This window comes from Liolophura sinensis, chromosome 4, assembly GCF_032854445.1.
Source record: "Liolophura sinensis isolate JHLJ2023 chromosome 4, CUHK_Ljap_v2, whole genome shotgun sequence".
Taxonomy (NCBI): domain Eukaryota; kingdom Metazoa; phylum Mollusca; class Polyplacophora; order Chitonida; family Chitonidae; genus Liolophura; species Liolophura sinensis.
The window spans coordinates 1,929,905-1,997,477 of record NC_088298.1 but is presented as its reverse complement, the minus strand read 5'-3'; the positions used below and the strand labels follow the sequence as shown (position 1 = coordinate 1,997,477).

Here is a 67,573-nt window from a genome sequence, read left to right as displayed (position 1 = left end):
GTCATCCGTGCAATCCCAGTGTAACCTGGCATGCCTTCCGGTAATCTCTTACTCTGATCGCGCAAAACCCGAGACTCGTGTGAGATTCCCGCTGTACGCGATTTGTGGGTATAAGAAACCTTTTGTACTCCACTGTTATCTCCATCCAGCTTCCGTGCTTCCCTCAAACTGGCTTGACACAGAACCTTGTTTTGTAACACCTTGTGTCGTTAGTCTCAGGGCTTTATCAACTTTAAACGTTCTTTTTTTTAACTCATTTGCTTGGCTTTCGAACATAGGGACATTTTTACTAGACAATAAATCGATAATTTATTTATAGAGTCTTACCAGAAGTATTGATCCCTCGTAAATTTAGATCATATATCTTGTCATGATGTCACGTTGTCACGTTATCAAGTAGCTCTTTGTTCGCTTGGCCATGTCCCCAGCTCGGATTCCACTCTAACCTCTCTCAAGCACTCTTGAAAATACTGACTTCCTGGTTAGTGAATTGTAGAGTACAGATTTGTGATTTTGACAGACAAGCTGTGAAGAATGAAACACATCTACTTATCAAGGCACCAGTTGTTCGCGACTTTGAAGCATTTTCCTTCATTAAAACTTATTGACTGCTGCTCTAAGGGAATTTAAATGCCAGTAATTTATATCTCTGGTTTTGTACAGTTATTTCGGCAATTGACCCTTCTGCACATCAGTACTACGAATTTGTGATTATATCCACAGATTTATTGTTTTTTATTGTTAGCGGTACGATTCCGACCCTTTCTTCCGGGTAGGCATGACCTATAACTCCTAACTCACCATTGTTAATTTACATTTAACAGGCGCCAATTAAAGCCTTAGCAAATTGCTTGAAAAGACTGAGGTGTTCTACTGACTGACTGAACAGTCAGTTAGCGTTTTGCAAGCGTTTTATAGCTGTTACAAAGCCCCTTTTCATGCACTTGCGTCTTCTGGTACTTTCAAACAAATAATCAAATAAATTAACACAAAGCCCTTTTAGTGAGGTTGAATGTATTCTGCTATTGCGACAGATTTTATCTGTTAAATACAGCAAATATATTCTATTCATATCGTACTAGACTAGTAGGAATTTATGTGGAATATGACAAAGTATTATCTTATAATAACAGAATACATTCTAGCATCACTCAGGGATTATTCATTTATTTACTTCATTGGTTTTGTACGCCGTACTCAAGAATATTTCATTTATACCACGGTGGCCAGCTCATGGAATAGATTTTCTGTTAAAATGAACACATTATTTTTTGAGTGTATACTATCTGGAGTTTTATACATTTTTGTTCACAGACTTTATGTTAAATTTAACCGATTATTTTTGGAGTGTATGCTGAGGTTTTATACATTTTTGTTCACAGACTTTATGTTCAATTTAACAGATTAGTTTTTGAGTGTATGCTATCTGGGGTTTTATGCATTTTTGTTCACACGCTTTATGTCAAAATTAACAGATTATTTTTTGGAGTGTATATCCCTTTATTACTGTAAGTCAAGGACTCTGCTGTCACAGGTGTCGGTTATGCAGGACGATCTGGCAGGTGAGCGTCTAACGACCCGCCTATCAGTTTTACATACACTGAAGGGTTTTAGTCTGATTCATCTAGATGTAAAACAACCGCCCAATGTAAACCCGGCACGCGCACGTCCCACATTGACGTCAAACCGTCGTGTACTGTTAGCTTAAGATGAAAATATTTGTTGTCAAGAGAAGAAAGCAGGCATCAGCACGGTTAACCGTACAAAAAAACGTTTGAATGTTAATACAGTTAAGTAACAAAATGTCATACTCCTTACAGCGCATGCGCCCCTATGTTCGTTCGCTTTACATCACTGGCAACACTAGCGAGTTTTGTACAGAAACCTTGAATGACGCCAAGGTCAGTGGGGTCAAGGTGATGAGGAAGAAAGTGAAGTCAGAAATAACAAAAGCTGTCTTTAATCATACTTGGTACACAAGCGTTGTTTTCTTCTAAAGTATGATCAACATTATTCCAAACATTGAAACAATAAATACATCATCTAATCTACCAAACGGGTGCACAGCCTAGACATATAGACATATGAGCAGGAGACAAGTTGGCAGAGAGACACACAAACAGACTGACGGACATTCACGGGATGGACATACTGTACAGCCAGTCAGAGGAACAGACCCCGAACAACACGCAGGTAAATGAACAACCAAACAGGCTGGCTGCCGCATCGAGTAGCGGACCTGTAGGTGGACAGATACATAAACAGGTATAGGCAAACGGATGACCTGCCAATAAGCCGATGTTCTAGACAGTCAGTCTAATAGTTCACTGCACTGAGGCTGGGACGGCCAGTGGTCCAATCAGTCAGTCCATCTTTTAGTTGATCAAGAAACACACGAGTTAGCCGAGCAATAAGATGGAAACGTGTAACTCAGTAATTCCGTCCGTCCGTCCGTCCGTCAGACAAGACGACTTGCATGTAGAATGTAAAGCGACATTAAATGAGCTGAAAAGACGTTCATTCCACCCGCCGGATGCACAGACAGAAGGTGGTGGTGGTGGTGGTGTGTGGGGGGGAGGGGGGGGGGGGGTGAAGGGGGTTGTACAGACACATGGACAAGACGATGCTTGGGTTACAGACCAGCTTGTCAGTCACTCAGTCAATGAGTCTTTCAATCAGTTCGGTTGAAAAAAAAGGTAAATCGAAAATTTTATGAGTAATACAACAAACAGTCAATCAGCCGAATTGGGACAGACAGGTGGACATACCGATACTAGGGGTGCAGATCGGCCAAAGAGTTAGCCACTCAGTCAGTCAGTCTAAGTTAGACGGAGAGAGACAAACAAGAAAGAGGCGAAAAGGAAAATTTCATGAGCGTTCGAACAGATAGTCGTTTAGCCATACAGACAGAATGAGAGACAGACAAGCAGGTCTATATTGAATGAGCAAAACCAGTGAGAATAATTACTTCTGAGAGACCATCCAAGCAATAATTTATACCCTGTAGTACAATTTACATTTTTTGAGATGAACACTATAAGAGATTTCTGACTTCAAACACGACTCCACAAAAGGTTAGAATTTATTCAGGTTTTTGGGTAGATTAGTTTCACTGCCATTGCGTCAATCCATCCCTCCTTGCTATTTCATAGTTTTCATTTACTCCCAATCCTTGACAACTGCATTCTGCAGAACACTTCCACAAAAAAAAAATAAAATCAACTGCGGTTAAGTATAGTGATTGTAATTTTCTCGTGGCACCGCGTGTTTACAGCCAACCAGTAATTGTATCCGATACTAAAGGTGGCAAGTATCAGTTTTTGAAGATCATCTATACTTCAAGAGAATTTCAATCCACTTGAAGATGTTGTATTGGGCATGCGTGTTAATCTAAGTGCAAACACATAATGAAAATTTCCTGTGTGATCTCGGAAGCAAGGCCACTTGAAACGATTACGAAACTGTGGCTCGGGTATCTTCAAAACTACACGAGTGTTGACAGATGTGAGCAGTGGTGATCCTATAAACCCGTTTTAATAGCGGCATTGTACAGAGATCTATCAAATGAAATGAGAAGTCTCACACTTGTGTATGTCAGTAGACATCATGACACCAGCATACCGATGCTTTCTGCCAAATGATTCGTCGGCTGTACACAACGAATATTGAGTCACTCTTGAGTTGTTTAGAAGATATTTATCTCGCATGAAGTACCCGTTGACTCCATAATATGGAACATGTTTGATGTGTCATTCTGACATTTGTTGACAGTCGTGACAAGTGCAGGTATACTGCATCGGGTCTGATGATTATAAATTCAAGTTATCAACAATATATAAATTTACAATATGGCAAATCCGGGTAGCAATTATAGAAAGACAGAAAATCACAGAACCGCGGGAAGCACAAACAGAATATAGACAAATGCTTAACGATATTTTCAAATGCATTCCTTGTTTAAAAAAAAAAACAAAAAAAAAAAAAAACGATGGTTACAACTTTAATCAAACACCATGTCAGGACAGAAATAAATGTGCTTGCACTCGAAAGTTGGCGAGAGAAGAGGCTGATATCGGGTGGGGGACTAATATCAGTGCAGGGCCTCCGTGGCTCAGTTGGTTAGCGCGCTAGCGCAGCGTAAGGCGCCGCCACACCAATGCGGTCGCTGTGAGTTTAAGTCCAGTTCAGAATGGCTTCCTCTCTGGCTGTACGTGGGAAGGTCTGTCAGCGAATACGTGAAATATTCTTGAGTACGGCGTCAAACACCGATCAAATAAATAAATATATAATATCAGTGCATCTGAATATTTATGATACTTAAGGATAGAATACAGCAGGTCCGTCCACACGTTCAGATTTGGATATAGTTGGTGTGATCTGTTATTTAAAAAAAATCGAAAACTGGTGCAAAGTAGTTTGCCTTAAATGTGATAGTCTCTATAATGAGGCGTGGGATTCAGTTTTGCATGAATTTGTGTTTAGAATGGGATAAGCAGCTCTGAAGTCAGTCGCTGGGTCAAATATTTGAAATCCAATATATGATAACCTGGGTCTCTGGTTATTTAGCAGGAGCCATTCATTTCACATGGGGCCTGGGTGCAATGTGACATGAAATCCTATTCAGAGGCAGCATTGCTCTCTCCTTTCGCTTTACATTACTGCCACCAGCTGCAAATTTTGTGCAGAAATATTGAACAAGGCCGAGACCACTGGGGTCACGGTGATGAGGCATGAAGTGGTATCAGAAAGAAACAAAAAAACAAAAAAAATCCGTCTTAACATTTGTTTCTTATTGTACTTTGTACACATGCAATCATTTTATCTGGAGTATGTACAATATGACTCTAACCAAAATCTAGCACAATTTTATCGATGAATACTGATTAAATAGTTGCGCTAAAGGACACAAATGATGAGGCTAAGCCTACGTGCGTCTCAAAGGCTCCAAAGGTCAAGCTTGTCTATTTGTGGCAGTTATATAAAGCGAAAGATAGAGAGCGACGCATGCGCTGTAAGGCGTACGATCCAGAGGATAAAGTCGCTATTGCCCAAGTGAACTTATTTATAACCGTATATTTGCTACTTCACCATTGGGGTTAGTGGAGAAATCTTTTATTTGTTCCCTGGGATTGGAAGGGAGGCGAGGGTGACAATTTTGGACGTGATGTCTACTTCCAGATCACATGTTTACTGCATTATTTTGCTGGTAACGCTGAAGAGTTATCATTAAGACCATACCACAAAGCGAGAGAGAATCGAAACTGATTGGCTGATACTAGTGATAGCAGAGCAGAGGTTACTTCCTGTGTTTTGCGTCATTTTTCATGAAAACTATATGTAGAGTTTTCCAGGACCAAAGTAACGATTCGTAGCCACGCGTTTGAGATGCTAACCTGTACACGCGGGGCAATAACCCAAGAGACTCTCAATAACAGAGTCGCCGTGAGGTCATGTCCAGCTCATGCTGGCTTCCTCTATGGCCGTATGTGGGAAGGCCTTCCAGCAACCTGCGGATGGTCGTGGTTTTCCCCAGGGCTCTGTCCGGTTCCTCCCACCATAATTCTGGCCGCCTAGGTCAAACATTCTTGAGTACGGCGTAAAACATCAATCAAGTTAATAAATCAATCAAGCACGAGGTGTTAGTTCAATCCTAGGCTGTAGGCTCGAAACAACGTGTGTGCTACCCAGGTACAGTGTTCTCTTGTCAGATGATACGAATATGTGCACCAACAACAGTGAAGGCGCTTTATTCCAATATCGTTCTCGTTGCATCCGATTCCAACCCTGGAGAAATGAAGAGTGAAAATGGCACAATTCCAGGGTCTCCTGTCTGCACTGTAGTGGAGATTTTGGGCTGTTCGTCTCACTTGAAGTTCATCCATCATCAAATGCATTTGACAGTTACTTGTTGCTTCCTTGCTTGGCGCTCATCGCTAAGAGGTTAGAACAAAGACACGGGACTGGTTGACCTGGTGTCAGTATATTGTCACTAGGTGGGGTATCATGTCTGGTGTCTTCGGCCTGATACTTCAGTGGTGGCAATACTTTTGTGCATGGACTCGACATGCCAGAAGAAGACACTGTATGTGTACACACACCTTATGACTCCAAGAAGGTCATATGACTAAAAAATTATTCAGTACAACGTTAAACCCCAAGCATTCAGTAAGTCATTCATTCACTATTATGGTCTGCTCGGAAATATGTCGAAAAGTTGGTCAGTTACATTTTGCAGGCCGGTGGTTTTATCCGAGCTCTTCTCTTTCTCCGTATTTATTCTCTTACTACGTATAAATTAAACTACCCATGAGAATGGCGTTAAGTCAATCAAAACAGATCGATAACCCATTTTACTCTGAACTTAGTGACGTATCTCTGATATCAGTAAATGTTCGCCGATTCTAGCTTCCCTGTGCGGTTTTTTTTTTCAAATACCCAGATAAGCTTGATGCACCAGACTACCCCGTGTTTATGCACCAAGAAGTTGTCACTAAAACCCGGAATGCAAAAATGAACGGCAATGAGGATGTTCCTGAGAATATATACACTGATGTGGGATTACTCCGTAAACAAATATCCTACTTGATTCATCATTTTGTCTTGTAGAACTGAGTTTTTAAAGTACTTCCTGTTTGTGTGTGTTTTTTTCTGACTTATTATATTCAAAAATTGCGGTCGCTTTGAATTCAAGTCCAGCTCATGCTGGCTTCCTCTCCGGCGGTACATGGGAAGTAACCTGCGGGTGGTCGTGGGTTTCCCCCGAGTTTCCTCCCGCCATAATGCAGGCCGTCGTCGTATAAGTGAAATATTCTTGAGTACGGCGTAACACACCAATCAAATAAATAAATAAATATATTCAAAATACAAGTCCAAACACATAGCTGCTGATGGATGTATTACCTAAACAAATCACCAGTGCAACAGTGTGCATAATGATCAGGGTGGAGATGTTTTTAGGAGTTCTGAAGTGTAAATGCACTGGTCTAGGTGATAATTCGGCGCTATGAACGATGAATATTTCAAAGGCTATTTTTGGGGAGCGTGGTTGTAGGTCGGTAAATATGTATTCATTAAAAGCAATCGTATGTAAGCCTTTCGTAGACTCATAAATGAGCGATGTGTAAGTTACGATCAATAACCTTGAACCGTGTGGGCGAATTTACATTTCAAATAGCATTACACAACTCGGCACGTGTTCTGTAGACGTATAACTGCTGAATCTATGAATAACCCGCATGATTTGCCCATGTGACTGTCAGCCGTGTGCAAAATCACGTGACCCACATAGCCTCGCTTTCTCTATATTCTTGTTCCTGCCTACTTCTATGTTTCTTTAAGATTTTAGACTTTTTAGGCAACTATGGGAATCAAAAATCGGACACTGATTACTTAAAATTCACTACTTCAAGATTATCTTTGCACGTGCACAGCGCCCAATGTTTCAAAACATCACTGGTGTGAACAGTCTTTACCTACAAAATGATTAACGCAAATACCAAAGATAAACGAGGGGCGTAGACCCCGCATTGCGGTTTCTTCACCAATGAAATACGGGTCGTCGCTGCTCACTTAAGATTCTTGTCTTCGAATCGCTGGGTGCATGAAGTTGTAGTGTAAACCCGAACTCGACCTACTCGGCATAATTTTGTGTTTATTTTATTTATTTATTTATTTATTTTTGGCCATCTTGGTCTCGTTTAGGTGGCCCAAAGTTCATTGGCAATATCCATCCACCATGCGATATATAGTCATAGGAATGTTTTTCAGCAACTTGCCAAAGATGCCAAAGGTCGGTGGTTTTTGCCTAACATTTCAGTTTCCTCCACACATGAATTTGGCTGCCGTAGAAAGAATGAAATATTCTTTGGCAAAGCATTAAGTATCAATGGACCAAACAACAGTGCTTACAAACATTAGAGATGTAGTCCCAATCTCTGTGTTTAACTGGCAATATTAGCCATTCTGTGCCCTCACAAACGCACCGGCCCCTTCCATTGCACTGCATGTATGTGCAACAATGTGTCAAGTGGGCATGGGAAGCGTTAAGGGCTACCCTAGTGTCCAGGGTGCGCTTCTACGAAGCCTTCTTAACGTTACGAGCACTTAACTACCATGGCAACCAGTAGTGTAGGTATTACATTGACTTGACAGTTGCGTGCTCGTAAGGTAAAGTGGGTCTCGTACAAGTGGGCCGAGACCTGTATGTCTTAAAGCAGAGTTAAATGATACTAAATTGCTTTACTAAATATACAAAAATTCCATTGCAATTAAAACCGTTTCGGAGTGTAATACGGAAACAAAATGTTGTGGAACGTCATGGAAGAGCACTTGGCATCACCCATCACTGACGTATATCCACACACATGATGTCGCACTTTCAATCCCACATGACGTCATTCCTGCATAACTGCCTTACTCAACGTCATATCTGTTTGATTCATTGTCACATAAGGATTAGTATCGTGTCACTTGAGGAACATTTTACAGAAACTCTCAAATATATTGTTTTTGACGACTCTTCAGTTATAACGGCTAAGTATTGTTATTAATCGTAAACTGTTTTGTACCATTGTGTTATCTCTCTTCCATTCTGTATCTTTTATATCATTTTAATATTTCCGATTGGTTTCTCTTGGGAATTGGGTAGAGCTTTAAGGAATGTAATCCGGGACATGCTGTTGTGACATGAGATATCGTGTAAGGTGTCGGTAAGGCTTGACAAGGAGACAAACCCTATGTCCACAGCATGTCGCAAACCACTGACTGGCCGCAAGACTCTAACACTTGTATGTGAAATTTAACGGGCTTTCTCCATGAGACAAAATACTAATTTCCTGACGTTTGGTGGGCAGCTGAAAAAAAACACTATCATTGCTGTCCTGTCATATCACCCATAAAGCCCACAACGCGAAACAGTGACGTTATATCCCTTTCGGTAAGCCAGTAAAACACAGGTAAGGAAACTCGTGAATATCGACCGAAATTTATTGGAAGGCGATTTTATGTATCTCTTGGCCAAACGGCTTGTTTTGTAAATCCAGCTGACACACAGTTAATTAATCATTAAAGTGCTCATAAAAGTCATGTTCAACAAACATGAAATGGTTTAGGTCTAAACTTCGTTGGCTATAAGCGATGTAATACCAGTATGCTGTTGTTATTGTTGTTGAGAGATGGAAGTAGTTCAGCGAGCAAGGTGCGCGCCTTTTAAAGCAATCGGCACGCGAGATGTGAGTTCAAACCCAGCACTTGCAGATAAGATTTTTACTTGGGAGACAACATTCAGTCGATGAGATTCGTGCGGAGACATACGCAGTCTTACGTTCACTGAAGATCGTTTTCTCTTTAACCGGTGTTGCTTTCGAGCGTGTACATCACTCGTGGGATATATAGTTCGTCAATGACATGCCAGAGGCTGGCTGCTTATTTCTGGACATTTAATTCTATTTCCTATACACCCATAAAATTGACCACGATGGAATAATTAAAGAATTCTTGATTATGGAGATAAACAATAAATAAATGCATGATGCTGTAGTTCAACTTCATTCCTCCTCTGTAGACAAATACAAAAATCAGTGTCCTGTATGAAACGATATCATATAACAAGCCGTGTTTCTGTATTGAACAATAATAATATAATCAACAAGCACCGTGAACCTCCTTACATTTCCTTTTTGGCTCCAGTCCTGTTGCGAGTCCAGCTTTTGCTAGTTTAATCTGTTGTGTTTATTTAATTCAACAACAGAAGCGAAACGGGTAAAAATCACGTATGGATTTGTAAAGCTTGTACCTGGAGACGCGGTTTATCATCGACAGTCCGAAACACACCTTTGAAATTTTAATCCGTGTTTGCTTGGATTTTATTTATTTGTACAGGACAACCTGTCATGTAGTTTGGCTGTTCTTCGGGTTTAATCCGTAGCTGACATTGTGGTTTTTACATTATCCAATCCGAGCTTCCCTCTCCAGTCCCTATAATACGTAAGTCCTCAGGTGTTAACGGCAATGAAATGGACACGAGATATTAATTAGTATCTCCTGTCGTACTGGCGTCAGTTGCTTGTGTTTTTTATTTTTTTTTTCTCTTTCTTCTTCTTAGTGTTCACTCTTTCACGACAGCGGCTGAATTTAGGCAGCGTATTTCGGTTGGATAAAAGAAAACAAGATGGCGCTCATATATAAAGCACTTTGAGTATAATCCCATCTTTCGAGTCACCATCGGCCAGAGATCCGCATGCTGAGAACCTGTCCAGGTAGGTTAGATAATGATACATTTGAATCCATATGTATTTGTATTTACCTGTCATGCGGGTACGTATATGTATTTACGTTTGACATTAAGTATGCTAGAGACTGCTAATGAATACTTCCCTTAACCTATTATAGCCTTGGCGACCGGCAAAACAATATTGAGCTACTAGACATATATTATTGTATAAGACAAACACGGCAAGGTTTTAATCATATGTAGTTTAGCGCACTTTGTACATGTGATAATGTGAGCGAAGTATATATTTATTGATTGATTTGATTGGTGTTTTACGCCGTATACAAAATTTTTTCACTAATATGACGGCGGTCATCATTATGGTGAGAGCAAAACCAGGCGGAGCCCGAGGAAAATCCACAACCATTTGCAAGTTGCTGCCAGGTGTTCCCACGCACGGCCGGAGAGGAAGCCAGCATGCGCTAAACTTGAACTCACAGTGACCGCATTGATGATTTGGGTCATTAAGCTGCTAACCAACTGAGCCACGGAGCCGTGCAGTGCAATATAATGCCAACCGTATGACATTGAAGAAAATAGGCCCATCGCTGGCTCATTTTTCTAAAAACGTTCTTCTCACTGCAGTCAACCGGCCTCTGACTAAGGAGGCCCCAGGTTCGAATCCAGCTCTGCTGCATGGTTGGGTATCTGGGGACACGTCTTTTGTAACGCGAAGTTATATAGTTCATTATATCACGTGAAGAGTTTGCGCACTCGTGCTTATATATGGAACGTATTCAATCCCGCAACCCAATGACTAAAAGAGTGATGCTCAAATGCAGCTTGGGCTCAAAACTTGAAGTTCCCTGTAATCGCTAAGTTTAAGTTGAGAGATTTCCTATACGTTTGTAATAATTTGTTATCCGTACGTGGTAAATAAACAAGTTCAGTTCATTTGTAAGCCGAACGGGTAGCTGCTCGTTACAACCACGAGACAGAAAACATCACCAGTGTGTTCTTCCTATAGAGGTTATATTAATTTTCCATACTATTTATGTAGCAAATTGCTGTGGTCTTCTCTGGCTGTACGCGGGAAAGTCTACCAGCTACCTGCGGATGGTCGTGGGTTTCCCTCGGGTTCTGCCCGGTTTCCTCCCACCATAATTCTGGCCGCCCTTGTATAAGTGAAATATTCTTGTGTACGGCGTAAAACACCGATCAAATAAATAAATGTAGAAAATTTTTCAACTTCAACCACAAAAATATATATGCCCTAACTTTCTCGAGGGTACAGTGCCATAACACTTCATGCAGCTTGCACTTTTCTCTACAACATATTTAAAAAAATCAGCCTAGCCTGCCACGATTTGTTAGTTGTTGTTGTTGCCAGAAGTGAAGTTATAGCATTTTGTTCCTTTATTACCCTCCAGGGCGAGAGGGCAGGGAAAAGTTTTCAATTCCATCCAAACTTGTGATGTATTTTTAACTAGGTGCAAAACAGCAGTGCTGAAATTTATTGTGTACCAACAGTCTAAATGTCTGCGGCGCAGTATTTTCCAATCAGTGCTCCTTCATCCTTCATTTCTAAAGCAAATCTTGGACCTGACTGCACAAATTGCGCATGTGTAATCAAGAACACCCCCCCCCCCCCCCCACCCATTGGAGTTTCCTTTGCTGGTGAAAATCACGTGCAACGCCATTCTCTTTTGTAATGAATGACCAGCGGGAGTATGTACATGTATCATTGACACGTCACTTGTTTAGCGCGCATGCGTGGAAAAGGTGACTTTTGGCTTAGCAAGCCTTTTACTCATGTTACTACGACTCTGTCAGTGATGTACTAAGAGCACAGAAACACTGGCCATGTACACGGGGCAGATTTTCTATTTAATATGACAATTTATCACCTCCAATTCGGGTATTAATTTGAAATCCTGATGCTTATTATCTGTGGCACTTCGTCAGGCCGTTCCACAGATATACTCGATGGCTAAGCCACTATTTCAGTAAATGACTTCATTACCTAAATTATTACCTTTAATTATTAGCAAAGTTGTTATCCATCCAAACCTGTGGTCGACTAGTGTTATGGTTGGGGGTGGTGGATGTCGTTAATTTTAGCGTTTCCATTTTAGCGAATGATGCACGCCATGATCAGTGCTGAAGCCATGTAGTGTTAATGCATTACAACATTAACGTGTGATGATTATCGGACTAGGCAAGATGATAATGTTAATCATTCTGATGACGTCATATCCGAGGTGTAAAATTAATATATGTACACATTCATGAGAGATCAGACTTCGAGCTGCTCGAATAGTGCCAGCTGTTCTGTTTCCCTCCCTCTGCACAGTCTACAACGTGATTAATTTAAAGGCGATCACAAAAAGTTAACATCATCAATAGACCTATAGGACTGTATCAAAACATTTGTCTAATTTTTTAAAAAATTTTTGTGAGCCTAATTATGGAGTCTAAGCTGGAGTTTATGAAATGGCATATGTTGATACAATGTATAATGAGTTAATCATTAGATCGGGAAATTTTATAATATAATGTGACATGAAAAAAAACGCATATGTGAATTTTCACATGATAAGCCTGCTTTAGTTAAAAAATACGATCATTAATTGAGAAAGTCAATTGAGAAATTACACAATGAGAAAGTTAGAATGACTGTAAATCATAAAATAAGCAACACCAACTCATTCAACAATGACGCCAATTCACAAGTGGACGTTCATTTCAGTATCTGCCGCATCTGAATTATCATGCTGAAGACACCAGACACTCAGTCATATTATATTGACACCGGGCCAACCAGTCATATTTCCTTGTTCTAACCTCAAAGTGCTGAGCGCCAAGCGAAGCAGCAGCAAGTACCATTTTTTAAGTCTTTTGGTACGACCCGACCCGGGTTTGATCCCTGGTCTCCCGACTTCGCATATATATATATATATACATACGCGTTCAGCGTAATGACCCAGGAGTCTCTCACCAATGCGGTCGCTGTGAGTTCAAGTCCAGCTCATGCTGGCTTCCTCTCCGGCCTTATGTGGGAAGGTCTTTCAGCAACCTGCGGATGGTCGTGGGTTTCCTCCCACCATAATGCTGGCCGCCGTCGTATAATGTACGATTTGTCGGCCTTGGCTGTGCCTTCCATTACGAGGGACCGAGTCGGATTCTGTATTCCGATAGTTCAACCTTTTCCCGTATTTGCAAACAGTTTATTCTAGCATGCTTTAGGGGCATCGAGTTATTTTCTTATTTGATTAGTGTTCTACGCCGTACTCAAGAATATTTGACTTATACGACGGTGGCCAGAATTATGGTGGGAGGAAAACGGGTAGAGCCAAGGGGGAATCCCCGACCATCTGAATATGCCTGGCTTTATGGTATTGTTCTGTGTAACCTGATAATATTATACTTTAGTATAATATTTACCTGAAATTTATCAATTCAAACAATATAGTTTTGTCTCCAAAATCAAAATATAAACGTGCATAAGCCGCTCTGAAATGTTGTTCTTTCTAAACGGGAAATGATTAAGAGATTAGTGTAAAATTTTATACTTTGATCTGACGATTGCTTGCCTTAATCGCGGCGTTCGTTCTGGGTGCGTCGCATCTCGAAGACTTATGGCACAATGCTCGCAGGCAATCGCTTAGAGTAACGGATAAACGGAATAACGAAATAACCACGAAAATGTTCGGGATCACTGTCGTCACTACATCCTACAGATTGATGGGGCGGGCGTGGTGGGAGTGGGGGCACTGTGGGAGACGGTTTTAGAAAGCCTGGCATGCATGACATCTTTAACTGAGGAATCATGTACTGATCAGAACAGATGCTGTTGCGTTAGGACTGGCATCTTGTACCTTTGTTTACTTTAACAAATCCCCTGGAATTGCACATGATTTCTACTGACATCAGTTCCTCAACCATCAAATACAATTATGTGGGATCTTTAAAACAACCTTACGAAGCAATGTACCAAGCATACAAACATACTTTCAAAACTACCTTGGCAAGATTTAACAAAATTAGCAAACTGAAACAAACAACGTAGCTACACTGTGCCGTTGTGCAAACTGAGACAAACATTTGAGCTCAAAACCATGTTAGCTAAACTAATTTAGTTTACATAAACTTTGTGACGTCATCATTGGCTGATTTGTATAAGGAATGCACCATTTCTTTTAGAAAACTCGAAATGCGCTTTTTGGAGTCTTCAGAGAAACACCCAGCAGAAAGCATCTTAGCGTAAGTTCCACGTTCTTATACTACTGAAGTCGATACTTACAAGAGCCATTTTCAAAACAACCTAGAGCACTAGTCCCAAAAGAATGTGTAAGAAATAATACAATCATAGTAAATGAAGATGGCGACATGTAAGATGAAACCAGTAGGTTGAAGGCCTTGTGGTGAGAATCAAACATAATCAAATCACAGACATATTTTTAAATATAGAGAGATTCTTTCCATTATGGTTACAAACTGTAACCTGTAATTCTTCACCGTTACCCCATGGCATGAACGCCCCAGGGAGGCTTCATTCATCAGGTGAAGCCTGTGGTGTCGGAGAGGGGTGGGGCTGAGTAAGAGAACAGTCGGGGAGAGGTAGGAATTTTCTGATTGTTAAGAAATACTGTCACAAAACCAGGTCCCTACCCCCGGGGATACCCTTTAGAGTTGTGGGGTGGGGCGCTCAGCATATGGCGTGGAGTTATGTATAACACATATGACAGTGGCACGGCAATGAGAATACTTCTGTATCAGATTGTATCAACAAGATGTGTTGGAGTGTGTGTGTGTGGGGGGGGGGGGGGGAGGGGGGGTAGATTTCCTCTGTGCTGGATGCAGGGCGAAATCCACCGCGCACTCGAAAGGTAGTTCAGCCAATTAAGAACATCTAGAAACATGAGGGACGACATTTTTCCGGGATACAATACAAGAAACTCTGCACCAGGTAAAAAAAAAGGACATCACATCCTCTTCTACACTTCTTTGCTTTCAATCCGATCGATTTTCACTTCTTTGTGATTAATATGGCGATAGTGGTAGGGCTACTGACCTATCAGAAACTCTGCACCAGCTAGGTAAAAATGATATCCCACTCTCTTATAAACTTGTTTGGGTTTTTTTCAGCCCTGTTCGTTATTCATTTCTCTGTGATTAACATGGCGGTAGTGGTAAGCTACTGACCTATCAGAAATTATACCAGTTAGGTAAAAATGATCTCCGCTCTCTTACACCGTTCTGTTTCCAATCCTGGTGGTCTCGTTTTTTAAGGTTTTTGTCGTTGAAACTATCAAGTGGCGGGGGTAACTGATCTCAGAGCGATTTTAGTTACCACATGTATACCGAACAATCATGCGCAGTAAGTCCAGAAGTTGATATCTATCAGAACCTTCACTATGTATTAATACTTTCCAAATTCCAAGCGCCATTCAAATAGCTCAGTTGAGCACGAGACGATGAAATATGTGGGATATATGTCTGTCTAGGGACACCAAGTCAACTGTAGTGCCAGTTCTTGATGTCGGAATTAGGTATACTAGAAACTAACCGCATTTGCGCTTCACCCCTTCTACTACAGCAGGTTTAAGGCATTAAAACCAAATGGTTGGGAATCTGTGTTTATGATGATTATAAAGTGAATGAAGACTGTATCTCCAATTGTTATAAAAAAATTATATACTCAATGAATATTATGTTTCTAGATATAAGAGATAGTCAATGGATAGTGTGTTTCTAAATACAAGAGACTTAGTCATGGATAGAAGGTAGAAGAGATATGACGTAGAATATGTGTTTCTAGAGAAAGAGATAGGATATAGTCAGTGGATAATGTGTTTCTAAATATGAGATATAGTCAACGGATAGCGTGTTTCTGGATATAAGGTGTAGTTGGTGGATAGTGTGTTTCTGTATAAAGAGATAGAGTCAATAGGTAGTGTGTTTCTAGATAAGTGAAATAGAGTCAATAGGTAGTGTGTTTCTATATAAAAAATACTGTGTGGATAGTGAGTTTCTAGATAAAGAGATAAAGTCAATTGATAGTGTTTCTAGATCTGAGATATGGTCAGTTGTTAGTGCTTCTTGATGTAAGATATAGTGATTCTGGATACAAGAGATACAGTCAATGGATAGTGTGCTTCTAGATATGAGAAATAATTAATGGAAAGCATGTTTCTGGGTGTGAGATAGGATAGTATTTCTACATATGAGATATTTCTAGATAAAGAGATAGTCAGTGAATAGTATGCAACTCTGCAGACCTTTGAACTAATGGAGCATTTGCTTTCCCTATCTGTACTTAGCTACTCGTTTTAGTACTTGGCTTTGCGACGATAAGGACAGTTCCAACTATTTGACAAGACAATGGAAAAAAATCTGGCTAGAATGTTCCATCGCTTTGTTTGAAACGTGTCTCTCCTCTGCATTACCAAAAACGTAAAACTGTATTCGCGTTATCTACCATTTCGGTATTCCCGACCCCATTGCTATATTCTCAATGGCTGTACAAGCTGTATTAGTAGGAGAATTTATGTCAGGCTTGACACTCGTACTTTCCTAACAAGGAATAAACAGTTACTCGGCCTTTCTCCACACGTGAAGTGTTTCATTCGCTTTCAATGGCCCTGTCTTCGGAAATTATTAGCACCCGTCTCGACAGGAAATTATTAGCACCTGTGCTGTGCACTTCTGGGACTGGTCGGGTGAGTGTATGCGTGTGTGTATTGATGGGTTGGGGGGGGGGGAGGATTTGTAATGGTGTGGTCATTATATTTGGGTATTATAAGTGTGAGGCTCCATTGTCGGACCCCCATCAATGCGAATAATCAGGGCCTTCTGACAGAGTAGAAAATACTGTGATTGCCAAGACTAAAAACAAAGACAGTGTCTGTCAGACAAATTTTTAACTGTATGTGTTAAATGTTAGAACAGCTGTTAGATTAAACAGCGATAAACTTGGAAATGCTCTAGTGCTATTTGTTCTCATCTGTACATCTCCTTGTACATCAACGCTCTGTGTCCCACGAGAATTTGGAAATGGAATTAAGGCTGTTGTAAACAACACTGAGTGCAATTTAAATTGGATTTCCAGTGTACGCATTTTTGCCCCAATGACATGCATTACCTAGTTAATGTATGTCAAGTCCAAAGCTAGTTTTTCCAACAATAGTAAATTTAAGGAGTTGGGTAGTTATATGTTTCTTTATTGCTCTGGACTGACAGACATATTTGTGCTAAACGCTGTGGGCAAGAATGTCTTTTTTCGTACATGTACACGATGGCGGTCAGACTTATGGGTGAAGAGAACTGGAGTGCTTGGGGTAAACCCCCGCCCATAACCAGGTACCTTATAAACCTCCTGACTTATAATCAGCAGCTGAAACGTCGAGAGCTGGATTTGAACACGCGACCTGATTTGACATAGCTCATCTTGCTATGTAACACAGACGACTGACTCTACAGTAGCAATATGTATATTAAACTTCAATTTTGTTTTGTCAATGTTTACCATCTGTCATTACAGTTATTCTCTTGCTTATGGTTATCATGATAGGACTCCGATTGACAGAAACACACTCTTACATGGATATTTTCTCGAGTGTCAAGTGCCTGATCCTAGCTTTGAAAGACTAGTCAGAGTTCACTTGTTGACAGTTGATGCACATCGTTAACAAAAACCATGACGTTGCCGTTAAACTGTACCTGCTTTCCGAATAAGTTTAACGATCAAGTCATTTTGGAAAATTGCCCATTATTGACAGAAAATAGCGGTTTTTCAGAGATATTAAATATGCCTCAGAAATGGACATTTTTTAATGTTTTTTTTTTGGCTTAAATTTCTTCACATTCCATAAAACCATAATATAGAATACCTTTGCGTGTATCCTTAGTGTCGAGATTGGTTATTTTTTCATAAATAGCTGCCCCTGTATATGTTGTTAAATAGAGTGTAAACAAATATTGGGAAAATAGTACAGTTATCTGAGTAATATGGCATTAAAATCACTAGATGATGAGGCTGGGTTTATGCATTTTCCCACCATCACTCGGTGGGCTCCGCCGAATGACGTCATACCTTTACCAACCTTTACGAGCTGTCGGAGCTTCGCCATTCAGTTCAGTGTTAAAAAGCCACACGAGAGACAACAAGCTTATCGAATTTCTACACGAAATGATTTGCTGTTTTGCATACGGTTGTACAAACAGGGCGTCGAAGAACCCTGGAGTTAGTCTTTTCAAGCTTCCAAACGATTTAGCCCTCAGAAAAGCATGGGTTCACGGTACAAGACGGAAGGATTTTACACCCACCAAACGCAGCCAATTTTTGGCTGGGCTGACACGAGCTGGGATAAGAAAGCCTGGTGGGCAGCTAAATTTTAGCTGTAGGGAGGAAAAAATTAGGCTTTAAATATATGCATACAAACTCTGGTGATAGGCTTGGTGGGTGTAAGACAAAGCGAGAGTTTATTCGTCATTAGTTTAATCAATCTTCCGGTAAAGTGACACAACCACGTGATGGCTTCTAATATATGTCGCTTTGATACACGCTATTCCATTGGCTGTGTCTCTCCTGTGGTCCAATGAGTGAACTTCTAACAAATTGTGAACTGTGTACAACAAAGCAATGGCCGTTTGACAGTTACCACAATGTCTGCGGTTTCTAACCGACTGCAGAGGACGGTTAAAACTGAAAACGGTCCCAAAATAATCGTATTGCTTGACTGCGTTACTCAAGAGTTAAAGGCTCAATTGCCGTGCGAAAACAAGTGACTTCCCTTCAAATGTTGCCCAGGAAAGGTGCGAAAGCAATCTTACACAGTGATAATCTATTCCCCATTATTTTAATCTCTGGTCCAGATTACGATGATTAGCGACACCGCAGTAAACAAAGCTCGGAATCTGAAGTCTGACCATAGATGCAAGTGACATAAATCGGAACTTGTGTGTCGTCCACTATGGGTTCAAATTCACACGGCAGTATACTTGCTTCTGTGTAGCTAGAATCTCTCTCGAAAATGACATCGTTTTGATACCAATTCCCAGGCTTTATAGACCAGCTAGACTTGGGTTTGGCTATCTATGACGTCACCCGCTGAGCTTTACCGGGCGGCCGGTTAAAGGTCGACTAGGGTAGTAAATCCATTGTTATTGGTAGACAGTTACCTTTCTCTGAGGCCCTCCTGGTAGCATACTATTAAACAGGTTATACTCTTTATACTGAGGACAAGTAGCTAAATCTGGACACTAATCCTTTAAGTGATGGATTACCTGCAAACTGCATGATTTACACAGACATTTCGCACAGTTGGCAGAGCGTCCGCTTCGGGACCGGTAGATCCAGGATCAATCCTTGGTCGAGTCACACCTAAGACTTTAAAAGAGGAAGTTGTAACTTCCTCGCTTGGCGTTCAGCATGAAGGGGATAGTGCAACGACTGGTTGACCCGTATCAGTATAATGGCTCGGGCGGGGCGGCTTACTTGCCTTCGGTAAGTCGTCTCAGTGATGCAGCACTAAATAAAAGAGCGGTGGAAATCCGTCCTGCAACAAAGGAGGCACATTACACGTGCATGCACCTTAATGATTCCTTCGTCGTCATATGACTGAAAAATTGTTGAGTACGACGTTAAACCCCAAGCACTCACTCACTCACTCACAGACATTTCCCTTGGCCTTTTAGCTACAACTGATCAGCTCTCTGTGTCGGTTGATCAGTCCGTCGATCCGTCCATTTTGCAGTATTCCATATTTCAACACGGGCTTTCTTACCCTTTAATATAGCTCGTCCGCTTAACGAGGGGTCTGAGTGTAAGACGTCGCGAAATCTCTTAGCGGGATATCACAACTATTGCGAATTCGCTTCATGGTTTTCATATTATTTCGAAGAAGTCACTTGTAACTACGTAGGATGTGACGGGAGATCCTCTTGAAAGAAATTAAGTATTAGATCTAATGAAATCAAGGATAACTTGATTTAACTGGCGCGAAACACGCTAGTTACTCACTAACCTCTTGTTTTCATCTGTGGCGAATGATATAGGAAAAACATGTTAGAGTGCTTTTTGCTGTTGCAGTTTTTTGTGTTTGTTGATTTCTTTTTGTTTCGCAAATATCGTGGTGGACACGCGCAGTTAATTTGAGCACAGGGGTAGTGCGTAAATCTGGCCAGTTTCCGATGCTGGAGGAGCATTGTGTGGTGGCTTGTAATTTCAGAATTAGAAATTTGAGCTAAAAAAAAAACAAAAAAAAAAAAACAAAGTAGGTGGCATGCCCGAGTCACGAGAACAGAAGTCATGCTCCAGTAAGCGGTCTCTGACCCCTATTGTGATGGATTTGACTTGTAGGGAGAGGGAGGAGGATGAGAGACAAGTCGGGCCGGAAACATCTTGGTCGACCTCAGACTCGTACATTTATCTGTACCACGTGTCCAGGCGTGTGTTTTGGCGAACTTGCGTGAAAACCTTGAACCATGACCGGTATTTTTTCTTTCTGTTTTGCATGTGTAGTATGCACTCATGGAGTATGATTGTTTGTTGTTCCGAAAATATAAACATCGGATGGATCTGAGCTATATTTAGCGTTGTTCACAATGTTAACCATATTGTGCTGACGGACACATGTTATCCATCAATGAAACAAGGAATCAGTCAAATAATCAGCCATCTAATCAATCAGTCAGTATGATAGTCAGTCGGTCAGATTTGTTATCTAACAAGGCGTTTTACTTATACATGTATACATAGATTAGTTTCCACGGCAACTTCATTACATGAAATGATTTGTGCCCAGGCAATACGATGTGTTTCTAATCAACATTTGTCAGTTCATAATTTCGTCGTCATATGACTGAAAAACGACGTTAAACCCCATGCACTCACTCAATCAATTAATAACTAAAGCCACTATCCTGCGCCTTAAAACCCGTTTATCCTACACAAATTATTCCCCACAACGTTAATTTATTTTATTTTATTGGTGTTTTACGCTTTAAAAACTAAACTTACATTTATTGGTGGACAAAACTAAATATAGCACTTTACAAGATATGGTTTTATACCAATGACAATTATGGCTACCGTGGCTTATAAGTATTTAAATTTTAATCCCGTTGATAATCCGTCTCATATATGATATCCCGTTAATCCTTCAATTCTGCCTTGAGCTTTAGCTATACTTATTCCTGTTTCTATGTACGAGGTTTGATGTAACTGAGAATTAAGTTTGTTTTTTTAGTGAGAGGCTTTTGGGTATCCCCTTCCCCCCCATCCCGGCAATATATGAATTACCCACTCCTTTCGTTTACTCTACCCAAAACCGACTCTGGACTGTAAATGTACAGGCTTCGTATAAACGTGTTACGCATAAAATCGAATGTGATGGGAGAACATTTATCACGGATCACGCTTGCGCTGTATCCGTATGTTGCTCTGGTTCTCTTACAAACAGAAGTACATTTACGCATTAACAGATAGTTGCGAAATTAGTACCAATACGGATCGGTGAGTATTGTACTAGTCAATACTGATGTTTATGCGCAGTGTACTTCACGTTGTGTATTTTATTGCCATAAACAAGTCCCTTCACCACCCCTCCATTCCTATAACGCCCACGTTTACTCTCGTTCCTCTTGCAAATTGCTAATTTCCCCGCTGAGCGTAATGAAAATATTTCAGGTTTGAATAATTCAATTTCATACCGCAGTATATACACCAAGATGTACTAAAGCGAAGATAGCTTCGGTGCACATAGCTTGTTTCTCTGTATACATATGTACCGTGTGGCCTTGTCACCGCACAGCCTCGAGGGTGTTAGCCTGGGGGTATTTAGTCAGTGAGGGGAGGGGGCCTTGGCTGAGGGTCACACAGACTAACCATCTGACAACGTATCCTAGTTAAGCTTACAAATTTGTGGTTTAGATCAACAAAAATAATCCCATTATGAATTAGATATTGCTGTCAGCAATCAGGTTTCAGTTGATTTATATGCACATGGAGTACATTCAAGCGTGGTAAGACTGTTGCTAAATAAACTTCTTACAACTCCTTGGTGAGTTGATATATTTATTGTGCGCTGTTCGACAAAATCATGTAATAAAGGACACCGGCATTTCGTTGCATTCAGACTTTTTCCTCGCTATCGCTCTGCCAGGACGTCACCAATTTACATAGCATGTTCTGATCTTCAGCATAAACATTTGTGTTTCTGGTTGCTACATGCTAACTTTAGCGGTGGAGGACTTTATTCAGGTGAGGCTGCATGCATATTCGACAACCTACTATTTTGTACAACTTTGTGATGTATATTTTTTGCTATGTTCACAGCTCATCAATATATCGCTAGTTGAATTTTAACTTTGGAGTCAAGCATATTTTATTTATTTTCCTTCTGGCAAAATCAATCAAGCGGTGAATTATTCATCTTACGGCCATCAATGCTCAACTATTTTTATAACACTTGATTAATTTAATTAACGCCAATCCCTAAATTCTTCAGATTTTCTGTAATCTCTCTAAGATTTTATCAGTCATTTATGTCGAGACACGTGGCAGACGATATTGTAAAATCTCGCGAGAACGAGATGATCAGGCAACTCTGCCAAACCAGGGGAAATAACCTTCGCCAAAACTTAGACAATTCATGAGTTTGTGTAATAATTATATATAAAAGCAGAAGTCCCAGAGACGCAGAGGTGAGGGTTAGAAATTGTCCTGTGGAATGAATCACTGCTGTATAAGGCCACGCCAATTTTGAATTGTTTTACATGTGGAATGTTAAAATCTTTCAGTGTCGGGAGGGTAAAAAATAAAAAATAAAGTCATTTAAGGTTGACATATAACTGCATTTTTCCTGTTAAAGAGATATTTATATGATTGGGGAGTCTTGAAAAAAAAAACCAGTAAAATCCTGAAAGAGTTACAAAATAACATGGTGCATTTTCAATTGTTAGATGTTTAAGAAAATAAATGACTGAAAACAATATTTTTGTGACGACACTTAATTTTTTCCAGTAAGAATTGAATTAATCAAATCCCCTACCCCCCCCCCCCCCCCCCCACTCCGGATCAAAACGACTTTTAAGTTGACCTGTATAAAGGTATATGATTCAGTCAGAGTTAAGGAATATGTATCACCAGAGGTCCATTACCTGGAAGTATGCAACTTACATATAGCTAGTCTCCACGGCACAGTGCACATGCTGCACACAAGTGGTGACGCCAAAGCTATAGTCCATTTTCTCTGGAGGCCCTTTTAGTGGAAACATTTCCCGGCTCTTCCCTAATTTCTTAGCCCGCCTTTGCACACATGTAACTGCTGCAAAAAATATGGCTTTATTGGGAGTCGAACTCACGCTGCCAGCAATGCTAATAAGGGGATCTCATTTATGAATACGACATACCGGTCTTCTATTAACCCACAGGTGACATTGTGGCTCTTGGTATGTACATATAAAGAGCGTATAATGTGTTAGTAAGTTTAAGTAAGATACAGTCAGGCTCAAAACTGTTCTTTTAAATATGGTCAGTAGTTGCTTTTTGTCAGCCGGCGTCTCGTTCCTTGTGGGCCTATTCTTATCGGGTTCACTGGGCCGAGGGAGACAGAAGTGCTCTCCAACTCCTGTGGTGGGTTAGAGCTATCGTTCTAACTAGTTAGTGACAGTATCAGTGATTGGTTAAACTAAGAATGTAGAGGGGAGGGGGGGGACGAAGAAGTTGACAGAATAAGGAGGAGGGGAGGGGGGTAACCCAGAAGCGGGGAGGGGGGGGGATATTGAGAGAACTGGGTTAACAATCAACGACGCTACGCTTCGCTTCCTTCGCTTTCAAAGGCACGTGGATTGTGATATCGAGGGTTGAATTTTTATCTTAAAATAAGACACTTGAATAAAAGTCTTACGCCTCATTTTTTTTCAAGCAATATGCCCGTTTGACGCACTGTGTATAACTACACTGTGTCAGACATCGAGAATGTACTTAAATTTCAAAAAAAAAAATATCTTGAAATATTTTTAACGCTGTCAACACGTTTCGGCTTGTTCAGATTGCGTTCCAAAGAATTACAGTTGGATTTTAAAAACTATCACGTCAGGTCCCGAATTGGGACCATACGTATTATAATCCATTGGATACTGAAATTCACCATGCCACAACGCTACACGTGTTTACCCTCAATCAACTGGTACATAAAACATGTTCATAGTTTCATGGTGATGTTATAGCTCCTGTGAGCCAATAAGCAGCACTATCTCTGGTCACGTGAGGAGACCAGCGGTGTTCACAAAGCGAATATATCCTAGGCGAGATAAGCCTGGAATAAGAGTTTACCATAAACAGACAAAAATTTTAAAAATAAAGATATAGGTAGAAAACTATTTCTGGAAATGTATTGCGAATGTGTCTAGCCTTAAATTGTCACAGTTTTATTGGTCTGTTGATCATGAAAAATCCCCATTTTCTCCCATGTAGTTCTATGTTATTTTTCACCCTTTCAAAGAACCCGGATACGCAAAACTGTGACTGACATTAACATTCTATTTAAAAAAGATATGAGGATATTGTAAATGAGTCCCAGCTTTTAATACTCAATATAATTAATTAGATTAAAAGCTTATCAATAACTCACATGAATGAGGCGATCAACGGTGATAAAAAGCCTTAGCTGTGATTGGACCAGGCAAAGTCATGGAAACTGAGCAGACAAAAGTTTATTTGCATTTGAATGGAAATTTCCAAATGCATTCCATCTAGATTCTCGTGAAAATAAAATGCATGTCTATAGCCACCCCTCGATGATGAATATAGGTATAATTACTTGATTTATACAAGGCATAATCAATTGATTCCAAAATATCCACAGATTTCAGCCTCTTACTTTTACATCTTTGAAGATGATATTGGCAAATCTGACAGACAATATGCAAAGTCCTCAACGAATACACTGTTCAGGACCATTAACCAGTCATCAGTTGGGTGAAAAACCGATTCAAACCTGGCTATTTCCGTATCAGTGCTATTTCACATGATGAACTCCAATCCAATACCCCCCTCCCCTCTCAAGTTAACTTCTGAAGTGAAGCATTCCTACATGTCTTATACAAGTCTAACCGTGCCACAAGGAGTGTTGGCGAGGCCGTGAGAGTGACGGGTACGCGTTTATATGTAGGACGATCAGGTGCGCGAGACCGACAGGGAGCAGTTAAAACCCTAACCTGGCGGGTTAGTAGGCCAACGGACTCGCTCTGAATAACACGACATATTTTACGCCGACTTAAAACGCCAACGTTTTGCTTTGCTGCCAGACGTTCCTTTTTATTTTGGTTATTTCTATCACCTCGATCTTTGTGATACCCCTGTAGGTGTCTGGGGAGGGGGGGATTAGAGGGAGTTAAATTGCACCCTAGATTTTGTTTGAGTTTGACAGTATAGAGGAAGCTTGTTTTGTATTCTATTCTTGTTACATTTCGTTATGAAAGAAAAAAAATACGACCCTGATTGAGATAAGCACCATTAACGCTTATCCTCGGGCAATGACTTTATTTATAAATTCATATAATGTAAATATTTTCCTCTTTTCGTGCAGGTTTCATCGCATTCAATTTTCCAATTAAACCACAACATGTAAATTATTGTTGACGTCTTATCTTCAAAATAAATTAGTAAACACAGGCTGACTGAGAATACATTTACTCAAGAAAAGAACGAAAAGGAGTTTTATGAAACAAAATGAATACCGGTAAGAGACAAAAAACATGACGACGCAATTCTTCGCCATGACGCATATATGTCCATAAAGTGCAGGTAAAGATTGCTACTTGTCTTTACATGAGTCCATTATCATTTCATATTTTATGGACTTTCTGTTATAGAATTACTCAACCACATCTCTGGTCTAGAATTGCTCGAGAACTTTTCTGGTCTACAATTAATCAACAGCATTTTTTGGTCTAGAGTACTAATTTCACAAATGTTTTGGAGTAATTCTAGACTAGAAAAGTTGTCGCGCAATTCTAGGCCAGAAAACCTGTCGAGCAATTCTAGGCCAGAAAACCTGTCGAGCAATTCTAAGCCAGAAAAGCTGTCAAGCAATTCTAGGCCAGGAAACCTGTCGAGCAGTTCGAGACTAGAATCGCTGTCGAGCAATTCTTGGCCAGAAAAGCTGTAGAGCAATTCTAGGCCAGAAAAGTTGTCGCGCAATTCTGGGCCAGAAAAAAAAGCTGTCGAGCAATTCTAGACCAGAAAAGCTGTGGAGCAATTTTAGACCAGAAGAGCTGTCATGAACATAATTTTATTTATTTATTTATTTGATTGGTGTTTTACGCCGTACTCAAGAATATTTCACTTATACGACGGCGGCCAGCATTATGGTGTGTGGAAACCGGGCACAGCCCGGGGGAACCCACGACCATCCGCAGGTTGCTGGCAGACCTTCCCACGTACGAACATAATTTTAGTGTTAGGTTTATTCACTCTCTGTGTTGTTGCTAATGAGATTATGAAGAAGGTCCGAGAAAGCCTCACGTGCCTCTTTCAAGGAGTATAACTTTTCTGAGATTTACTCTCCCTTTGAATCGCATTCCCTTGCTCTTATTGCCATGCGCCGGGTACGTCATAAGGACAGATGAATTTGATATTGATACCTGTTGTTCTTGTGATGGCGTTATGTTGTACACGAATCCTTCCATGCTTCGCTCCATGTATCCCGTGGTGAATACCTCTTGTAAGTCTATCTTTAGTCCCGCTTACAGAGATTTCCACTCAGTTATGCGCCCTCAAACTGTCCTGTGATGTGTCGTTAGGAAGGCTGGAGACATGTCTCTATCCTCGTAGTACACTTTTTTATACTAGAATAATGGCAAAACGTCCGACATTTCCAAATGATGTAATCAGAGCAAATAAGAAAATTCAAATAGAAAAAGACCCAGACAATGATATGAAATCCACATTTACACATTCTAAAAAAAAATTGTGGTTAGTTTCATGGGTAGAATAGAGCAGAAAAAACAGCTTTATCTGCATTGTGTGGAGAACGACTTGAGCCAGTTAGGTTATCCATTTAGTTTTAACAAAAAAGAAGATAGAAATGATTGAAGTTTGGTCACAAGCAACGAAGTATGCGCATTTAAAAAATCATGCGCAACAACAACAACAAATTCGTCCCCTCATAGTGCTGCTCATAGCATGTTGATAATGATTCAAAAACACATCGGCAGTGTTCCGAGAGAACCATTTACTTATTTATTTGATTTGTGTTTTACACTCTACTGAAGATTATGTCACTTATATTTGACCTTGAACTTGAACTTGACCTTGACTAATATTACAAAAGCCAGACAGATTACGGCATCGTCCTTACCTTTACAACATGTTTACTGCGCGGTACTTTTGTTAGAACTGAAGTGGGGGAAAAAAAGGAAAGATAAAAATAAGCCATTCTTGGACATCCAGCAATGCAATCTTTTTTACCTTCTTTTGAAAAGATTTGACTGAGCAATTTGCGCCTAGCAACGTTTTATTTACGTAACACCATTCAAGTATTTCTTAGTACATCGTATTCATTTATAGCAATGTGGCAGGGTTAGGTGTCAAATTTTCCTCATTGATAAAGGTGATAAGTTTAGTTTTGTAAATACACAGATAAATATTAAAGTTCTCCTCACCCAACCTGGTGATTGGAGAATACTGAACTTTGTCCCCTGTCGGGTAACTGGAGGTGAAACTATTGAATCTATTTGCAAGAATCGTTAAAATTAGCCCCTCACTGTATATGCCTTGACTGACAGTAGCGTAAGATCACGTGACCTACGGTAGGTAAATGATTGTGCGCACTAGGGTGAAGAGTGTGATATTCCAGCCTTTTTTTAGGCTACCCCTGGCGGAGCTAAGAACCGGCCTTCAATGGGTAAACGGTTGAAAAGGGGGAAGGGAGGGGGATTAAAAAGCCTTCCGTGGATAGATCTGGGTCCAGCTGCCCGTGGCCTATCTGACATATCACCACTACACAATACCCAATAGAATTTCAACTGATAAATCTGTTTGTAGTTTTTGGGTGGAAGCTTGTATATAATGTGCTAGTATGGTTTACCGAGGGTAACAGTCCCTGGGGAGGGTTAAGCAGCTTAGTTCGTCAGGGGTAATACCCGTACCGTACTATGCCCTATAGTAAGCACTAAGACCGATCGATGAAGATTCTACCTGGAGACAATTGACAGGTTAGTCCCATATGTATTCTTTATTAATATCATAGTATGACTACTGTCATCAGCTTCTACCTGTATAAGGGCACCTGTTTAGCGTATTGATCAATAATATTTATCTACATTATTGTCAATTTGGCCTAAAGCTATATTCACGGTACACCCAATATCAATCAGTTTCATTTTTAATTCTTCAGTGGTATAAAAGTATGTTGATAAGAGCAATCACTTGCATAAGTAGATAGGTATTTAGCGTATTGTTCGGAATTATTTACCTACATTTTTTATTGTCAATTTGCTGTATAGATGCATTCAGGGTACGCCCAATGTTAATCACTTTTTGTATTAATATCTCAGTATTAACACAGTCTGTTACCTGGATTTATTTATTTTTTTTAGTTGATTGGTGTTTTACGCCGTATTCAGAAATATTTCACTTATACGACGGCGGCCAGCATTATTCTGTTACCTGGATATAGATATATATATATATATTTAGTTTTTTTGGTTTATATACAGTAGACACTTTTTCACGGAAACGTTACAAAAGATAACCGCTTAAATAAAAAATATTTATTTTATTTACGTTTTGGTTAGAGGGGCATAAATAACCGAGTTATCATCGAACAACCCACTGGTGGGGGGGGGGGGAGGGGAAGAGTGAGGACATCAGTCATAGTTTGTTGTCAGGGTAAAGGTTAGCTAAAGGTAAAGCACAACTGGTGATTGATATTGTAATCGAAAACATCCCTGAGCAACAGCTTGGAAATTTCCCCACTAGTTACACGCTACCTTCGTTTAAATCCAAGTAGCTTTAAGCTTATGGTTTCTGAATTCGACATAGACATTCCACACCAAAAAGTCGCCTGTTGGACTTGTACAGACGTTTGTCTTCCATCTTCCGTTCTTCTTCTTTTTCTTCGCCTATCTCTGTCTTGCTTCGTTGCTCTGTTTTTCTGGACTGAGCTGTTAAGCGTTGCGCTTATTTATGGCGTTTAGGGGTTTATGAGGAACATGGTGACCCGATGATTACCACCCTATACGTAGGTTACGCTTAAACTGTAGAATTTCCCTCCTCCTCCCCACAACCAGAAACCCCAATCCATCCTTTTCTCCGTCGATAAAAATATTTTTGATCATTCATATAAATAAGAAAGGACAAACGCTTTAAAGATGCCCAGAAGCGTTTATTACATAACGCTTTCTTTAACACTTTTCAAAAATCTTAAGATTTTTCAAACACGTTTTGTTAGTCGTTTCACGCATGTAGATACGAATAACAAGTATTTAAATTCTAAGATTAAATCGCATGAGTTCTGGCCCGCAAACGTTTGTGGCTACGGACCTCATATTTAAGCTATCATTTGCATCAGATGCCTTCTGGGCATATATGCCAGCTGTCAGATTCGTGGGTGTCAGTGCCCTGAGAAAAAATTGGCGTTCAAGAATGATCTTCATGATAGTACATTACGCGGTAGCCAAATTCACATATTAAAAATGTGGTCTTAGGCACAAAACCTAAGCAATTAACGCCCTGCAATAAAATGTAATATTGTGTGTATGTGATGCAGGATGTCTTTATTATGTAGAAAAGACGGCAAGGGTGTGATTGTCAAAGGGGCGATAACTCCCACATCTGCGGCCAGCCGTAAACGTGTTCACAGCACGCTTACAGTAGTTTTTACAAGACGAAGACGTCTCTGTTAGACAAATTTACAACACTCATATAAATCTCATTTTTCGTTTGTCTCACAGCTGTAAATATGTCAGGGGTAAATTGACTTTCCATTTTCTCGCCTGCCCGTAACAGTTTGTCACCGTTACTATCAACTTCATATTGCCAGGCCTAGAGATAAGCAAGCCTAACCCTCAACCCCAACCGTCTGACTTAAATACCTGTCCTCCATTCGTGAGTTTACTCAGCACTCGGCATGCACCCCGTGGTAAATTGTACTCAGTGGCCATATGTATTCAAATTGTGAATGAAAGGAAAGTATTAATTTATGCTTAGTTACGTTGTTTTTTGTTTTTTACGAGAACATTGAATTTTTTTTGGTTATGTAAATAAGGTCTTAAATAGCTGAAATGTTGTGTGTATTTTTGAGCACATGGGTTTGATATCAGTTACAACGCTATAGCGCTGCAGGGCCGGGGAATAAGTAAGGGTTTCTTAGGCTCGAAGATCAGGATATCCGTCTATATGTCCTTTGTGTATATCTGCACATCCCCAGGTTCAGACTAAGGTCACTTAACGGGTGAATGAAATTGTAGTGAACGAAGAGAACGACTTTGTCGAATGCCACTTTTTTAGCAGAAACACCCAGTCTAGAGATAATCTCCGCCCTATAAGGGAGGACATGAGTGAAAGGTTTTAATACAAAGGAACGGTAATTTCAATGCGCAGTACCGTTTTTTTTTTGTTTGCATTGCGTTTAATACACACAATACTGCGCTAAGATTCATATTTTTTAACGTCATGATGAATTTTGTACCATGCTGACACGGTTTGTTTTTGCTGTTTATCAAATGTGAATTTTCAAATAATAACATCATTTTCTTCCCTTTCGGCGGTTTATAAGTGAATATATTGGGATGGTCTCTTAACTCATTGCCTTCAGCTGGGTAGACTTTTAAATCTGGATTGGTTGGGTCTGACTTTCACAAGCGTAAAGTGCGTGACGTAAACAGTTTAATGTACATATATACATGTGTTAGACCCCAGGAAAATACTCACTGTAATACCACATTTTAGATGTTCCATTGCACATTACTCCGATCTAAAACGCAAACTCATTTGCAAATGTCACAAGGTTGTATTTCGTCGGCAGTTCGTCACCGACAATCATGTGCCACTTTTATAGCAGCGTCTGTTTTTTGTTGTTGTCGATATGCCCCAATATAACTCAGGTTTTGCTCGTTTTTGAAAGCCTAAAGGTCGTGTATGAAGGTACGAACATTCACAAAATACAACAACCTGTCGTGCGAGGCGACGGTTATAATATACAGGAATAATGTGATTGTGTACGGTATTGATTTCAGAGAACTCAGTTTAAAGTATCGATGGTGTGCCAGCGGATATTTAACCCTACCCTAACATTGATTCTCACCACACACACAGTTAACCATACAACCGGATCTTATGAAAGTACTTTCACAGGGAGGGGGTAGCAGATAAATTTCCCGTCATGCTTCAATACAAATGGCCCCCGGGGAAAGGAGATTTTTCATATTGGAGAAAAACCAAAGAGAGCTTCATACAAGTGCTCGGTACATAAACTCTTAAGAGAAAAAAAAAAGAAAAAAAGTCATCACTTCTATTTAATTAACTAAATGTTTTACTGGTAGATATTGACTATATAACGTGGCAGACACTCAACTGTAGTTTCACGTTTTTCATTGTGTTTTGCTATACAGCTGGACTTCTGATATTGATGTCAAATGTAATTTTTATAGGCATAAGCTTCAGGTAACAAGTATTGTTGTGCGCAATGAAGACCACTGCAGAATCATGCATTTAAACGACTTCAAAATATTTATCTGCCTGTATGTAAGCAAGTCCGGTAACATGGTTATCAATTTCAGCTCTCATGATAAACCCCGTCGTTACGTCATAAGTCACGTGACATTTCGCATTATGCGCCTGCTTGCTTGAAAAGTGCCGCAGTCTATCGCGAAAGAAAACCAAGTTCTGTTGACATGTTAGTTAGTACGATAAATCTCAAAATCTAGACGACGATACTTGAATGTAATATAGAGCTTCGGGCTTGTATAGAAAATCACAGTGAGAGTTGAGGGTTGAAAAGTTTAAATTTTGCTTATAGCATCGGACCTTTCCCACGCTTCCAACATGCTTCTCTGCTGACTATACCCGGGGTTATCACGATTGCTCTGGTAGATCGGGGACATAGACGCTGGGGCTCATTCCTGCCTTCGTCTACCCCTGTCCTCGATGAGATCCCCAGGCCTCAAGACTCGGTGTTAAAACGCGTTTGTTTTTATGTTAATAAGCTATTTCAAAGCGCGACACGCTAGAAGATTCCACTACAGATAAGTCAAACCCATCTAATGACCGATATCATCTGTAAGAAGGTCACGACTCGTACTTTATCACATGTTAGTGACGTAGACACTCCATCCAGAGCATATTCACAGTTAAATACATGTACTTTTTTGACGAAATTCTCTTTGATCGCAGAGTTTTTTTTATTTAATTTATGAAGAAGGCCTAGTGAAGTACTATTTATGAAGTCATTTTGTTGCTTTCATATCTGTGTGTGAGTGTTTCCTCCCCCTCCGCCCTCCCCCCACCCCCGGTAAATCTTGTCGCCTATCGATGATCTATCCCAAACTCTCTAAGTCAGACCAATTCTTTAGATATGCCAATTACTAACTACATGTATACCAAATAGTACCCTGTCACTTATTTCGGGTAATTTTCAACAAGCCCTAGAGTAAGACATTTTTCAGATAATCTTTCATTCATTCGCCTGGAATATTACTTGCGTCCTTCCAACATCATTGGAACTGATGAGTGCTTCTCTTTGCATGATTCCGTCCTATTTTCGTGCTTTTTATACTTTCTTAGTTCCTTCGTGTTTTGTGTTAAATTTTGTTTTGGGAATTGGTCTTGAGCCGGAACGTCCGTTTTGGTTGACGGCTGGTATATGTCTGTTTCGACGCATAGAAGAAAATTGTACTTCATGTTGGAAGGTTTGTCAGCAACCTGCAGATTGTCATGGGTTTCCCCCGGGGCTCTGCTTGGCGGCGTAGTATGAGTGAAACGCCAATCAAATAAATTAATAAGATATTGTACTTCACTTCCGATTAGTGATCAAAGGTGGGGGGTTTTCCTTTTTTTCCAATTCTTGTCAAATTGGGAATTTCGCAATAGTTGCATGCGACCGGCGCAAAGCCTACATTGTTTTGCAGTCAGGCATACATCGTAAACGGTACGCGTTTGACCGACCGAAAGACGATATAGAGCGCTTTATGGAGAACCCCTTGTTCAAGGAAAGCTACTAACAAGGAAAGCTAAGTTACTTACAAGGAAAGTTACTAAAAAGGAAAGCTAAGTTACTATAAAGGAAAGTTACTAAGGAAAGAAAACTACTTTTACATTTAAAGTTACTAACAAGGAAAGCTAAGTTACTAACAGGGAAAGTTTACAGCTTTTGTTGGGCATGTGCTAAATAGAGAAGCACAGTTTTAAGACAAGAGTTTCGCTTGTGTATCCTGTGTGAAAATAGCGTGTACAATTCTGTACAAATAGTTTGCATTTATTGTCAGCCAGTCGTGTGCAAATTTGTATTAGAGCTAGCATATACGTAGACACGCAATCTTTCTCTCAGTTAGGAGGCCTGTATGTTCAAAGACTGAAAACTGTGTAAGCAGATTTTATAGTTATAGGCCTTTCCAGAGACAAAAGGTACAAAGCACATATTTGCGGAATTATTATTTGGTACTAAGTAATGGAATATTGCATGTTGGCAGCTGTACTTGGTAAGGGTTTGTATTAGTGTAGCCCATTTAAATGACTTCTCATGAGTAGGCCTACACGTCCACACAGATTGAACAATTAATATCAAACGTATACAAAAAAATCTAGAGACATGATAAATCACATTTTTATGTACTGAAGGATTTTCTGTTGTTTACCTTATGATTTTTTATGTCCAGTTAATTTGCTTAACTGGTTCTTTATGTAAATAGACACTTACATAGCTTACAGAGCCATTTCTGATTTCCACAAAGGCGAAAACATACTATATTTAACCAGGGCCTTTGGGTTTCAGTAATGGACATTATTGTAGGTTTGATTAATTAAACATGAAAGGATGCATGAAAAGGCACTCTAAAACGAAGATTAGTGTCTTCAGGGAAATAAAGAATGTTATGAAAAAACGCAAATTTTATTTCCGATATTGCCGTGTTCTAAATTTCAAGTTTTTGCTGACTGAGCAGATTTGGTCATAATTTGTGAAGACCCTGAAGATGAAGTGCATTATCCAAATCTGTTATATACATGTATCTGGACAAGGGTTTATTCCGGTAACATAAGTTATTCCTGGTTCCGCATGTTTTAAATATCGAACAAATATAAAGAATATATATATATATATATATATATATATATATATATATATATATATATATATATATATATATATATATATATATATATATATATATGTATATATATCTTGGCGATCAGATACACTTGTATCACACAGATATATATATATCTTGGCGATCAGATACACTTGTATCAATCTGTCAAGACGTCTAAATCCGCCTAATCGCACGAGACAGAGATGACCTAAGGCGGATTAAGAAGACTTATTTCAATCAACCGAAGCAGATTACCAATTATCTGTTATCGATTGTCCTCAACGACTGATTTTGTTGATAAAGCGAGGACAAGAAATAAAAAAGAGGGCCAAGTATTGAAGAAATACAGATACAGGTATGGAGTCGATGGGTGTTGCATACGATGTTTTAGTGTACTATCCATTGAGTTATGTGATAAAAACTCCAAGAGTTTGTTAAAAATTGTATTCTAAAGTCCGGAAATTTGTGGAGTGCAGTACGCTATAACGTCTCTTTTTCGCTCATTTCACTAGTTCTGGTGATCCGCTCATTCTTCGTCGTCGTTGTTTTTTTTGGTGAGGCGTTCAGTTTTCGCCCTGTTTCTGATGAAACGTTAGCCCTTACCCTGTTTTAGGGATCAGCTAATTTTGTTGCCTTTCTCTCGGTGATCCGACCATTCTTTGTTCTGTGTGGGTGGCCAGCTTTGATCCCCATTGTTTACCACACTCAGTACGACCCACTATCCCCATTTATGAAAAGCAACAACAAATAGTAATGTGATATCCATGGTATGTCCGGTTAGATGCATGTGAGGTATAACTTTAGATTCCACTTTAGGTTTTATAAATGATATCACTCACCAGGTATTGTTTTACTAAAAAAAAGTAGGTTCATTCTGTTTTAAATAAAAACCAATGAGGACCATAATTATACATGTACATAATACGCCTTAAGGAATAATCGGTTAATCAAACCTAAATTGGTCTTGAGAAGTCTCGCCTATATATATCCCATGTTCATCATTGCATGACAACGACGATGTATATGAGGCAAACTGGTGTAGTAAGCATGGCTAATTACGGAGTACAAAGGATACAGGAAACTGACGTCAGGTGGTGGTAGTTACTATTCATCCCGTAATTATCATAAAATGTCATCAACAATAAAATCTTGTTCTAACTGTATTGATCTGGCACTGGTCAATGACGTCTCAGGTTCAGTTCCGGTTCCGGTTAGTTCGTCTGCAGCTTTAAATCAGTAGGTTTGTTAGCTATCCGGTAATCTGGTTAAAATTGGTGAATGTGACCTTGACCGCCAACAAAATAAATGAATAAAGTGAGATGCAAACCTATCACGTGTTAACATTGCTCCTGTCTGTGATTTTCACGCTCTTTTACATTAAATCTTTTTAGTATCCGTCATCTTTGAGTACACTGCAATGCGCCATCTTTGAGTACACTATAATGCGTCATCTTTTCGTTCCACTGAACCTTGACCTCCTGAACCTCATATTGCATCATTGCTCATTCAAAGCCGCGCTCATCCTGGCACTTCACTCCATTGAAGCATCGGCACGCAGACAACGATGGAAAAGTGTAGGTAAATTAACAATACTCTATATTCTGAGACTATATTCTGAGAACTATGGCTGGTAACAACTGGAAATTATACCGTGTTAGACAACAGAACAGTCGGCACAGCATATAAGTATTGTAAACGTCAAGAAAGCCTGTTTTTTCGGCCCTGAAGGCTAGCTTCTTATTGACTTCATGTTTTTAGGCAATACTTCCACCTTCGTGTCTACGCGAGTAAAGCTTGCTGGCGCGAGTAAAACGGCAAATATCCTGATGGTTTGGTCTCAAATGTATGAGTTGAGAATTTCACACTACATAGTATAAAAAGCATTATCACAGAGTGTAAAACCAACTCTTCCAACGCAATCTTCGGATATATGTACATTATGTGCCCGCAATACCTGTACATTTGGATGGCTCAATGTTTTTGTACGGGTTTTAGGAGATTAACGAAAACCAGCATTGCCTCATATGATACTGCTAACGATGCAGATAGCAACAACAAGAACGACGACGGCAACGTCATTTTCTTATTGACACTCGTATATAGGTTGTTTGTAAGTTTGAGGATTTTTTTGTTTTCATACATTTCCGCATTTGTCACCACATGTTGTTATAATCTACTTAAGAAAATTTCGCCTTATAACCACAAAACCACTTCAACAATGAGACAAACAAGCACATTGTAGACAACAACTCTGAGACGAGGAGATGTCGCCAGCAGGGGGCGCTGCCTTCAAAATGGCTGTCATGTGTAGTACTTGTTGTTCACGCTGATCCAACTCTTCTATAGAAAATAAGTGGAAATTTTCCTAAGCACTCGTCATCATTCAATGGGTGTAGATAGATGGGCTCTATGCGTGTCTGTTTGATGCAATCTGACATGAAATCGTTCTTATTCCACTGCCACGTGACGCCTGACCAGCGTGAGACTCGGCTGACGCAACATGGCTGCCCGGACCGATGAACGTTTTATCTCAACACATGGCCAGTCACGCGTTATACGATCATTACTGTGTTTGTTGTTGAACTAAAATAACATGAGCATCTTTTTTTCCATGAAACAATTTCCTCCTATCAGATCTTTGGGATCTGAACGTTTTCGTTCTCACATAATATGCCTTTGGCCACTCTCTTTGTCTTCGTGCCTCAAAACCGACTTTCATCGGCAAAATTCGGAAGATCACAGTGACGGCTTCGGTAAATTCCGGAAAATACGTTCTCTTTGGTGGCCTGTCTTTACAACGTTTCAGCTTGTATAATACTGAACGTTTTCGTTAAGACCTCTCTGGCTCAAAGTGGTTTTAGCTGCGACAAACAGGGCTATAAGTTGCTCGGTCTACGTGTCTCTCTGTCGGTCTGCCGTCCGTCAGTGCGTCAGTAAGTTAGTCCGTCAGTCTGTGGGTCAAAATTTTAACATCATGTGTTCTAACATGGACCATTTACTTAAGCCAGAGCTCTGCATGCATGACGACATGGATTTTTTGCAGAAAGTTGCAGTTATTTCAAAATTTGCGCTAGTTCTTACAATACTCTGATACAATGTTGCAATGCACTCCTATTGTATGTATATTATATATCAACAATTACGAAATATATTTAAAGATGAAACAGACTGTAATAAAAAGTCAAGAAAAATATTTTTAGAGATATTAAGTCTGCATTGTTTTTATACCACTGGTAATTACATTTTGAGTAGTTTTATATGAGTGACACTGGATAAATTACAATTAAGCGCACTCCATATTTTAATGTAATTCTTTTTTTTAGTCATGGTGCTATAGGGTTGTGTAAGCTGCTATTATTTACGTGAACAGTTAGAATAAAGCTTGAGGTAAACTGATAAGATCCTTTATTTCAGCCGTGACGTACGACTAATTGCATAATGTCCCAGTGTCATGGATGCACTGATTTACTGTAAATGTTGGTGTCTTATATCGAAAGATTCCATAGTTAAATATCTGCCCCCGTATAGGTGGGATTCGGGGACAGTGGATCCAGGGTCAGTCCTGGATGTCACACATAAAACTTTAACAGAGAAAGCTGTAGCTTACCCGCTAGGCGTTCAGCATTAAGAGGATAGTGCAACGACTGATTGACCCGTATCAGTATAATGGCTCGTGCAGGGGGCCTTACTTACCTTCGGTAATTTGTCTCAGTGAAGCAGCACTAGATAATTGAGCGGTGGAAATCCGTCTTGCAATAAGACGCGCATTACACGTACGTGTACTCTAATTTAAGGACTCCGTCGTCGTATGACTGAAAAATTGTCAAGTACGACGTTAAACCCCAAGCACTCACTCACTCCGCATAGGTGGGTCGATATGGTGAGGGGCAAAAAGCGTATGTAGGCCAATCAGGGACGCCGTGACACAAGTATATGTCTTATTAGTGGCACAGACATGGCGTTCTCTCGAAAGAATAATCTGTTAAATTTAACAGGAAGTTCGTGGTGTATAAAATGTTAGAATGCATTCTGTTATTGTATTACATTATTCTGATAAATATAGCACTCCTGTGACTGCATCAGACTGACAGGGTATCACGTTGAATATGACACAGTTTTATGTTATTATGTCAGAATACATTCTACAATCACTCAGACAACAGACTCTCTGATAAAATTAACAGATTATTTTTTTTTAGTGTAATGCGGAATTCTTCTGCAGAGCCGGCTATTATATGACAAATTGGCACTTCCCTTGGGTTCGTTATTATATGTTAAAGTCTGCACACATCGTCATGACAGCGTCTACCGCTTAAGTTAATAACATTTCCTTATTTAGAAGGCGCGTGTTACGAAACGTGCTGAGGAAGTAAGCAAAGTTGCTTTTGTTTTGAACCACCTGTAAAATCCACCCCGAATGACGAAATGCCCAGCGGAACCTCGGTTAATTTGGCCTAGTGTGGAATATTTATAGTCTGGTACATCAACTTTCATGAACTGCCCGAAAATAGCCAGGCCTCGTGGTTGACAGTTACATAAGCGTTCATGCGAAATATTTTGAATTTTTTTATTTGGGTTCTTTTTTTTTTTTGGAGTTTGTTAATTATCATAGGCCAACGGTGCATAAATTCGTGTTATTTGCAAACGAAATTGACTGGTGCAAAGTAAACAGGAATCAGAAAAGGAACCGCTGACAGTAAGTTACACTGAAAAAATATAATCTGTTGATTTTAACAGAAAATCTGTTGTCTGAGTAATGCTAGAATGTACTATGTTTTTATAACACAATATTCTTCATATTAAACATAATAATATCCTATTAGTCTAACAGAATCTTTGTGTTGAATTAATAGAATATGTGTGTTATATTTAACAGAACAATCTGCTGCAAATAATAGAATACAGTCTAGCATCACTCAGACAACAGACTTTCTGCTAAAATTAACAAATAAATTTCTGAGTGTACGCATCAGAATGGTAGTTTGTTGTGTGACAAGAATTCGTTTTAATTCAGGGTCATCATACAAGGATTACATGTGGCGGTACCGTTGGTATACGTATTCATATCTTTCTTTTAGGTGGTATAAAATTAAAAAAAAATAACTTCAAAGTGAAAAGAACCTTTAATAGCTCATTTGCGTAAACAAAAAAAAGAAAAAAAAAGAAAAACAGAACAGGGGAATTAATATGAACAAAATGTCCGGAAGGTATCAAATTCCACTAGCAGGAATTTCCTAAAATAACTGGAAACATGTTACATGATGTTGAGATGGGCGAGTCCTGTCAGCTGGCCGTGAATGAATAAAATGTGTCGAAACCGATAGAATTGTGTGTTTAAATGTTAACTTCAACTCGAGACATTCCTTTCCGAAATTTCCACGTTCTCCGAGTAAATCTGTCAAAATGGCGGACGTGTCCGGAGCCGGCGTTGTTGTGTAAACATGTCACTTACTTCGTGCTCCTGTTTTGATGTAAGTAAATATACGTCGGCCCTCAGCAGCATGACCCCTAAATCTGCTTTCTGTGAGGCAACGTCCGACGGTTTAGTGGGTGGGGGGGGGGGGGGGAGACTTAGAGAGGTCGTATAGGCTACATAGCATATTCCGCTTAAATATATTTTTTCATTGGGTGAGCAAAATCATGATTTCACGTTCCTCCGTCATATTAAGGCTTTCTTCGAGGCACGTGTTATTCTTTTCTTTTGTCTACCTTCTTAAAGGAAATTAACTACCGATGTAAACCAACAGGGACACCGCCATCTACGCAGCGGTGTCCGGGAACAAAACAACCTGGTCGTCCTATATCAGGTCGGCGGTTAAAAAAAAAACAGTGTGCAAACAGATTTAAAAAAACAAACTGGCGAGTTGGCGAATCTACGGAAAGCTCTTCCCCAGACACGCCGACAGAGGTGTTTCATAGATTCCTTGAGAGCGTTATGTCGTATTTTTAGCCTAGGCTGTTCTGAAGCTAGAACGACTTGGCGTATACATCTCAACGGAGCTGGCGACAACACCGGGATAGGGTAAGAGTTTATTTGTTTAAGCGCTTCGAAATCGTTTTCGTCGAATCTAAGCTTTTGAGCAACTCCTCTTATAAAACAGGTTTGCACGTTTCCGTTTTTTTTTTTTGGTTTTTTTTTTTAGTTTATCGCACAACACGAAGGTACCTCAATAAAAGTTGTATTGACGGTGGACTAATACGTTATTGGGCATCCTGACAGTGTCGGTTTTTCTAGCCAGATAGAGATGTTGATCTCAGTAAAAAAAAAGTTCTTACTACCCTTGAGTTGTTTTAGTCATTTGATAGAGGACACGCTGTATGACACTATCCTCATTGCGATTTACCTTTCTTTAAACAATGCGAATCTGAGGATTGACAGGAATTTTTAAGACGCTTTTTATGTTGTTCAGTTATTTAGCCATCTAGCTAATCATCCCCATCAGTAGTCAGATTTTGTTGTTTTTCCTACGTCAATGATCAAAACAATCCCAATGTCATCTAATTTTTTTTCTTTTTTATTTTTGCAAACTTTCATGCACTGGTAGTTCGAAAGTTCCGGGAGTTCAAAATGTACATTAGGTTCGAACCGATTAACTTGATGTCAGGACTAATACGCCGGGACATTTGCACTTAGACATAATTTGACACCCATCACATCGTGTATTAAGAACGATTATAATATAGATTCTGATCGAATGTTGCGGGGTTTTATAATGGCTATCCCTTGAAGTTGTTATAAACTAATTATTTATCACAGATGATGATATTTGTTAGAGTTTTTTTGTCCTATGGCCTAAGGTTCTCTCATCCGGCTTACGGCAATGAATGAACGAATTACTAAATGGATGATTGCAGTTAACGCCACATGAGAAGTAATCAGTCATAACGTGACGAGGACATATATGTACCTCAATGCAAGGAATTTTCTGTCGTACACGCGGATGAAGCGGCTATAAGCGGCTGAAGCCCCCTATCAGATGTATTGTATACAGGTTAGCATAATCAACATACGATGAACTATAAATCGTTAAATCTTACGAATTTATAATTGTTTTTTTTTACTTTTAAAGAATATTTTGCCGTCAAGATATACATTGTGTGTGGTTATGTTCTAGGGTTGCATAAGTGTACAGTTTGTGATATTACCTCAAAATTTGATGTCCAGTGTTTGTCAAATTTGCGGGGTTTTTTAGTTTGGTGACCTGCCCAGTTGGGATTTGTCACGAAGCTAGGTTTGAAGACAAAACTGTGGATGAAGCGTGAGGGAGCTCTGAACGTGACATGATATACCACGTGACCCTAGCTGAGGGATGATTACGTGATTAGGATGTAACTCCCTCAGTTATTGTCTAATAATTCTTTTATTAGTCAGTAACTTTGCTCTTTTCTTTCAACCGATCTCACAAACCCTGCGAAATACTGCTAAGGTTTGACGAAATTCTAATTAATTCGTCCTTTGTGTGATATCTCTATAGTAATGCAAAATTTGACAGATGCTTGAATATCAGTTGTCTCCCTGAAACTTGCTCCAAAAAAAATGGTTACCTTTACATCGCCGTGCACACAAGCCGGAGGCTGGCTTCAGAGGTGGGTATCTGAGATAATACCTAACAATCTGAGGATACATGGCTGCCTTAATGCCTGACCTTTAATGCGGGATTTGGCGAGACTTGCCCTCGTGACCTTATCGTCTGCTAGGTCATTGAGTCAATCCTGGACGGGATCTGCTCGTTTTGACGCATGGACGTCACGTCTGGGGAAATAACTCGTGCTGATGTCGCGCATCAAACAGATTCCTTTCTGATCAGACGAACTATAAAGCCCGTTTCAAATACCGTGCAAGTTTTATAGCGCTCGAGATAATTTTGTGATTACCCTCTTTTTTCTAAAACCACACAGCACCGGTTCGGTGTCCATTCAAATCGTGGTTTCGTGCTACGGTAGATGGCTTTCATCTTTCTAAAAGTGAAGAGTATGGTCTCTAGTGAGAGAATACCGCAGGAACAAGGTAATAAGCACATGCAGATATCACGTATCAACCCAGACATGAACATTACTGCTCATCCAGCATGCGCAATACCAGTTGATCGTCTATATATACCATTAAAATGTGGAGGTGTGAAGAACTGGAGTTCTGACACCGTCTCAGACATCAGATAAATCTTAACACGAACACAGTGTGTCCTTAGAATGTGAAATATACCGTATATTTCGAGCGTATTTGATAAATTGCTGTGTATGCAGTGTACAAATTAAGGTGGGATGCTTCACCGTGAAACTCGGGTCAGTTGCATGACGTAGCGTCTCGACATTCATTGCCTGTCACGTGAACTGGATTCCCAATTAAGACCGTTTAGGCTGTCTAGACTCTTAACACAGGAGAGTCTTCGCACACTGAATTGTGACGTTTTTTGGTAGTTTATCCTGGCAATAAGTTAAAACCTAAAGTCACAACGCCATCTTTATTAGCTTTATTTACGTTTATTAAGTAAATGAATCGCTTAAATCGGGATATCCCCGGGCTCTGCCCGGTTTCCTGCCACCATAATGCTGGCTACTGTTGTATAAGTGAAATATTCTTGAGTACGGCGTTAAAAAAAAAACAGTCAAATAAATAGATAAATCGAGATACGTATTACATAAGAAAGTTCGCCTTGAGTTGTTTGTGTAGAGAGTAAAGCAGTAAACTTCGTTATCATGTAACAGCCAGTAAAACGTGAGGGTATGTGGGTTGGTTTCTGCATATATTGAAATTTAATTACGTTAATATGTCAATGAATGTGTTTATCTCGGTACGGTTTGTACCTCTGTATACCTGAGCTTGGTTCTTCAAGACTGTCCTAATGTTTAATACCAGATTTAACTTTAAACGAAGTCTTCAGTTTTTGACCTAAAAATGAGTGTATTAAATACGGACTAAATTTGTCTCTGTTCCATTTGATCCCTGCTCAACTGTATTGGTTGAAGAGTTCTATTAAAGTTGTAAAAATATAATTTAACTCGGCGCAGGTATTATCTAATACACTTGTGAACAACCCGGGCCGTGTAGTACAAGGTATTTGACATCTATGAGACCCAGCTATGTAGTGTACACAAACTTTCGTTAAAAAATGAAATGTTTCTACAGATGAGTTCATTGTTGCAGCCGAAGATGTTTGAATTCATTTAAATTTCATATTCAAATGAAATAAATTCTGTTTTAAAAAGTATAAGTGAAAATACTCTCAAATATAGGTTCAGCGATCTATCTGACAACGTTTGCTTCAATGTTGAGCTGTTTTTCCTGCTCAGTCAACTGGATTAAGATAGTGTTTTAGAGATTTAAAGTTCAGAAAACCAACGGCCTGGATTTGGTTGAGTGAGTTTAAGGCTCCTGTTCGAGCATCAGTGATTTGCTCAGAGACACGGGGAGGGGGTAGGATCGTCTTGACTGCAGCTCAACCGTGGCTATCTATGCAAACTAGATATTATCTTGCTACTTTTTTCAAACCCAGCAGAAATTATTTGATAAAAAGTGGTTTATTAAGCACTTAGTAACTCACGCGGTCTTCACAGCGTCCAGGGTATCGGTAACTGTGAAAGCCTTCACCTACAGGACAACTGGCGTCCGAAGGCTTTTAAAAGGTTGAGTTTCATAGCCCGCTATATCCAACATGTTTATAAGCCTATCTCTACAAACGCCAGTCTATCACTTGTTACGAAGGCGAATTTGTCTACCGGCTTAAGACATCGGCTATGGATACCAAGATACCAACTTTTCAAAGTGTAACGAAGTTAGTGAAGACGAATTCTGCTGACTGTTAACACGGATTAACACAGTTGTCAGTCTGTGTACAGTACTACTTACCCATAATCCATCTCGTCGCCAGTGATCCCTCTGTTCAAGGCTGTTCATATAGCCGCCACTCCAACCCCCTAAATACCTGGACCATTCAACCATGTATAGGCCTACATTCTTGATGCGGATGTGTTGCTTCATTACGATTGTACTTTAACCCAAGTTAATTTTGTTTTGATTCAGGCGTGTAAAAGAACATTCAAGTGCAGAGATCGTTTGACCAATCTTGCGCATTCCAGTTGAGACCAAAAGCACCGTGAGCCGCATTAGCTGGAGGATTCAAGATGGCAAATAACGACCAGCATATGCATGGTAAGTCAGATCTGTTTTGTTGTTTTCAAAGAAAAATTTCTAAGGCGACAAATATTACCGTCCATATTTTCTAACGCTTACTTGTCGATTCCTGAAACTCGAAAATGTGAAGACGGCAATAGTGTTATATTGATAAAAATCAAGCACAGTTTGAAAATCGGAAATCTATAAACAAAGAAGAAATACAAAGATGGATTAAAGTGAAAAATAGGTTTTTTCGAGTATAGTCACTGCAAGGCAAATGTTCAACCATCACATCACTCCGGAGGCTTTTACGAAATTCTTTCTTATTTTCATGAATGCGATAGTCCGTGTGCTTTAAAGGTCTCAGGATGTGTTATTTATCCTATGGAATAATAATGAATCAAAGGAATCTGCTTATTAAGAAAGTACGCTCATAACTTATAAACTATAAAACTTTTAGTTTTACTTTTGTTCGTGTATCGTGTATAAACTTTTGTTCGTGTATCGTGTATAAACTTTTGTTCGTGTATCGTGTATAAACTTTTGTTCGTGTATCGCGTATAAACTTTTGTTCGTGTATCGTGTATAAACTTTTGTTCGTGTATCGTGTATAAACTTTTGTTCGCGTATCGTGTATAAACTTTTGTTCGTGTATCGTGCATTGTAAGTTAGTTCGTGATTTTCTTGCTATATCACCTAGACAAAGCTCCCATCAAAAATGCTGTTAAATAAAAACAAAAATCGCAACGGTGGTTAAAGTTTTGACAAAAAGCAGTATGAACAATACGAATCTTCGCAGATAGGGTTTCTCAGTAAACTGTGAACACTGGCATAAAGATCGCGAGCCCAGAATTTTCAAAGAGCTAATATTAGTAACCGCCTGTCTTCAGAAAATTGAAACTCATTTCGGCCATCCTCTTATGTAATTAATTAAATAAAATCAAAGTGTTTTTATCATTCCATCCATTTCCGACAGAGTAGAAAAAGAATCGCGGATGTCTGCTTGTATGAGGTGTGTGTTTGGTTAGCTAAAATTAATTCGTCTCATTAATTCAAATCAAACTGTTTATCAAATCTTTCATCCCTGATGCGAATTCTTTTACAGGCATGCCATCCGTTAGTTATCCATTGTTTGGATGAGATTAATTCAGAAGTAATTTGAGGATTCTGTTACTTAGTTAATCGGTCAGTCATTTAGATCTCCCGCTCCTGATAGCATCTCAGTCAATCACTCATGTCCATGTAGGTCCATTCTTCAGCCGTCAGGTCAACCTAAAAACATAAAAATGTGGTATTGTTCCGCGCTCAGCACTCAGAGGTTAGAGCAAGGAAACAGGACTGGTTGACCGGGTGTCAGTATAATGTGACTCGGCGGGGTGTCATGTCTGGTGTCTGCGGCATGATACATCAGTGGCGGCAGTATTTGGGCGGCAAGGACTCGCCCTGTCACAAGAAGAATTAGTGTATGCGTACTCATCTAATGCCTCAACGTCGTCATATAACTGAAAAAGTGTTAAGTGCGACGCAAAATCACAAGCATACATTCACTTTTGCCCAGTTGTTCAGTCATAAAGATACCCTGTGCCCTTTCAATCCGTCAATCAAACAATCAGTCAATCGGCCAGTCAAGCAATGAGTTGGTCAAGCGGTCAGTGAATCAGTCAGCCAGGCAGTTAACCAATCAGTCAGTCAGTGAATCAGTCAATCGGCCAGTCAAGCAATAGTCAGTAAAGCAATAAGTCAGTCAGTCAAACCGTCAGTCAGTCAATCGGCCAGTCAGTCTGTCACTCACTCTCACTCACTCATTCACTCGCTCGCTGAAGTAATGAAACAGTCAGCCAATCCGTCAGTCAAACATTCAGTCATTCAATCGGTCAATCAGTCTTTCACCACTCTCTCACTTACTAAAGTAATCAAACAGTCACCCTATCCTTCAGTCAATGAGTCAAAAACTCAAACAGTCCGTCATACAATCAATGGGTGAATTCGTTCCTCAGGTCCCCGGGGTCTGCCACCTAAGAGGAACCAGCGGCATGGCAGTTTGGCGGAGATTAACTACTCACCCTCCGTCTACATCTCTTCTCTTCTGGGGGACGGGGAAGAGGATCATTCCGATGAGAACAAGCACAACATCTTCTGTGAGATGGACATCCTGTTCAAGCATGGCGAGGATTATGAGTGGAAGGAATCCGCCAGGTACGTCATGAAAATGGGAAGCATATTTCACATGAAAATTCTAGAAAAACGCGCTAAATATAAATCGATCAACCAATGGTTGTTGTGAAATTCATTCGTGGAGAAAAAAGCGCTCTTTTAGTCATTTGGAAAGGTTCTTTAATGTGATCCTATCAAATCACGATAACTGTGCCCCCCATGCTTGACCAGAGCTTTATGTTCTAAGCTATGATCTAAACTCATGACGAAAAACAAGGTTGCGTTGTGTGATACTAATCTTAAAGCATCCTGTATGCAGATGGGTAAAGTACGAAGAGGATGTTGAGGAAGGTGGCAACCGTTGGTCTAAGCCTCACGTTGCCTCGTTGTCTATGTACGCGCTATTCGAACTGAGGAACGCCATCTCTAACGGCTGCGTCATGCTAGATGTTCACGCCACAACAATTGCTCAGCTCGTCGGTAAGTCACGCGAGATCTCGACATCGACATAAGTGACATTTTTTCCTTGCATATGACTAATATCATTAAACATCTGTTTGTTTTCACCTAAGAGTAACTTATTTTCTTTTCCTTCAGTCTGTATTCAGCACCGTTAGTATAAATATCTCAGAGCATTCGACTTAATAGGTAAACGAGTGATGATTGCCTCTAGCGCCAAAGATTCACGTTAGGGAAGGAACTCCCATCATCACTATCTTACCAGACAACAAACAAATTCCTGATAAATTCAGAATATAACAATTAATCCGAATTCATTCTGGTTGGCTTCAGAGGCTATCGTGGACCGACTTATCAGTGAGGGACGCATGCAGCGAGACTTGAGGAACGAAGTGAAAGAGTTGTTGTTGAAGCGCCATTGGCATCAGCACCATCGGCGCCCCACTGAGCGGTCCCACGCGGCCAGGAAACGCTGGGAAAGCGCGAGACTAAGAATGAGGACGGCGAATACGTTCGCTGATTTGTCCAGTATGAACAAGGACAACATTGCAGGGGCCAATGGCCTACGTGGCAGAGGTACGTGTATGATGTAACAAAAATTGATTCTGCCTTTTCTCAAATAGTGTCTTGGATCACCATTAATGAGTATGTTATCAATGCACTTAAATGATTTAGAGAGGATATATTTATATATGTATGGAAGATACATGTATATAGTATGGTAAAAGAAAAACCTGCAAACGTTTTAAAATGCATCCCCCCCTCCCAAAAAAAAAAAATTTCGGTGACAAACGGGTGGTATTTGGTCTCAAACCTCTATAATGGTTGACGTATAAGCATCTCGATTTCAACATCTTCTTGCCAGGAATTCTTAAATACCAAACTATGTGGAAGCTCTTGACAAAATCTGCTCCGGTGTAATTTCTTTGTTGCCTAAATTGTTTCTCCAAATAGGTCCGTCTGGGGTTTGTCCAGGCTTTGTCAGGCTTACAAGATGCAAATGTCGATTGGCATACCTGCCGTACATGTATCTACTGTGCATGTGTTTACATGTGATATTAACATATTGATTCTAAAGAATTAATGTTTCATATTCATTCAATATAAACGTCAAACTGTCTTAACATTACTACGACACCTTTCATCATAGAAAATTTACTAAGATTATGTACTACGTTGATTTAAAGGAAATATGGCCATTAGTCTGTCTCACCAAATTAATGTTGACTAATTGATATCTACGTATTAAATGTTTACTAATTAATATGTTTATTAATACGTTATCAATACCTACCATTGTGTTCACAATGTTTCGTGTTTCACCCCGAAACTATTTACTCTGTAATCACGTTTTAACCTTGATACTTAAAAGTGACAACCCCATATTAATATTTAACTCCGGCCCTTAGTTACAATTAGCCCCACCCCTTTCCGTTAGCAACCATCGATTGACTTCTGATCGCTCCTGGCCACTGGGATTCTCATCAAATGAAATCCAAGATGCCGACCTTTCTCTCGTATGACGTCAGTGACTGGAAACACGATGACGTCATTTATTGCACATGCGTCCTGTAACCGGTACGTTAGTTCTTAATAACAAAGATGCGAACCACATAACTCGTGTGTAGTCGGTACTAACACTAACCATGACCTTTAACCTTTACTACCAGGTCGACAAGGCTTATTTTTCAAGAAGAGTGAGTCTCATATTAATTAAAGTATTTTCTTAACCTCTCCCTACCCCCAATTCTGAAAACCTGTGGAATACTCTCTCTGACGCTGTTCATTACGTCAGCTTGTGTCGTCACGCAACACGTCAGCATGGATGACGTCATTTGAGCTCTCTTTAACCTCCATTTCCTCCTCTGTATAAACCCTCTGCGACGCAGTTGTTGCCACTGCAGTTCCGCATCTAACGCCATGGAATGTCATGGCGTCTGTGGCTATCCATGCACCCAGGCTTTATATTCCAGTTAGCAGTTTAATTTTCCATCCCTATGAAAATTTACCCAACGTTTTTTTCTGACTTACAGAGAGAAAATTGCAAGCGCTTTAGAACGCCCACAAAACATTTCTGAATAGCGTCATTGGCAGTTGCTTATTTTTATTAGAAGTAACAGAAAAGCTTTTGGGTAAATTTTGATATCTGCATATTGAAGACCAAACTCCGCATGCGGGTTAAGTACATATGTTTACATCCAGCATCTTCATTTTATGCATGTTTGTCTCATTGATTGTTATGCACTGTCCCATTTTGTCTGATAAATGCTGAATTATCTTCATTGACAGTAAGAATGCCGTTTAAATTTATTATGTCTTCGTTATGTTTTCCTGTCATTTTTTCTGTCGTCGGTGTTTTGTGCTACTTAAATTGAATGAAATATGTGTGCATAAAATTGCTACGGGCCATTATAAAATGATATAAAGTGAGCACGCCGGAAGTGGTTATTTATTGTGAAACTGCCACGTATTAAAAACCAGTGCTTGATATTGATTAATTACACAGATAACCAGAAAAGACGATTCTCCGATATACTAATTAACTTAAAACCTGACAAAAGTCAAAAAAGAAGGTTTTCTTTGGCTGGTAAGTATACTCTCGTTCATCCGGGAGCTCGCGTAGCCATGGGAACGGTAATGTGGTAATTGGTGCACGTGCGTCGAGCTAGATATAAGGTGAATCTCGCCGAATCCTGGTTGAAGTCCCGCATTTCCCTGCATGCTTTTTTTCTTTCTTTCTAGATTTTTTTTTTTTTGCAATGATTATTTTTGCATTGCTTTCCTGTTTTAAGACCGGACAGCTTGCATTGCTTGCCTCATAGAGCAGAATGAAAGCCTTTGCATATATATCCGGTAGATTAGTTCTTTAAGCGATATTGGTTTTCTGGAACTTGGGTTTTATGTATTCATTTATTGTTTTTTTGGTCGAGAAAGGAGAAGGGCATAAGGTCAATATACGATGAAATTGGTATTTGGGGTGGTCAATGGTTACTTTTCTTTGCGGAAAATGGGCGAATATTTGAATTTTTTGTGATGGGAAAACTATATTAATTTCATTGAATCTTGATTAAACGCCGTAATCAAGAATTGTTCGCTTATACGATGGTGGCTAGTTTCTTGGGTGGTGGAAAACGGAGTGCCAGGAGTAAGTCAGTGGCGATTGGGCAAGTTATACTTTTTTCCAGCAAGGCCCATGGAACAATGGAGGCGGGAAAATTTTGAAACTCACTATCTGGGAGACTTTAGTTCCCTGATTGCTATTCGGTATCCCACCAATACCTTTAGGGCAATAGTCTTTTTATTAGTTATACTACTCAGAGCTTTCTTAGATTGAAAAAAAAATATGTAATACGAAATAAGAAAAATCAAGGTAGTCAAATAAATAGATACAAAAACCGAGAAAATATGCAGTGGTAAAACTTAAGAAATTCCCTGTTATATAACAAGAAAAATAATATGTGACTGTTACGGTCTGTGAGAGTTTGTCACTGTTACACTCACAGAAATCGTTTTCTTGAAAACTCATCAGCGAAATATTTTTTTTTTTACAAAGGTACGAACATCGATGTTTAATATTTACAGAGGAAAGGACCTAATTTTAAAAGGAACTGGTTACTTTTGGAATGCCAACAATGACGCTATAGAGTAGTGGGTAGAATATATAGATAGTTAGCCTTGGGTAGTTTGTCGGTGTAGACTGGTAAAGGATTTAGGACAGTTCCAATTAGCCAATCACATGAAACACTTTACATATATATGAAAATACCTTCTCTCACTTTTATTATATCCAAGATGTCAAATGTCATTGGATCTGAATAATATTAAAGTAAAAAAGGTAAAATGTGAAATAAGATTCATCATAAGGATAACTGAAAACTATGTGTAAAAATACTTTCATCCATTTGTTAGATTTCTTTAAGAGTGTTTAAAGGCATTCAAATATTTGAATACTGTGGTGGGCTTTATGAGCCATACTGACGGTATCTAGGAACTCTGACGTCACATTACATTTTTTCTCCTGATGTTTACTGAAAAAAGGAATTTTGGGGAATATTTTATCAGCAATGTTTTACTCATGGGTAAGAAGAGTTATTCCAACATTTAGTGTCGTGATTAGAGTTGAAAAAACTTCATGTGACGTCAGAGTTCCCTAAATCTGATAGTATGGTTCATAAAGCCCACCTTAGAATTCAACTGTTTAAACGCCTGTATCTCTCTTCACAAGAATCTAAAAAAAACAAAAACAAAAAGCAAATGAAAATATATTTATACATAGTTTTAAGTGGTCTACTTCAATTTTTAGAGGTCTTTCCTTTAACAATGTTGATCACAGTGATGTGCCATCCATGTGTCTAATGGAGAACCTTTACCGTTTAAACGAATTAGGGTCCAAGCTGTGTAGTGTATTTTAACGCCTGTCTCTGTGGTGGTAACGTAACTCTTATATATAACAAAGAGAGCAATGGTCAGGTTAGGGACACCGCTCCCGTGAACTTCATACAAAACAGCTTTCCCCAGAGCATGTGTTTTTGTGTCGCTGGTAGAACATTTATTTGACGTCAGTATTCTTAAAACTATCTTTATGGCTTACCGAATGAGTTATGTATTTTTATCCATTAATGTTGGTGAAAAGAAATCTAAAAGAAAAACAAATAAATACAGATATTTTGGTCGATAATTGAGATGATCGTTACTTCAGTTTGTATTGTCGTTACCTGTGCGAATAAGGACGATGTGGTTACGCATGGCTGAAAAACGGACGATGTGGTTACGCATGGCTGAAAAACGGACGATGTGGTTACGCATGGCTGAAAGTTTAGCGTGGAAAGTGTCGAATTTGGGATATGGGGTTTACATTTTGATTGAATGTCACAGATAATGTCTGCTTAGATTTCACAGCGCATCTAAAAAAAACATGGGCAAAATGAAAATTGGTTGCTGCAATTTAGCTGAAAAAATAATGCCTTCAACTAGAAGCATAATATTACAGCGCGCATAATTTATTCAGCTCCATAAGCTGAACGAAATGCTACAGATTGCACAGTGCGCATAAGTGATGCGTTCAGCTCCGTAGCTGAATGGATTACCTTGAATGAGATGCTTAATACAACAGCATGTAATATTGTGCACCCAGATTCATAAGCTGAACGGACTGCTACAATTTGCATGCGTGATATGACAGTGTGCATGACTGCTGCATTCAGCTCGAAAAGCTGAAAAAGGTTGCCTTGTACCGCATGTATAATATCTTACAGCACACACACGCACGCACGCATTTTTTTCTTCACACAGATTGACACGGATTGATTGCCTGGCACTGCATGCTCGGTTTTATGCAGCACACGATTTATGAATGCAAATTCTTACAGTGCATGATTTTATAACACGAGCTTACGTCTGCTCACAATCTAGTATGCTTATATAAAAAAATTTTAATGCCAGTACAGAATGTTAAATGTAAACAATGTCAAAAAACGAGAATATCTTTGTATACTTTCGAGTTGCTTTTTTCCAAGTTCATTATGTTATCCTTACCAAATTCAGTTCCAACATGTTTTGTGAATTCAGACCTCTTCATGTATTATATTTTTTTTAGTTTTGTATAGCTTTTACAGATACGAATATATTCACACCCACAGTTCGTGCGTTGCCCGCCTCAATTTGCAGTCAGAAAATGCTCAAGTCGCTGTACAATATCTCTTTGAAGATTCTGGTCTCGAAAAGAATGTCTACTGAGAGCTGTCTCCCTTTTTGTTCTGTAGTTGACAGCACACCGGATATGACGTCATCACAGAGCACTCTGAACATGCGGCCTAGCACCAGTGATCTTAGTCTGAGTAGTATGGACGGGTCCGTGGACAATTTGCCTTATACCAGTAAGGTGGGTAATATTTCTCACGTCTCTGAGATGCCTTGATCACAACAGTCTTTGACCCCTGACAGAAGTTAGAGATTCAAATCCCAGAAATGTTACAGTACGTACTGACTTTTAATGGTGGCGTTTTTGTCCTAAGCTTTTGTTAAATTTATTTATTTATTTATTTATTAGTGATGTTGAATAATTTTCTCTGCAGCCAAATAAGGACTTTCTACGGAAAATCCCGAAAGGTTCCGAAGTTGCCAACATCCTGGTCGGAGAGGTTGAAAGTCTCCGACAGAAGATCGTCGTGTTTGCTCGGCTTGACGAAGCCAAGGTGCTAGGAGACATAACCGAAGTTAACCTTCCGACAAAGTTCATGTTTGTCATACTGGGTCCCAAAGGCTTCCAATCGAAGTACACGGAGATGGGACGTGCTATGGCTACAATGGCTGTGGATGAGGTACGAGATGGCCAGTGTACTACTGCCCATCATTTCACAGTACTTAGTTCAAAGAAACGTAATTATCTTAATACACTTTCATTTTGACACCTTTTCAGACATTGAGAACGTCAAAATGTCAATTATCATAAAATAAGCACCACAAGCTAATTAAACGATGACGCCAGGCCAAAAACGAATGTGCATCACAGCGTCTGATGTCATCACCATAGGCAGCCTATGCGTTTCTATTTTTAGGGAGCATATACAATTTATAACTAGGTGTTCAGTTACCATCTATATATATAAGCCACCGAAACGCTTTACCGGGCACAGAGTGAGTATCTCCATAAGAGCTAAAAGGAAAAGCTACTAATTAAGAAATGCAGAATTTATTTCTATATTATATTGTTGTTGTTGTCCTTCAGTCATCATCATCATCATCATTTTACCATCACCACCGTCACCAACATCATCATTATACAATCACCACCATAACCATCATTATCATTATACCATCACCATCATCATTATACCATCACCACCGTCACCAACATCATCATTATACCATTATCATTATACCATCATTATCATTATACCATCACCATCATCATCATCATTATACCATCACCATCTTCATCACCATTGCTATTATTAACTTTCTGATTTGGTGCTTTAGATTTTCCGTGAAGTTGCATACAAAGCACGCGAGAGGCAGGACATCCTGGCGGCAATGGACGAGTTCATGGAACAGGTGACAGTGCTGCCCCCTGGAGAGTGGGATCCCGCTATCCGCCTGGAACCTCCGGATAAGGTCCCGCCTCAGGTGAGGCAACATTAACTATAAGGATCTTTATTTTTTGTAGTGTTAGAAGTGTGTAAGCTGGTATAATTTATTTAGATTATTTAGAATGGAATCCTTACCTCGGTAAACTGACAAGAGGCCGCATTTCAAGTCTTACGTGTGACCAGTTGCCAATTATCACACTGTCGTTGCTGCTCTGATTTTACTCACTATGCTGTAGTCTATTTATATTACCGTAAAACAAGTTTAGATGCGGTGAGTAGCTCTAGGCACTTGTTAGTGATGGATAATTGTGTCTTTTATAGTCTTAATTATAGAGCTGCATTTTTAAAAATGTGCATGCGTCCCAGCTTGTGTTGCAAATCGGTCATTGTTTTTTTGTTTTGTTTTTTTTGTTGCTATTTTTGCTACCCGCACCCCCATAAAGAACCCCCATAAAGAACCCCCTAGCTGTGGGTAAACAGGTTGTTGTGCTACACAGGGCCAAGGATCATACAATGTCTTATGATTGAAGTTGTGAAATATTAACGTTAGTTTATTTGGATTATCATAAATAGTCCATTTAAGCCAAGTTTGCTTTAAGAAACCTAAAGGAATAAATATCCCACATTGATTCCTAATGTAGTTTTATTATAATGTCCGGAACAGGAAGTATGACTTTGTTGTTTTCTACATTCTAGTTTCCTCGACGACTGTCGTCTGCTGCGCAACTGTCCGAGTTGACGGAAATCAAAGAGATCCAGGAAAAAGAGCAACTTTCTGAAGCTTCGGAGGAGGCTGAGGAAGAAGCCCATTTTGATCCTACCTTAGTCCGCAGCGGACGGTAAGGGCTTTTGTTATTTATTTATTTTTCTCTTCTTTTTTTCAGATTAATGTTTATATTTTTATTTCATATTTAAACACATTTCTATTACAGTTTAGAAACGCTTTCTGATGTTTATTTATAAACGCTATCTTTTAGTAACTAACTAGAGATGTGTATATGATAGTAAGTCATCATGTGTCTACACAGTAATATGGTGGATGTTTTCAATAAACTCAAATAGTCCAGCAAACATGACTGTGTTTATATACGCGTTTACTAAAATAAATGTGTGCGTGGGAAGATCTTCCAGCAACCAGCGAATGGCCGTGGGTTTTCCCGAGCTCCGCCCAGTTTTCTCCCACCATAATGGTGGCCGCTGTCGTATAAGTATGGCGTAAAACACCAATCAAATAAATAAATAAATAAGTAATAAACATGTGGCATTTAATATGCGAACAAGCGATAAAAGGGAAATGTCTCAGAATTAATTTTACCATTTACTCTCACACAGACACACATCCATATTTTCTTTACCACTCTTCGTCCGGCAGACTCTTCGGTGGAATGATCAACGACATCAAAAGGAAAGCACCCTGGTATCTTAGTGACTATAAGGACAGTTTGCACGTGCAGTGTTTTGCCTCTTTTATCTACTTGTACCTGGCGACCTTGACTCCTAACGTGACCTTTGGTGGTGTCCTTGGAACAGAAACAAACAATTACATGGTATGTAAACGTAACCCGAGCCTGACAGTGTAAACATGCCTGTTAATGGTTTGTTTTTCACCGTAGTATCCGTTCTTCCAAGCAGTCTCAATTTGCGTCTGGTGGCAGTTCCATGATAACGTATAGTGAAGGAATACGTCACCATGGAAAATGCGTTTGACGTAACGTTGCGACAGCTTTGTAAAACAGGCTTCAGAGGCCCGTCTTACGAAGTGGTCGCAATGTATCCCTGACGTACAGTGAAGATGCATCACAATGATTTTTGTCTCGCATACCTTCATATCTCCATGCCTCAATAACTCCTGGCGCTGGAATCCGTCGTAATTAATGACTTGTGTATCCAACTTGTTGTAAACATGAAAATACACAGCTGTTGCACATATGCAAAAAGAAAATCTATTCACTGTAAAAACTTGACTAAGATGTTTTTAAAAATATAGAAACAAAGTGCTGATTTGACACAAAACGATATCGAAAAGAGAAATGACCCTAAAGCCTGTACTTCATCTTTTTCAACTAAAATCAGCTTTTGTATCTTTTGTGTCCGGTAGGCTGCAATGGAGTGTATTCTGGCCGCAGCCATAACTGGAATTATCTTTGCCCTTTTCTCCGGACAACCTTTGAACATCCTCGGAAGCACCGGTCCCATGTTGGTCCTGGAAATGATTGTCTACAACTTCTGCAAGTGAGTGATTTTATCCGACATGTGTGCCTGTCACAGCATACATATCTTATAGACGGCACCGCCATATTGATTCGAAAACGACGCTAGATGTGCAAAAAAATAGTTCAGACTCTCTCGTCTTCAACTGATACCAGGTTTTGTTGTTTACAATATGTCGAAAATAAAAATAATGCCGTGCGACGAAAAGGCGATAAACTTGCCTTGAAGATTCTTTGGGTCCACTTGGCCTTATGAGATTTGTAAGCCTGCATACCAAGCCTTTTTTCGATGCAACATCGCGCCACCATTAATAAGGTGAATTCCACCGTGTTTTAAAGGCAAAGAAAATAATAAAATAAAGCATTTATGAGATGACAGACCAATAAACACTGACTAGGAAAATAGTTTGATTTATTTTTTTAAAAATTTTTCTAACCGACTAAAATGCATTTAAAACATAGGATTCTTATGGTGGCCTGTTGGGATCCAGCGGGTATGAGTGACGTCACAGAAGTATTTTTGGCTTGAAATAGCTCGTTTCAAGGTCCATTTGTCAAATGCATTCATGGCTCTACATGAAAATGCATTTTGAATGATGAAATATAACAATCTGAGTGTGTCAAGTGGCAAAAAACTGACGTTACATCACTGGTCTCAATATGGCCATCAAAAATGTATAGTATCCAACTGCCCTCTTTGTTGCCCGCTTTAATGTAGTCTTTGATATAGACTTACCAATGTACAGGTTCTAACTGCCTTTTTGTTTTGTTGTCGGCTGCATTAGGGATAATGACTTGGATTACATGCCATATCGAGTCTGGATAGGACTATGGACAGCATTAATCCTCCTCGTTGTCGTCGCCCTAGATCTCAGCGCCCTCGTGCGCTATATTACGCGATTCACGGAAGAATGCTTCGCGACGTTAATCGCCGTGATTTTCATCTATGAGGCCTTCCACAAGCTATTCGACATCGCCGAACACCACGAGGGAAAATTCCTCACGCACCCTGACGAAAACCGCCATTGCTTCTGCTCCTTGGCTTGCGACGATTACCTGTACTTCAACAGCAGTGACGTTGGCAATATGACGTCAGCGATAGGCAGCACAGGTGGCGTTGCCATGACTGCCAATATGTCCATGGAAAATATGACGGCCATCCAGAATTGCTTCGACGAGACGACAGTCCTTATCAACGAGACGCTGATTGGTGGAAATTTCACCAAACGGGACTGCCTCATGGTTGTTGGGGCGGACATCGAGTGCCCTTACGTGCCCGATGTGTTTTTAATGTCCCTCATACTCTATGCCGGCACATTCGTCCTGACCATCTTCCTTGTGAACTTCAAACGCATGCCTTACTTCTCAGCCATGGTACGTACCGGTAGTCTCAATCTTAAAACACCCGGGTGCGATTTCGAACCCGGTCTTGGACAGGGAATGTGTGGTCTTTGTCAATAATGTAAGTCGATGATTTACTCCGGTCTCTTCCACTCATAAAGCTGATCGCCAAGTGAAATGTTATTCATTATTTATCAATAACAATAGCTTATCTTATCTTGTTATTGGTCATAAAGATGTCTTGTCCTTTGGAAGAGGGACACTTTCCTGCCATTCATCTTGACAACAAAATTTATTAAGTTATTTATTTCATTTTAAGATTGGGATTTAACGCCATTTTGAGTAACATGACTTCTTGATCTGTAAAGTACCCTGTGCTGCCAGGAATTATTGATGACCAAATGTCAACACAGTTTGCATCCCCATGACATTCGGCTAAAAAGAGGTCTCTCTTTCTTAGATGGTTCACGTTTGCAGTGAAGTTTTACGCCCTTTTAATTCATTTCAAGAGAACAATAGTCAGTTTGCCATTGCGCGGGAATAGGTATCCCGTTACGATCGATTCTAACCGCTACTTTGTCTTTTTGCTACTAGGTCCGACAGTTCATTTCCGACTTCGGTGTGCTGATTGCAATTCTCTCCATGGTGCTTCTTGACTGGGGTGTCGGCCTTCCCACGCCAAAACTCACAGTACCGTCCACATTCGAGGTAAGTTCAACCAAATCGATAATCTCGCTATATTCAGACCTAGTATACCTGCCTTCTAAAACTGTCTATAACTATAGATCTGAAAAAATGGTTGTTGGCTTTTACTGGTTGATCGTTGTTTTAGGAATTGATCTTGCTGTTTTTCGCATGAAACGTTGATTGTGAAATGCGATTATTATGCAAAAGTCTTCTTTCTAAACTGCTTCGGGGGCGGTAAATCCAGGGTCAATCCTGGGTCGGGTCGAGTCACACCCAAGACTTTAAAGAAGGAAGTTGTAACTTCCTCCCTTGATGTTCAGCATGAAGGGGATAGTGCATGACCCGTATCAGTATAATGGCTCGGGCTGGGCGGCTTACTTGCCTTCAATAAGTCGTCTTGTGAAGCTGCACTAGATAAAAGAGCGGTGGAAACCCGTCCTGCAACAAGGAGGCACATTACACGTACTCCAAGGGCTTCTTATGACGGAAAAATTGTTAAGAACGACGTTAAACCCCAGCACTCACTCACTCACTTTTTCTAAGCTCTCTTTCTTTTAACGAGAAGCGTTCACTTAAGGAACAACAGGCGATGCGAAACTATAGGCGCAATATTGCTGGCCAATAAGACTAAGCTTATATCCAGAGAACAGTATTCATGACCTTTAAGCACTGTTCAATTTTTGATTTTTAACTACCCCTAGAATTGCTCTCATTTCACACCTAGCAACTTTCAAAGGCCTAAACGTAATATAAGGTAAAAGCTTATTTATTTCCATATTGGCATGCTATCAGATAGACTCGTGTTTAAGTGTGAGAAACTCACATTGAGGCGTAGAATTTCGCGTCACATGAACTCAATCCTTTATCAGACCTTTCACTTAAAGTTTGTCAGCCAAATTTCTGGGGTGATATTGATTGTCCTTCTGGATTTTCTTCAACAGCCAACCAATAGCAAAGTACGTGGCTGGTTCATCAACCCAATCAGCGACAAGAACCCGTGGTGGCTTCCAATCACTGGAGTGATTCCTGGTCTCTTGGCCTCCATCTTGATTTTCATGGATCAGCAAATCACAGCCGTCATCGTCAACCGGAAGGAGAACAAGCTGAAGGTAGGCAACTTACAGGGGTTTGCTCGTCAACCTTATCTTGGGGAAACCATTGTCAAAATTCAGGTTGGGTGACTTCCTGTTTTCTCATTCTCTACAGCCCCAAAAATTAACCTGTTAAATTTAAATGTTAAGGGATGCTAGTATGTATTCTGTAATTGCAGCAGATTCATTTTGTTAAATATCACTTAGACAACAGACTTTCTGTTACATTTAACTGTTTTGAGTGTCCAGTTGCTTTTCTTTGCGAAATTTTTAAGCAAATATGTGTGTATTAATGATTATAGTAGGCTACTCAAACATATTTTAACTACCTTTCTGTATCATAGGAAGCGCATATAAATAAAGAGACCGGGGGGGGGGGGGGGCGTCGAAGTAGTTCCTACTTTTGAAACGTTTGCAAGTACACTTAGAATACGCTAACTGGGGTAAATTGACAGGAGGCCATATTTCAGTTGTTACATGTGACCAGATTTACCAACTAGCACACTGCCGTCGCTGCCTTAGCTTTACTCTTCATGCTCTGGTCTTTTATATAAAATATAATAATAATAATAATAATAATAATAGTTGCTGGTAACTGTATACCTTGCTTCTGTCGTTAACAGAAAGGTTCTGGCTACCATCTGGACATGTTCGTCGTCGCTCTGCTGATTGCGGCTTGCTCCCTTTTGGGTCTACCCTGGTATGTGGCCGCCACCGTCTCCGCTATCGCCCACATCATGAGCTTGAAGAAAGAGTCTGAGTGCAACGCCCCGGGGGAGAAGCCCGTATTCCTGGGAGTCAGGTTAGTGACTTAATAAGTGTGTCGTATCCAGTCTTACCCTTTGAACCGAGGGTAAAACCATTACGAGATGTTCATCGTTGTGGGCTCTGACTACCTTCTCCACTACTGATCATTCGATTCTATCGATTCCATGCTCTGTCGAAAAACCTGGTTTTCCGATACGATTGAAAAATGACCTAATATGTGTTAGCCAATGGTCCGTAGGAGCAAAGTTCACATATTCACCTATTTTAAATGGGGAACAGCATTAACACCAGTCAAAAGCTATCAATTCATGTTAATAAAACAAACTTCTCGAAAATGCAAAACTAGACGAGTTAAAATTACCTCTTTTGTCAAAACTGAAAGCCTTTGTTGGGTGACCACGCGCTACATATTCCACATTTTAATCAGACACTTTTCTCAAAACAGTTACAATGTTTCGTCTTGTAGAGAGCAGAGAGTTACAGCCCTTCTCGTTGGAATCCTCAGCGGGCTGACAGTCTTCATGACAGTTATCCTGAAGGTAGGTTATCTCAATCTTGCTTGAGTCCTTAACATACAGCCTGATATCACTTCCGGTTAAGTCTTCAAGATAAGGCCTGCCAATCTTACCAGAATCTTGAGCGTGTAGCCTAATATCAATTGCTGTTAACGCTTCAAGACATGGCCAGCCAATCTTACTAGAAACTTCAGCGTACAGCCTTACTTCACTTTCAGTTAACTCAAGATATTGTCAGCCAGTCCTGCTTGAATCTTTAACATACAGCCTGATATCACTTTCAGTTAACTCTTCAAGATATGGTCTGTAACATATTAGTAGAATCTTCAGCGTATAGCCTACTATGACTGTCAGTTCATTCCTCAAGATAGGGTCTCAACTTCACTTGAATTTCAGTGTAACCTCCCCTCACTCAGAATGTACTCCTCAAAATAGATTTCTGTCACTTTACTTGAATCATCAAACGTAGCCTTCTTTCACACAAAGTTTGCTTCTGAAGGTAACCATCGCTCACTGTTACTTTAAACCTTTATGTACGCATCTTCGTGTTCACTTGAATCTCTGATGCATAGTGTTCTCATTCTGACAAGTCTTCAATTTATACTCTCTTTGTCGGACTAATTTCAACCCGGAACGTCCCTTTTGCTTGACGGCTGGTATACCAGTGTCTGATTTGACGCCTCTAGATTTAAATCCGCAATGTTGTGTTTTTTTAGACTTCCAAGCCTCATGTATGACTTCAGTCATTAGTGTATGCTTCTTTTACGTTGATCATAACGAATTGGCTGAAATATTGCTGACGTGGCGTTAAACCAGTCATTAAAATGTTTGACGTTTATGTCCAACAGTGAGCTCTTCAGTCTTGAGTCTTGTAGCAACTCTCCGTGGATTAATCGTTAGTGTGCTAGCGGTCGTTGTGAGTTCAAGTCCAGCTCATGCTGGCTTTCTCTCCACTCATACGTTAAAAAGTCTGTCAACAACCTGCGGATGGTCGTAGGTTTCCCCTGGGCTCTGCCCTGGTTTCCTTCCACCATAATGCTGGCCGCCGTCGTATGTTTAAAGTGAAATATTTTTGAATACGGCGTAAAACACCAATCAAATAAATAAGCAAACAGTCAGTTTCTGATGGGCTTCTTTTCCAGTTCATCCCAATGGCTGTCCTGTACGGCGTGTTCTTCTACATGGGTGTTGCCGCTCTCACTGGAATGCAGGTAAGTCTAGTAGGAAAGCGTGAGTTTCTCGTGAGACATCTCGCTATCTTGCGTGAATGCCATAACTCAACACGGTAATTTAGTTCCTATCGTGATTAAATGTTATATGGTGAAATCCCCAGCTTTAATCTACTGACTCAGTCTTTAATCTTTTGACTCAAAGGATCAAATGCTGAAAGCATTTTTTGCAACATACTCTATTCGGAAATCACCTGGGATATATGCTATGATTTGGTCTGTTATGTTCAAGATACAAAACGAAACGGAAATACGCGTATATATGTAGTGTAATTTGTAGGGACCTTATCAAACGCCAGCCATGTTGGATCTATTTGTCACAGCGGATGTTTTTGTTTTCCTACCTCACAGTTTATCGACCGAATCCTGATCATGTTCATGCCCAAGAAATACCAACCGGACTACATGTACCTACGTCACGTGAGATTATGGCGCGTCCACCTGTTTACCGCCATGCAGATCGCATGTCTGGCCGTACTCATGGTCATCAAACAAATTAAACTGATCTCCATTGTGTTTCCAATCATGGTAAGTACCAGTCAGAACTTACCACGGGAAGGTGGGGGGGGGGGGGGAGGACAAAACAGTGCCACACAGCTCGGGGTTAGGATGTGGTGAGGATGATGGTAATTAGTAATTGGTGAGGATGTTGGTAATTAGTAATTGGCGCGTGGGAAATATCAACGCAATCTACCTCAGGCTTTACGCTAAATTCCGAACTTAGTAATCAGTACATGTTGTTTTATAGCAATAATACAAGTCACAACTGCCCACGTCTTACTATAAAATACATAACCAATCTTAATCTGATTCCCCTCTTATCAGGGAAGGTAAATTCGCGGTAAGTTATTGTAAAGCACATTTCAGCTAAACAACGGAGAGGAAAGTCCAAAATCGCTTCGTGATCCCGGGGCCTGGCGTATTTCTCACAGTGAAGAACATATTTCTGTCTGACCTGACGTTTACAGACAAGCGTTTACTTCATGCATCTAGACCTAATAAGAAAGGGATAGGGATTATGTTTCCTCATTCTGATGAAACGATGACGGTATTTTGCCCTGAAATCATAACGATGATAGGGCAAGATACGTTTCATGATGCCCTTAAACACATCTTTCTCAGTGTGACAGTTTTTATTGTACAAATACTAAATTCTAACAGATATGGTACTCTACCTTTTCGCTAATTCTGTATTTAAATTCCTAAAACCAAAAACTTTCTGTTTTCTTCCTCCTCAGGTTTTGGGCACGTGTTTCGTCCGTAAATTCATGGATTGTATCTTCACTCAAACGGAACTAAAATGGCTGGACGATATAATGCCGGGTTCAGGCAAAAAGAAAGTTGAAAAAGTGGATCCAGAAAAGGTACAGAACTGAATTTTATAATATATGTTACGTCTTTGAAAATCCCACACAAAATCGGTTACTTTCGGAAATAATGACAATACTGATTCAGTGCTAAATGCTTTGTGTAACTGGGTATTATTACATTGTCTATTTGGATTTTGTTCACAAAACATAATGTTACCGGCTTACTATTTACCATCATTATATTTTAAACACTGGTTAGAAGTCTAAATAAGGTACTGTAACAAACATGGTGGGTGGGGGTGGGGTGTGGTGGGGGGGGGGGGGGGCTGGTGTGTTTCATCAGTAATTGGAGTCAACTTTAATATGCATATTTTCTATGGATGAGGTTACCCTTGGATACCAACCAAACAAATATGACCACAAATGTTGACCATCTTTACTAATGTTTACTGTGTTTGTTTTTGATCCACAGATACAGGCCGACTCAGTCCCGAGCTTCAAGACGGTGTCCACGACAGATTTAGAGATGACAAAGTCAAACGGTAAAGCTCCCAGTTTTTACATTCAAGAGGAACAAGAACCCGAAGAACCGGAAGTTGATTCTGGACGCGAATCGCCGGAAAACGGAACCCCACCACCTAGTTACGACAACTCGGTGGCCAAAAAAACCGAAGACAGTCGCTTGTAGCGGAACGGGACTCATAGAGACTTTATGTTTACACAGAAATTAAAATCCTGTTTATATATATAAATACTTTTCTATACTAAATGTATAACTATAATGCGAACAAACTCACCTCATTTGTAACGTCATGTTTTTGGTGGGGTTTTTTTTCTTTTTTTTTGTGCCTGTTTTTATTTCTTATTTCTCCATCAACCTCAGTGTGTGCCGTTTACGTTTGGTGATTTGTCATAAGTTCATAATATGAGATTCCATGATGACATCCGTTAGTGTAAGCTTATAACATATGTGATGGAAACAGCCGATGATGATCAAGACACCAGATGGCGTTGTTGTAGGTTCAAGCGTGATGAATGTGCAACTCCATCCGAGATTCCCTACAGTATGAGTCAAAATATCTTATATTAAATTCTTGTTATTATTAGCTCAACAAAATGTCACCTGTGTACGCGGCATTTAATCCATTTTCAAAGTTTAACCACTGTGGGAACGTCTCAACAGAAAAAGGGAATGAACAGCAGGCTCCGTGGGATTTAAATATTTGAGCATTTAATGATGAAAATTGTGTTCTGCAACACAACGCCTTGATGTTTGGTGCTAAAGCAAAGTCCTGATTGGACAATGCAACTCAGGTGATCACACCAATAAGACTCTTACTGCATGTCACGTGGGACTCATTGTGAAAAAAACTGGAATCAATCGGATTAACGTTGATTGGACCCAAGGTGTCAGAGCACCTCTGCAAATGAGTGGAGTATTACCCAATGGCATTTCGTCTTGACGAACAATGCAATTTAGTGGCTTATCATCCAACTACATTTACGCTTCACGCAACCAACTGATATCGGATAAGCTGTTAACATTTTATGCATGCCATGTCTTTCCTGTATATAGTCAATGTAACTCATAACCAGGGCTTTCCATTATCGTTTCATTATTATATTTTTCCATGTATCATAATTGTAAGAAATCACGATATTGTCTGTTGTAAATAGTCTCTTTTGTACATATTTTCCACGCCACAAAACAAAACAGGTTACACTCAGCCAAGACGAAGCTGGTTTCCGATGCCTAATTCAATGGTACCGGAAATCAGTCTATTTACAGCGTGAAGAACCTCCAACGTAGCTAGAGTAGTTCCGGAATATACCATTAAGTCACGTTCAGAATTTTGATGTAATTATTTTTTCGTGCTAAAGAATTAAATGCTGTAAAATGGCTTTGTAGATAAAACAAAATTGCAACACACCCAGATTTTTGGGGCAAACGATAGTATTATTGAACATAAAGCTATTCAATGAAAATGCCTTTGTCATCGTCATGGTGCACTTTTGTTACCCGTCTTCTGATTGGATGGAAAATAGTTCTGATATAAACAACGCTACTATTATTGGTCAGTCGGTGAATAGGAAGTTTATATGATTAATCTAGATGCGGTAGTGCTGAATACAAATATTCTACAAAAAAACCCCGAAAACATATATACCGATGTAATTCTCGAAACGGTGATATCACGGTTCATTTGTGAGACATGTCCAATGGACTCTCCTCATCACCCACCCACCCCCCACCCCCACTCCCCCACGCTACCATCCCCTCCCTTCACACGCACTCCCACCCGACCCCGCTCCCTTCACACACACTTCCACACCTCACCTTCACATCCTCGTTACAACATATCTTTGCATAATGACGTAATCTTGTGAAGGCAAACATATTTGCACTTCTATGCTTTCGATTACATAAATTTAAATACTAATTTAGTATTTGGCTGAAGCAAAGCAAATCGCACGCCGATTGGGGCGAAAGTTTGCCGAGTCAGCTAAAATTTGGATTCTGATCGAAACCGTGATAAAATATGTTGGGATTACGTAATACGCCTACATAATGGTTCAGCAGACATGCGCATGAACGCTCTATTACGCAAATCGCTTCTATTTTTGTGAATAACAGAAAATTTTATCAATAGTGAAAACAAAAATGACAATCCAATAAAATTTAAACTTTTACACGGAATTTATACTGAGATTAAAATGGTGATTTTCATGAAGTATTTATTGTAGTTACGTGGCCCTACACCGGGTAAAAGGTTTTAGATGGCCTTACACGCATATATTCAGGGAAATAAACTTTTATTTTCGAACTTTACATATATCAGACTTGTTCTTTTTGTTTTTTGTGCAATGGTTTCTCCCAACGTTCGCTCATCAACGGCAATGTACAGCGAATCAACGCTGTTACTAAGGAACTAATGACCTTTCACCATGGAGGTCAGGAGTTCGAATTCAGAACCCGCTGATTCTGTTTTGAGTGGTGCAGTTTGCCCTGTACTTTGCTAGGCCCGACACGTCCTCCGGTTTCCTTATAATTACTCTTCAAGGGCTGTGGTGGGAGGTAAATAATCTTTGTTGAAGAACAAATGGGGATGAGGGTCGGGGTGGTGGGTAGTTGGGGGTTGGGGTGTTTGTAAAATATTCTTTGTTAAAGTACAAATCTTAAGAGTTAATCGGGGTTAACGTGTAATTTCGGGAAGTATATTCGTTTGATGACTTTTTACCCCAAAAAAACCCTGTCCTGGTCAGCGGTCATTCTGTCATGAGGACATCCGATTGATTGACATAATGACTGACGTTTGACGCTGTACTCAAGAAGTTTTCACTCACGGGAAGAGCAAAGAGTAGTGTCCAGAATAAATGGACCTCTGTCAGATACCTCAGTCGGGTACCGGGGCCTCCCTTGTTCAGTTAGTTAGCGCGCTAGCGCAACGTAATGACCTAGGAGACTCTCAATGCAGTCGCGGTGAGTCCAAGTCCAGCTCATGCTGACTTAATCTCCGGCCATACGTGGGAAGATTTGCCAGCAACCTGCGGATGGCCGTGGGTTTGCCCCTAGCGCTGCCCGGTTTCCACCCACCATAATACTGGTCGGCTTCGTATAAGTGAAATATTCCTGAGTACGGCGTAAAACACCAATCAAATAAATAAATAAATAAATCAGTCAGGTACCTCACAAACCTTCCAACTTCAAGCCGCAGTCGAAACAGCGAGAGCAGGATTGGAACAGGGCTTGACATTCGCACAGCCAGCGCTTTAAACAGCTGGGCCAGCGACGCCCACCTCAAACATTATAGCTGCACCCACGGCAATGATCGCAGTCGTACGAGAGTGCGGCGCCATTATAAAACATGACCGAAATAACGTCGAGATCGTGCACACCCGGGCACTTCTCACGCCTGTGGCATTAGCTAGCAGGGGAGGTGATGAAACACATTTCATTATTTATGCGATTGGTGTTTTACGCCGTACTCAAAAAAATTTCACTTATACGACGGCGGCCAGCATTATTGCGGCGGGAAACCGGGCAGAGGCCAGGAAACCGACGACAATCCGCACGTTAC

At 39.9% G+C, this 67,573-nt stretch overlaps 1 protein-coding gene across 6 annotated transcripts; it reads left to right on the top strand.

The window, feature by feature from the left end:
• Positions 1-10,026: 10,026 nt before the first annotated feature.
• On the top strand, positions 10,027-66,330 carry LOC135464975 (sodium-driven chloride bicarbonate exchanger-like). Of its 6 annotated transcripts, none has more exons than XM_064742560.1 (22): positions 10,027-10,256; positions 44,550-44,678; positions 46,640-46,838; positions 47,116-47,276; positions 47,589-47,831; positions 48,926-48,952; positions 49,762-49,842; positions 53,018-53,136; positions 53,330-53,575; positions 54,234-54,380; positions 55,040-55,182; positions 55,716-55,890; positions 56,442-56,575; positions 57,339-57,927; positions 58,489-58,602; positions 59,523-59,690; positions 60,296-60,474; positions 60,907-60,979; positions 62,098-62,166; positions 62,536-62,712; positions 63,423-63,548; positions 63,967-66,330. In XM_064742560.1, the coding sequence occupies exons 2-22, from the start codon at positions 44,651-44,653 to the stop codon at positions 64,180-64,182; spliced, it is 3,414 nt and encodes a 1,137-aa protein (XP_064598630.1). In that variant the 5' UTR covers positions 10,027-10,256; positions 44,550-44,650; the 3' UTR covers positions 64,183-66,330. The 6 variants fall into 6 exon arrangements, with proteins under 6 accessions (XP_064598630.1, XP_064598634.1, XP_064598629.1 ...); XM_064742564.1 differs by lacking the exon at positions 10,027-10,256 and adding an exon at positions 28,245-28,435 and having other exon boundaries at positions 55,040-55,053; positions 55,719-55,890; XM_064742559.1 differs by lacking the exon at positions 10,027-10,256 and adding an exon at positions 28,266-28,435.
• The last annotated feature ends 1,243 nt before the right edge of the window (positions 66,331-67,573 follow it).

What these genes read in the sequence shown, in the direction of transcription:
- LOC135464975 (XM_064742560.1), top strand. Translation starts at nt 44,651, where the DNA reads ATGGCAAATAACGACCAGCATATGCATG. An exon ending in AACAATTGCTCAGCTCGTCG is followed by an intron (nt 47,277 to 47,588) that starts GTAAGTCACGCG and finishes GGTTGGCTTCAG; the next exon opens with AGGCTATCGTGGACCGACTT. An exon ending in CCGCTCTCACTGGAATGCAG is followed by an intron (nt 62,167 to 62,535) that starts GTAAGTCTAGTA and finishes CCTACCTCACAG; the next exon opens with TTTATCGACCGAATCCTGAT.